Source organism: Euleptes europaea, chromosome 1 (genome assembly GCF_029931775.1).
Source record: "Euleptes europaea isolate rEulEur1 chromosome 1, rEulEur1.hap1, whole genome shotgun sequence".
NCBI classification, from domain to species: Eukaryota; Metazoa; Chordata; class Lepidosauria; order Squamata; family Sphaerodactylidae; genus Euleptes; species Euleptes europaea.
This window is the reverse complement of record NC_079312.1, coordinates 92480850-92552938: the sequence shown is the minus strand read 5'-3', so window position 1 is coordinate 92552938 and position 72089 is coordinate 92480850. Positions and strand designations below refer to the sequence as shown.

Sequence of the window (72089 nt, the reverse complement as noted above, 5' to 3'; positions counted from 1 at the left end):
ATCTGAGACTACTGCTGTAGCCACAGATGTTTCCTCTTGCTGCATACAATATACAGGTAGGGAAAGAAAGAAAGAAAGAAAGAAAGAAAGAAAGAAAGAAAGAAAGAAAGAAAGAAAGAAAGAAAGAAAGAAAGAAAGAAAGAAAGAAAGAAAGAAAGACTTATGGAGAAAAATCTTCATAATTGAATGAGAGGTATATCAGAGCCTGTCTCAATTCCCACTGAAACCATGAAAAACATACAGTGAAGTTAATAGTATCTATTAAAAACTTAGGTTGCCAACCTTCAGGTGGGGCCTGGAGTTCTCCAGAATCAGAACTGATTTCCACAGAGATCATACTAAACTACAGAAATCAGCTCATCTGGAGAAAACGGCTGCTTTGGAGGATGGACTCTATGGCATTATACCCTACTGGGGTCCTCCCCAAACCCTAGGCTCCACCCCCAAAACTCCAGGAATCTCCCATCCCAGAGCTGGCAACCCTACCAGGCACATATATGCAGAGGAGGCCCTAAGTGTGCAATTCTTCCCCTCAAAAATAAATAGAGGGAGATGAGGAGATTGCTTGAATTGGGTTTGTGAGCATATAGGCCTCCGCACAGAATGCCTGCCTCACAGGTTAAGTTATAGTGGAGATGGAGGACTGGAGAATGGGCCAGATCATATGCCATATGAACGCTCTCTGGATAAAGAAAAAGGTATAAAGTCAGCCCAAAGTTTAATTTATGTCAGGACCAACTAAAGCATAGCTCTGATACTGGTTTTCATTGCCTATGACCAGCTCTGAAACTCAACAATAACAAAAGTGCTGTAAGCTGTGTAACAACTAGGGTTGCCAGGTCCCTCTTCGCTACCAGCGGGAGGTTTTTGGGGCGGAGCCTGAGGAGGGCTGGGTTTGAGGAGGGGAGGGACTTCAATGCCATAGAGTCCAATTGCCAAAGCAGCCACTTTCTCCAGGGGAACTGGTCTCTATCGGCTGGAAAACAGTTGTAATAACAGGAGATCTCCAGCTAGTACCTGGAAGCTGGCAACCCTAGTAACAACTGCTAGTCCTATATATCTAAGCACAGGATAAGACTTGTGGTCATGTTTGGGTCCAGACATGTTGTGCTACAGAAATGTATCGCTTGTCTTTTAGACCTATGATTTTCCCTCACCACAAGAACAGCCTTTTGTTGGCTCAAGTGACGAATCCATCTAATCCAGTATCCCACTTTCCATAGTTGCCAAATTGATTGCTATGGCAGGAGGATTAGGGGAGGGAATTGGGAATATTTGAGCCGGGTAAGTGAGACATGGGCTTAGCATCTGCCCCTCATTTATTTGGAGGCATTTTGCCTGAGCTTGGCTAGAAGTGTAAGCTATAAGGGCAGTTACCTGGTTTGCAGCCATGGCCCTGTGTGAGCTATGCACCAGCCTCAGCACCCGCCTGGGACAACCTTGTTGCTTATCACTTGTTTCAAGGATGTGCTGGGAGCCTGTTGGATTGTTGATCTTTATTTAAATCACATTTGGGCGTGTTTGTGAAAGCTACTTTGTACCCCCAAGGTAGGAAAACATCTGGGTATGAATAAATAGTTAAAGCCTTTTCCTGCTGTTGAGTCTCAGTCCCTGATTTTTAGAGGTATATAAGAACATAAGAAAAGCCATGCTGGATCAGACCAAGGCCCATCAAGTCCAGTCTGTTCACACAGTGGCCAACCAGGCGCCTCTAGGAAGCCTCAAACAAGACAACTGCAGCAGTGTTATCCTGCCTGTATCCCACAGCACCTAGCATAATAAGCATGCTCCTCTGATGTTAGAGATAATAGGTATGCCTCATGACTAGAATTCATTTTGACGAGTAGCCATGGATAGCCCTATCTTCCATGAACATGTCCACTTCCCTTTTAAAGCCTCCCAAGTGGGTAGCCATCACCACATCCTGGGGCAGGGAGTTCCACAATTTAACTATGTGTTGTGTGAAGAAATACTTCCTTTTATCAGTTTTGAATCTGTCACCCTCCAGCTTCAGCAGATGACCCCGTGTTCTGGTATTATGAGTAAGGGAGAAAAGCTTATTCCTGTTCACTCTCTCCATACCATGCATACTTTTATAGGCCTCCATCATATCTCCCCTTAACCGCCATCTTTAGTGTCTCTGAATCTGCATGATCCATTCAGCCATCATGGCGAACAGCCATAGGGTCGCCAGCACAAGGCTGTCAACTGGCAGGAGACTGATCTGTGGCGAGGTGGGGGGTGCCAGTGATGTAATGACATTGCAGGGTGGTGGGAGAGAAATAGAGGGTATGGGGGGGATGATCACCGGCATCCTGACACAATGACAACACTTCTGGCTGGACCAGAAATGACATCATTGCAGCAACAGTGATGCTCTAGCATTCAGTCACAGTAGGGTTGCCAAGTGCCCGGTGGTGGTGGGTAAAATTCCACCGATCCACAGGGCTGCCTGCCGGCCAGCTGATAGCCAGGAGGCACTGCAGGCAGACACGCGTGCGCACGCGTCACTTTCAGGTAAACCTGAAAGTGACGCAGATGTTCTGGCAATCTCGGATAAAACTCTATTTTGGCCAAGATTGCTAGAGCGTCCATGTTGTGCGGGGTGCGCGCTCGCATTGCGCACCGCAGCCACAGCCCCGGAAAGCTCCCACCAGTGGAGCTACGGGGCCTGGCAAGCCTAAGTCACAGCTCTGTAGTTTTGATTGAATGTTAGAGTGTCACATGCAGTGTCACTTAGGGTTGAGCCGGAAGTGATGCCATTGCATCAGGAGGCCAGTGATTGCTGCCCCATTGCCCCTTCCCCCCACCACCACGCAGCTGCATGGCAGTGCAAAGGGTCGGCTGGGGTCCAGAGGCCTCCCACCAAAGTGAGAACCTGGCAGCCCTACAATGTAACCATTACTTTGCCTAACCCATCTAATCTATTGTTCATTAGCAGTGGAAGTGAATTATTCATTTTATAGCATTTCGTTCCATGAATGCATAAAAAAACTCCAAAGTTATTTATTCTGGGTATTCCCTCTGGTCCCTCCACAAAACTCACCTTTTCCATGAATTCTTTGACACAGCCTTTCAGTCCCCTTTTCGTACCGAAACAAAGCCTAGGAATGTGTAACCAGAATGAATGCTATATTCTTTATTTATTTATTCCCACCTCCCTTTCCTTATTTTATTCTTTTTGTCATGTCAAATTTCATATTGTTAGCTCCTTGGGGCAGGACTATTTTCTTGTACTTTATATATCACCATGTTTGCTGATGGTACCTTGTAAATAACCACCACTACGAATAACAATAACAATAATTTAACCTCCAGTGATATACTTCAATATACAGGCATTTTATGAACATTACAACATATCAAATGCTGTCACTTTTGCTTAGCTCCCAAAGCATGGAAGAAGAGGAGGCAAAGAAGAGAGAAAGATTTTCATGCTTGCAGAATGCCTCTAGGATACAACCTGGTGGAAGGCCCACCATTTCTCCCCAGATGTGTGGCTGTTTGTAATGAAAGCCTGGTAGAGCTGTCAAAGTCTGTTGACAAATATATTTACAACAGAGTTAGGTTAAATAAAAGTTACTTCACATTAATCCCTGCTTTGCCCAATATTCTTCGTTCACATCAGAAGAATTTGCCAGCAGGAATAAGTACAATTTCTGACAATGTTCTGAGAACCACCTCAAGGTGGAAATTTGCAAATAGAGCTACTGTAGTAAGTAATGAGAAGCTGCAGGGCTTTCAATTATCCCACATAGTCTGTCTCTTTGCAACTTGACTGACAGCTAATTATGCTGGTGCCATTTTTTGGCAGTAGAATTTAATCCCCCAGATGGAAAGCAAATCAATCTTCCCATCCATTGCAGCTGAGGCATACTTTGGCTCAAGTTTAATTTATTCTCCTAAGCCTAAGAAGCCTAGTCATTTCAAGGTACAGAAATATCAAATTTCCTGCGTTAACCGGGCTGGTGCAAAAACATATGTGGCAGAGTTGGGATTTCATAGGCTACAGTCTGAAATGTGGCCACTATTTGTTTGCTATTAGAAAGCAGCAAATATCATCTCCCCTTGATTCCTATTTGTGAGATACAGCCAGGAGCAAAGTCATTTATGAACCGGTGGCTAGTGATAATGGTTAAACATGAGTTGTGGAGGCATTAAGTTGGATTCTATGGAGGTATGAACTAAATCTCTGAAGAACAGAACACAGAAAGGAACTGGTGGCAATTTTCAAGTCTTTTAGCCAATGTGCAGTAGCCTAGCTCCCTCTGGGTTTCAGACAAGGGATGTAAATGCAATCCTTCTACTTACCTGCACTATTCAGGCCTACCAATTATGTGGCTGCCTTGAGTTGCAGTTACAACTTTAGGTATTATGGCCCTCTGCAAAGGACATATAGAACAAAGTACAAGACTAGTTACTGCAGACACCAGGCCTGATTCTTCTGTGTTACTGCTTTTATTCATGGTGACAACCCAAAATAATGCTCATAAAGGACGTTCTGGAGTTGTGGTGTCTGAAAAAGGAGCACCCGTTATTCCCCTTGAAGCAATGATGTTCTGGAATATATTATGAACCTTTTTCTTGTATGAAGCTTCTTTATGAGCTACTATGTAGTGGTGTCTGCCAATTCAGCAATGCTTAATCAAGATCATGGGAGTTCCTTGCTAGTAAGGACAAATTTTAGGATTCCTACAGAGGCTGAGATCACACAACAGAAATACCCAGAGCCAACCCATGAATTCACATCAACAATATTATGCTGAGTACCCAGAAGTCTTGACACCTTTGTATAAGCTTTTTTGTTTAATATTTCCATAAACACCTAAAGTATACTTGGAACTGATATGCAAGTAAACAGGTCCTTGTCCACAGGCTCATCATCTAAAAATACCAAGGAAGATGAATACATTGGTCCAATAGAATGAAACAATTTCTTCAACTACAAATTAAATGTCCTACTAGGGCTGCCGATTCGGTTCCATCCGACAAGAAAAATAGCCGAATTTCCCCTGATTCAGCGGTTTCTACTTCGGATAGAACCAGTCAAAAAAGGTGGGAAAACTCCCAAGTTATGCGGTCCCCCCGACCATCCATCCATTGGAATGATTGGGAGCAGGCGATCCTTAATGTGCATCTAGAGAGCAGCAAATCCAAGGCAAAACCTCCCGTGCATAAATGGCCAGAGAGAGTCTCTAGAATCGTATTGGATTACTCCTGAGTCCTAACTCCCAGACCCTGCTCCTGATGGAAGAGAAGAAGACATCCACAGTAAGACCCATTTTGGGGCTTCTCTCTATAACTTTTTTCCTGTGTGTGTGTATATAGGGGGAAGATTCTGTGTGTGTGTGTGTGTGTGTGTGTGTGTGTGTGTGTGAGGGGGAAGCCAAAGGGGGTGGGTTTACCTGTTCTGCTGGGGGGTTGGCTCGATTGCCTCTGTGTGGGACTGTGCTTTCTGCTGTTTTCACCGGTTGCCAACTTCATCTGGAGTTAACTGTGGGTTAACAGAGTCTCTGGCTGGCTCCTATTGTTTCCAATGGGCTGTGCAGCTGCTCCTGTTACTTATAATGGGCTAGCCTGTCATTTGTTTTAGTACATCCCATGTCAGTGAGTCTCTCTCTGTCTGGCCCGTTCTTCTCCTTCGTTTGGAATTTGCATCTTCTGGTTGGGGGGGGCTGTTCTGCTGGGGGGGGCTTGATTGCCTCTGTGGAGTGTGATTTTGGGGAGGGGGTACCTGTCTTGGGGGGCTTGATCTCTTTGCAAGTGGAAAGCCGCGAATGTGTTTTTAATGGCTTTATTCCAATGGGCAGATTGGGGGGGACCCCTTCCGGGCTCCATATCTCAAGACCCCCTGACCCAATCTTTACAAAACTTGGGGGTTCTTGCAAGAAGGGTCCCCTCGAGCTACACTGAACGTTTGGGACCTCTACCTTCAAAAATGCCCCCCCCCCAAGCTGTGGAAAGCCGCAGATGTGTTTTTAATGCCTTTATTCCAATTGGCGATTTGGGGGGACCCCTTCCGGGCCCCATATCTCGGGATCCCCTGACCCAATCTTTACAAAACCTGGGAGTTCTTGCAAGAAGGGTCCCCTCAAGCTACACTGAAAGTTTGGGACCTCTACCTCCAAAAATGCCCCCCCCCGGAGCCATGGAAAGCAGCAAATGTGTTTTTAATGGCTTTAAATGGCCAAATTTATTTGCGAACTCTGTACTTAGTGCCGAATTCCACGGATCCGAAACGGGGGAGTTTGGACTTCGACACTTCCCGAATAAAAACGGGCCGAATTTTGCCGAATCCGAATTTTACAAAAAAAATTTCAACAGCCCTATGTCCTACCCCGTCTATTTGAAGAGATCCCCAGAACCACGCACACCATGCAAATGAATATGGTTGCCAACCTCCAGGTGGTGGCTGGAGATATCCTGCTATTACCACTGATCTCCAGCCAATAGAGATCAGTTCACCTGGAGAAAATGGCCACTTTGGCAATTGGACTCTATGGCATTGAAGTCCCTGCCCTCTCCAAACCCTGCCCTCTTCAGGCTCTATCCCCAAAATCTCCAGATATTTCCCAACCCGGAGCTGGCAACCCTGCAAATGAATCCAGGATGAGGCCTCATATAGACTGAAGCATACTAGTGCCTTATTTGGCCTGGTAGGCTTTTCTTCCCTAACTTTAAGGCTGCGTTGATTGGAATGTCTTCCCTTTCAAATATTCTGCTTTTCAATGGAGGAAATCAGACACAGCACTGAATGTGGGCAGACACTCTGATGATGCAGGAAGAAAACACAGATAAGTGTTTTGGTGCAGCAAAATTCTTAAAAATAAAGTAACCTACAGCCAGTTAGACTGTAGTGACAAGAATTAAGCACAAATATCAGGTTCCAAGGGCAATCCAAGGCCTTGGAGAAAATTCAGTGAGGTTATTCGTTACTTGGGCAGGAGATTAGGAAAAAAAAAAGGACTTAGCCAAAACTTTGCAGGAGGTCACAGACTGTAGATTAGAGGCTTCTCGTCGCCTAAAACAAGGAAAGAAAGCCACTGACTGTCACAGTCATGATATGTCTATGGGAGGGTTCAACAAATATTTATCAGATGGATTGGTCCACAAAACAAGAACCAGCATGGTGACCAAATTGCAATTAGTTATATAATGAAAATCTCATATATGCAAGTAATGTACAAAATTACAAAAATCCACAAGGTGAATAATTTGCAAAATCTCTAAGAAAGTAATGTAGCAAACTGTGAATCCACAAATTGCATGGAGTGCTATATAGCCAAACAAGTCTAACATACAATATACATTATAACATGCTCCATGGTAGAAAATCCTACTTAGCACACATTGTGGTAATGGAAAAGGTACACAATAAATAAACAATAATCCATCCACTGTGCTATATAAATTCAAAGTCCAACTGGTGAAGTGAGCGCAAAAAGGAGCGGCCGGCTTCAAAAGATCCTTTTTGAACCATTCTTCCTCAGTAACAATGACGCAGATGAAATGGACACAAGCTCCTATCAAACACTTTCCTATGGAGCCGAAGTCTCAAAGCATTCAATGCTTAAAGCCATGTTTAATCAAAGGTACCTTTGGAAACCTTTCTTGCCAGTTTGTACTGGAAAATTGCATATTATGGATTGGTCCAGCAAATAAAGCTTTGATTACATAATACCCCAGTTAGAGACTTAGAGTTAACATTAATGTATAGATGTTCATGCTCTGATAACATAACGTTGATAACATGCTTTGATAGCATGATGATAACATCAAATGATTGACATACATCTTTGAACTAGATTTCTGAAGGTGCTTCACCAGTTCTAAGAAGCAACCAAAAATGGATACAGGAGTGACTTCAATCATGTTGCCTCTGTGCCATACAAGAGGAAGGGTGCTAGACTGGTGGAGAAATGGACAAAGCTTTATTTGCTGGACCAATCCATCTGACAAATATTTGTTGAAAGGTCAAACCTCAAGAAGCATCTTTTCATATCTCCAAAGGACAGCATGCCTTTTATATATATATATATATATATATATATATATATATATATATATATATATGTATTTTTTAAAACTGTCAGCAGAGCTGTTCTCTCTGATAAACATATCATATAAGACGACAGTAGAAAGGAGCAAAAGTCCAGTAGCACCTTAAAGACTAACAAAATTTCTGGCAGGGTATGAGCTTTTGTGAGCCACAGCTCACTTCTTCAGAAGTTCAGATATAAGACTACAGAGCAAGATAGGCTTTTGTAGACTGGCAGTAAGTCGATGGATTTAGGTAAAGCTGAATAACATAGAAGCAGATTCATTGCCAAAACATTTGAACCAAACACTGTAGTAAATGCTATTAATGAGTTAACAAGAGAGCTTTATTTAAAAAAAATGGTAGAGATCTCATTTTTAAGTTGAACTTTTGTGTTTGGAGGCTGCAATTTTCAGAGCCTTTCTTAATGGCAGTATATAAGGACTGCAGCAGTAAAATGATATGCAAGGCAGTCAGTGGTTCCAAAATCAACATTAAGATGGCCAGAGAACACACTAGTTGTGTTTTCTTTTCCTCCTTTTTTATTAGGATGTAGCCTGATACACTGCTGTTTGTTCCCTCAAGTGTATACCTATACCATAAACCCTGCACACCTATACCATTAACCATATAGAACACCCAGCCTAAATACCTGCTGACAGAGCAATTCATGTTTTCTTTGCTGACAATAGAGGTTAACTTAGAAGACATCACACAAAAAAACCAGTCCCATCTACTCCCCCTCCTTCATGAAATTTCAGAGATTTTTTTTTTGTTAGGTGCTGTCAAGTCACTTCCGACTCATGGCGACCCTATGAATCAGTGTCTTCCAAAATGTCCTATCTTTGACAGACTTGCTCAGATCTTGCAAATTGAGGGATGCGGCTTCCTTTATTGAGTCAATCCGTCTCTTGTTGGGTCTTCCTCTTTTCCTGCTGCCCTCAATTTTTACTAGCATGACCGTCTTTTCCAGTGACACTTGCCTTCTCATAATGTGACCAAAATATGAGAGCCTCAGTTTAGCCATTTTAGCTTCTAGGGTTAACTTCAGGCTTGATTAGGGTTGCCAACTGCCAGGTAGTAGCAGATCTCCTGATAATTCAACTGATCTCCAGCCGATAGAGATCAGATCATCTGGAGAAAAATGGCTGCTTTGGCAATTGAACTCTATGGCATTGAAGTCCCTCCCCTCCCCAAACCCTGCCTTCTTCAGGCTCCACCCCCAAAATCTCCCACTGGTTGAGAAGAGAGATCTGGCAACCCTAGGCTTGATTTGATCTATAACCCACTGATTTTTTTTTTTTTTTGGACAGTCCACGGTATCCGTAACACTCTCTTCCAACACCACATTTCAAAGGAATCTACTTTCTTCCTATCAGCTTTCTTCAATGTCCAACTTTCACACCCATACATAGTAATCAGATATTTTAGTGTAGGACAATTGAAACAAGTGGGGGGGAAACAAACTGAAAGATAACTGTTGAAGACTTTCCAGTGACTATTTCTGGGAACATCAATCCCAGCAGAGCAGCTGCAGTCGCGGCTGGGTCTCTAAAAATTAGGAATGCCATGTGTTTCACAGCCAACATTTTCCAAAGTTGAACTTACCATGTTCAACATATGATGATCAAGTGTGAGCTGATCGCTGGATTGTTCAGTTCCCACAACTGGAGTGCCTGCCAAACAGGTATGTGGCAGTCATTTTTCCAAAATTGCAAGTGTAAATATTCTGCTGATCTCAACATGTCAGCAGAAATTAACGTTGCTAAGACAAATCCAAAATGTATCAAAACACAGCATTTATTTATGACTGATCTGTAGTATTTGTGACTGATTCAACTTTTCATTTCCTGCTAACTGGAACAGGGGTGCAGCAAGGGAGGTGGGTAGAACCCAATAGGGCTGTGTGACATTGTGCATATGCGCAAAGCTGATTGTGCTGTACTGCAGGTGTTGTGAAGGAATACAGTGGAGCAACATGCTGAACCAATACTCAGTTGAAAAAAAGGCTCTCTGTTTGTGACTGGCGATCAAGACATGAGAGGACCTGGCCGGTGCTTGAGCATCCCTATGGACACAGCTTGTTAGTTTGTATACCCTTTAATAAAAATTGTGATTAATACAATTTACAATTCAGTCTTCAATGTAAAGGTCGGGGACTGGCTCAGGGCCATCAGGCTGGTAATATTAGCAGGCCCTTCAGCAGAGTGCACTAGATCCAATGCGTGGGGCCTTCAGAAATGTTGTATGGGGTTGCCTTGCAACACAGAATGGTAGTCAAGATTATGCCATGTAGTGCTGTGAGAGATCAGCAGCCATTGTAGGATAAAAAGCCATTATGCCCGCGCATGTTTAGACACTGTTGGAAAATAAAAAAGCTGTTCAGACAGCATTTTGGGTTGCTGTAGTTATCCAAAATCACACCCAAACATTTTTTTTAAAAAGAGATAAGGGGGGATAGGGTTGGAGACAGGATGTAGGGACTGCAAAGCAGAGGGAAGGAGAGTCAGGAAGTGAAATCAGGGCCAGCAAGGGGGAGTGAGGGGACCAGAGCAAATGGGGGGAGGGAAGCAGGATAAGAAGGCAGCCCAGGCGGGGGGGGGGTACCAAGGTGGGAACTGGGTCTTTCCATTCCAAAGAGTCCTTCTGGATCCCCCCACTTTGTATTCTAGATGTAATCATGGCACTGATTTATATAATGCCCTGGTGATACTTGTTATTTTCCGAGTTTTCTAACAATTCCTTAAATTTAAATTTCCTTTTTTGATACCTGTATCAATGTCCCTATAATTACAATGCATTCCATGTGGATCTGAAGGCACTTCCCCATTTCCACAAAATTTCTGGTAATGGTCATGTGCTCCTACTGTAACTGCAGCTGAGATTCATTGAAGGCAGAGGCCACATTTATGTTATATGTTAATACCTTTTCTGCAACCCATGGAAGGATTTCAGGAACATAGAATTTATGTTTCAACAAAACCTGGGATTTGGGGGTGGGGCACAAGGATAGAAGTGATAGAAAATGTTCACCGTGCAACCCAGTCGGACGTCCCCTCTTATCTAGGTTGGAATCAATCTGTTAAGGTTTGCTAACGCTGTCATCCTACAGAGTTCCACACTTCTAAGGTCACTGATATCAATGGACTTAGAAAGGTGTAGGTCTGCTTAGGATGGTACTGTAATATGCCAAGCTCTACACTTTCTGTTGAAGAGATTTACAGCCATATGCATTGAAATCAAACTCTTCTCACCATAGACAGAAGTCTTGCAGCTTGATTTTTTTCTTGTACTTATTAAAGTGGTAAAAAGTTCAGACTGGGTACTCAACTGTGCTGTGCTTCACTTTTCACAAAGAAGGAAAGCTGAAATGACCTTTATTACCACTGGTCAAAACAAAGAACCCCACGACTATGTCCCTTTTGGGCTTCTCCTTCAGTGTACAGGAACTAGCCATTTAGCACTTCTGATCCAACAGTGTACTGGAAGTAGCCATTCAGCACTTTTGGAGGGGCTGTTGCTCAGTGGTAGAGCATCTGCTTGGTATGCAGAAGGTCCCAGGTTCAATCCCCAGCACTCCAATTAATGGGACCAGGGAAGTAGGTAATGTGAAAGACCCCTGCCTGAGACCCTGGACAGCCACTGCTGGTCTGAGTAGACAAAACTGACCTTGATGGTCTAAGGGGTCTGCTTGGCATGTAGAAGGTCCCAGGTTCGTTCCCTGGCATCTCCAGTTAAAGGGACTTTGCAAATAGGTGATGTGAAAGACCTCTGCCTGAAACCCTGGAGAGGCACTGCCAGTTTGAGTAGACAATACCGACTTCGATGGACCAAGGGTCTGATTCAGTATAAGGCAGCTTCATGTGTTCATGTGTTCGTGCGTTCAACCCAGTTGTACAGGTTATACCAGGCAGGAGTGAAGTTCTTATGAATCATGGATAGACTGGCTCAACAGAGTTCGCAGACAGCTGCCATGAACATTTACAAACATTTCACATTCCAAGTAAATCCTGAATGCTGCAGTGTATCAGATTTGAGGAGGTTAAAATTAGGCTGATGAGTGTACACATGATATGGATTTATATGGGTGAGCATATAGCTTTGTCTGCTTTGGCAGCTGTTGTCCAAAGCTTTAGAAAAGGGTTCTTCCAAGTTCTGCTGTGATTTTTTTTAACTGGAAATACCACTGCCTGAATCTGGTACATGCACATCATGGATCCTACCCCTGAGCTACCATGATGAGAAACTTGAATTGGTCTTGGCCTTCTGATGTGTTAAGTTTGGGTGAAATGTATGCATGCATTTGTCATACATGCCCATACACTCACATCTACAAAAACGTTGCATCAGTGTAGAAAATCATAAGGCATGGAGAGGTCCTGAACCAAATGCTATGCTATGCAAAATCTGACTTAATGTTGTGTGTGTGTGTGTGTGTGTGAGAGAGAGAGAGATCAATGCCTATGCCCAGAGCTTGAGCATGTAAAATTTTTTCAATGTTGTCCACTAGACAAATTGAAATTGCTTGTTTGTTCCCTTCCCCTCCTGTCCTTTGAATCCCCACTGTAGTAACAGAAAGAAACATATTTGTCAAATACCTTTTGGTGTCTAAAGCACAAAATAAACATCATATTGCTCTTTATGCTATGTGAACAGCAACTGCAGAGTTCTGGGCTGTATGAGAACATTTGTTTTTCATTTAGTGTGTAAAAATGATGCATGAGAGAGAAACACATTAAATCATTTCACAATTTTGATATCTGATATTATGATATAGTTTCAAATTTTAACACCCACAGCATTTTCCTTGCAAATAACATAGGCATATAATTCTCCACTTTTGCTAGGAGGATCATAGATATAAAGCCCCCACGAAAAGTGCTGACAAACTTAACTTGGTCTTTAGCTGGAAAAATTCCAAACCAGTAAGTGCTGTTTACCAATTCTCTCAATTCTTTTACTGACATCTAGCGGCGTTTGTGGAAAATGCACACATGAAATGCAAGAACATCTTACACTTTTCCATTTAACTTTTAAAACGCTTAGTGCAACTAATGATAGGAAGACATCAATTAGTATTGGGGTGTAGTTCATAGAGACATCCCTTATGAAAATTTTAATTAGTTGATCAGGTGGTTTTTATGTTTAAAAGGTTCTTACAGCAATATTCTTATTTAACCATAGTTATAAGCCATCAAAGAAAACCTTTGCAGGGAAAATTGATACAAGAAGGATGAGAGCCCTGGTACTTTGATAATTACTTTCTATCAGGTTTACATTATTGCTGCTGATGTCATTCAGCTATAGACTAAGGCAATGTCGAACAGAAGCAGAAAAACCAAAACCCTCAAATCATTTAAACTGCAAACAAAATGCAGCTCTTCTTTTTCATTCTTTATAATTTTGATTACTGGCTGCTCAAGTTGAGCAACAGGTGATGGTTACCTTCGCTAGGCCTGGTTGTTGTGAACTTCTCTTCAGTGACTTGGATCCCACTGAAAATATCTGCCTACAAAAAGACTGCAGACGACGAGATTCTCCCCCCTCCCACTGCAACCTGAAATTCCCCCCAAATGCTGCTCCTGGAGGACAGGGGACCCCATGACAGCCCAAAGGGGGACTTGGAGGTGTGCTGCAAGAGGATGGGAAACTGGTAAAAATTGCTTCCTTTACTCTGCAGAAATCCTTTGTGGGATATGACCAGTTGCTCAGCTAATTAAGTGCCATATCCTAATGAAAGCTACAGCAAAATACACCTGTAAAGATTCTGTAAATGTATCTATCAATACTTAATAAATGAGTACTGTATTAACAATTTGATAATGCAGCACAAGTTCATTGTTGGTCCTTCCAGTCAACATCTCAAAGATGTCAGTCCATGTCTTTCAGGGGTTTAAGAACCATTAATTCAAAACACACCAACCAGAACATTTCAAACATTTTACTAAATCAATTCACACAAATTCCAAATATAATTAAGGACAAGAGGGTTCTTTTCTTCTGAGATTCATCATTAAGACGAGAAGTTAAACACAAATTAGGTTTGGAGCCTCTTTTTTTTGTTTCTTTAAAAAAAATGATAAAGGAACGCCACTCGATAGAAGCACCACGACACAGTTACAAAATAGGGTCTGCCGGTTTCTTTCACGAATAGACTATTTACTGCTAACAACTTTCTGCATCAACCCATACTTCATTAAAATAAAACTATAAAATCTCCTAGATTAAACTAAATTCAGACAATGCCTGGAAAACAGTGCATTAACAGCAGTAATGCCAACTATCAGTGCCAACATAAAAACATTTTATAAAGTCAAAAGAAGTCCCACCTTTATTCCCTTAGATGAGCAAAATTTAAAATAAGGGGGAGCTCTGTTTCACAAGGAGGGATTGAGAACGTAGGCAGGGGGAGGAGGAGGCTGGGCAAGGAGGTTGGCGTTGTTTGCTTCCTAGTCTTAGTTGGCATCTAGCTTGGCCATTTCTTGCACATAGATCCCTATACTCTCACTGTCAAAGAGCACAAAATACACTGTCTTGATTGAAGATGACATTGTGGACACAAAGTAGCTGGAAATGGCTTTCAGGATCAGCTGGGCAGCAGTCTGTTTTGGGAAACCGTTCCTGTAAGAGAACATAGGGAGAAAAACAAAAGATGAGAAATGTAGTCAATGATAACGGGCAAGGGCCTCGCCATGCCTTCTGAAGAATTTACAGGAATCTTCTTAAGTATAATCCATGACACAATTACAATCTAAAACCAGCCCTGAAGCAAAATTCACACGTTTTAAGTCCCAGGTGAAAATCAGGTGCCTAAAAGACAATGAGCCCAGAAATATGATTTGTGTCTCACAAAGACCTTGTAGAGGACCACCTCCTCTTTCCCTCTACTACGCAAAAAAGGAAAAAGGAGAGCTGATCTCATCCACTGGACTGGATATCAGGGCCCAGCGCAGCCAGCAGGCAACAATAACAAGCACCGAAAGGGGATGCAGGAACCAACTGTGGTCGGTATATTATTACGTTCTCTGGCAAGCCATGTGGTTGCTATCTATTTAAGCCTTTATTTAAAGTGCAAATAGCCTCTGCAAAACAATGCAAGCCAACCCAACTAATCGAGCGTCAAATGAACAGGCAGAGATTTACCACCCCGGCCTCTAAAGGCAAGCAAATCAATCAAATGAAGTAACCAAAATGAGGTGCCCAATAAATTCACACTCCCAATTGATCACAAGCACAGATGACTACCCCGGTGAAACAACCAAACATAAGCTATCTCCCCTCCCAGAAACAAGACCTATAGCCCACAATCAAGTAAATCCTGCTCAGAAAAGAAAAGAAATTAGCAGCAGTTCAAGACAAAAAGTGGAAGGGGTGGGGGGTTGGCGTTGAGTGGGGATTTAAGTCAGTGAGGCCGCTCACACATACAGCTGCAACCGCCCGGGTAATAGCAGAAACCAACCGGGAGTCGAGGAACAACGTAGGGCAAAATGGAAGGGGGGGGTAGAAGGTCGCTGCTGCCCCCCAAAAAGCTATCAAAAAACAAAAACAAAAACCAAGTGGAAGGCAGGGGTAAACACACCAAGTCCCAATCGGGAAGGGACCAACTGGTGCCGGGGGGGGGGGGAGCTTTAAAGGCTATCCGCACGTGTTCCCCTAAAGCCAGCAAATGCCCGTGATCCGACTAAAATGTAGAGGGAGGGGGAGCTTAACTCACCCAGCCCTTTGCCGCGGCAAGGAGAAAAGTAGAAATCCTCCTCCAGGGAGCAAGGACCCACAGAAAGGAAACCGCCGAAACTGGCAACCAGCACCTCCGTGCAAACCTCAGCACCGCCCAGCCACAGTACTGCCGATCTGTCCCCAGCCACGTGGTCCCTGCCCGGCTCCGCTCGCCGCTGCCAACCGCTATCCTCGTTGTCCCCCGGCAAAGAGGATGGCTGCCGGGCTGGGTTCCATTAAATAGGCGCGGGGGCAGGGCGCCTGACGTCACATCCCCCCTCTGCGCCTTATCCAACCCCAGGAGGAGAAGGGAAAAAACCGCGAGGCCAGCGTGGCCTCGCGTGACAGCCCCACGCGCCGCCCGGCAAGATGAGGCCTCCCCCCCTTCCTCTTCGCCGCCCGGTAAGCCCACAACGGGGCGACCTGTTGAATCAGGTTCCCCCTTTTTATGTTCTCTGGCAAGCCATGCTTTTAGAGGGTGCTGCTGAACTAGTAAAACCTGAGGGAGAGTGCTGAAGGGAGAATATGGCCCTGTCGTAGCAGAAGAAGGAAACATGAACAAACCTGACTTTAGCCTCAGCCTCCCTCATAGAAAGCTCCTTTCCTAAGAAAAGAAAGTAGCTGGCAAAAGAAAAGACCCAAATAATATTCACACTTTTGCTTAGTGTGAAAAATACACTGTCTCCTCTTTCTTAGGCTACCTTGTATGTTGTAATAACAGACAGTATAGAAAACCCTTGAAAGATAATAATTAAAAAAAATTGTTCCTAGTGCCAAAGGAATCCAGTTTCTCTCTCTCTCTCTCTCTGTGTATATAAAGACCCATCAAGGTATGATGGCCACAACTTAATATATTTTCAGATATTCCATCATCAGGAAGTGACTGCTATGCTATAAAAAGATATCAGGGAATTAAAAGTAGCCCAGTCTAGGCTGTAGTAATCTCTCTCCAATAGCATGCTCAAAGTACATTTTTGCATGGTATAGTTTCATAAATGCAGTATCATGTTCATTTGGGGGGGGAGTTATGTGCATTTGTAATGTGAGAGTAGCATACCTGTGTCAATGTGTGATGGGGATACAGAGTTCTGCCTTCCCCCCTCCCTCCAAGCCAGATCTCCAGTGCTGAAATTCGGCATTAGGTGTAACACTGAGAACTGAGCTATCCATAACTATTACTTTTAGTACCTGGTATAAAGAGCTACTAGAATTTTTTCCAATGGCATCCTAGACAAATCTGGTTTGTAGAAGTTACATTTAGAAGAGCATCTGGCACACTAAATGCTATCCCGCCCTTCCTGTTGAAAAATATATAAAATATTTATTGGGATCACCCCCATGTAAACCCGTTCCTTAGTCATAAAAGTGAATGGAGCTGTTGATGTGAGTTTATTGACCAGTCTGCTTGACAGATGTCTATCCTGGAACAGCTGTGTATATGTGCTGCTTTGGGAGAAAATGCCACCCTTAAAAACTTTATGTGATTAATTTTCTAACTTTTAAAAACTTGCAAACAGAACTGATAGGATGTTTCAAAGGAACAAATTTACATTTAAAGTACCATTCTAATTCAATATTATTACATTCCTCCTTCCCACCCACTCACTCCAGTGCTAGTGTCTGTCTTTTTTTTTACTACTTTATTTACAAAAGTTAAGACTTTCCCTTTCTTACAAGACCACCCCCCATGTTTGAGAAAACTCCTCAAACTGTTTCTATGAAGCAGTCAAGAACAAGAGTATCTAAGCCTTGGAAAGCAATGTATTATCTTGACAGAATGCCCTCTGTCAAGGAAACATAAGTGTTTTTTTACAGGCCACAATCTATGCAAACATGCTTCGTATAGTTTGCCCTCTGCAAACCCTTCCAATATTCAGTTGTGTTGGCTCTTTCCAAAGTGATAGATCTCTTTTGGTATGAGCCATGACGGTAAATGTTTGATCTCACTGGTGACAATGGGTAAGCATGGAGGGCTAGCAAAACTTTATGGGAGTTCTTGGCGGGGGGGGAATCGTAATGCACTTTCATCAGTTTGAATTGCTACGGTGAAAATCTATTAATTTTACTTCAGTTGTCCTACAGAATAAACAAATCATTTACACTAAGTTGTAATATAAAACATGCAGCAAAGAAAGATTTCATCTATAATTGCAATGCAGCTAAAGCTCAACACAAAACGACCCAACAAAGGGTATAGATGGATCATATTATGAAAAAAATGGCTTCCTTTGGAGCTCTGGGGGAAAAAGAAATTTTATAGATACATCTTCTCGCATCACAATTCTGGATGAACAGGAAAGCAAAAACAACCATCCTTGTTGAATGGTGCTTTACTTCAAAGCTGGTAGAGAGAGATAAAGTACTATCCTTTTTGAAAATGAGCCTAACAGCCCATTCCTGAGCCCTGCAGTGGCCAGAGATGGCGTGGCTGAGGCGCTGCTGCGGTGCCTCCAGAGAGACTTCCCGGCTGCTGCAAGGCAAAAAAAAAAAAAAAGCCTTTTCGAAAATAAAAAATAGAAAATGGGGGAAATAGCCCCACTGAAAACAGTGATGCTGCGCCAACAAAAGGCTGCCGCAGCAGTGCTGTTTCTGAAGGGGGCATTCCCGGGCTGGAAGGGGTGAGGAAACTGACTGAAAGCTCCACCCCTAGGAACGCCCCCCTCCCCACGCTGCAGTTCTCTTCCAGGATTTAGGTCCCGGAGAGGCTGCAGCAGAGGAGGAGCCCTGAGCAGCTTCGCGGTGCCAACAGAAATGCCCCCCGTGCCACTGTGAGTGCCCCTTATTCCATAAGTGGGCACTTATGCTGGCGCAGGGGCCATGCCACCTCCACACCTCTTTCGGCCACCAACCTCAGGAGTGGGCTGTAAGTAATTCAGTCAATTGTTTTGCACCAGAGGAAGCTGATTGGCAGCAGATCAAAGACAAACAAAAGAAAATGTCTTCACTCAATGTGTAATTAATTTATGGAATTCATTGTCACAGGATGCTGTGATGACCAGGGTAGAAAAATGTCTTGTTTCTGTAACAGTGTCTTACTGTGTTGAAATGGCGAGCTGACGCTTTTCATGGCATGGAAGTAAATAACTTTGCCTGGTAAATAACATCCCATTAAACCTCTAATAAAGGGGTGGGACTTTTTTCCTCTCGCCAGTTGGCAACCCTGGTGATGGCCACTAGTATGTCGGCTTTAAAGGGGAATTATACAAATTCAAGGCGAAGAGGTCTGTGAAAATGAACCATGATGATGTTGAACTGGAACCTCCATGTTCTGAATCAGCAGGTAAAGGTAGTTTCCTGTGCAAGCACTGGGTCATTACTGACCCGTGGGGTGAAGTCACATCCCGACCTTTACTAGGCAGGCTATGTTTACAGGGGGGTTTGCCATTGCCTTCCCCAACTGTCTACACTTTACCCCCAACCAAGCTGGGTACTCATTTTACTGACCTCGGAAGAATGGAAGGCTGAGTCAACCCTAAGCTGGCTACCTGAAACCAACTTCCATCAGGATCGAACTCAGGTTGTGAGCAGAGCTTTTGACTGCAGTACTGCAGCTTACCACTCTACACCACGGGGCAGTACCCCTCTGAAGAACAGTCGGGGGGGTCAAACAACGGGGAGAGTTTTGGCATTTTGTGCACTGCTTGCAGGTCTTCTAGGGCAGGGCTTCTTAAACTTTTTCCACTCGCAACGCCTTTTCACCCAAGAAATTTTTACGTGATCCTGGGTATATAGGTATATAAAATAGGTATACAAATCAAACATTTACTGATAATAAATCATACAGAAATTTATTTTAAAACAATTTTTTGATATAAATATAATTTTACCATTTACTGTTGCCAAATTTTTCGCGACCCCCATATTCAGTTACGCGACCCCATATGGGGTCACAACCCACAGTTTAAGAAGCTTTGTTCTAGGACACCTGGTTGGTCAACACATGAAACAGGATGCTCCACTAGATTCTTGGATCCAGCAGTGCTCTGATCCAGCATAGGTGCTTTTATCTTCTCTGACTGCAACTCTTCTTTAACTCCAACACACAAGAACACTAGCAGACAGCACAGGGAGTAGAAGGGATTGGATCCCCTTATTTTATTGACTTAATTTATAGCCTGCCTTTTCTCACTTTAAGGCTGATGAAGCCACTTTTTAGTGGTGAAAGCGCTGAGATTTATCCAGAAAGGCGTTTCCAACGTTTCTTGCCTGACGAACTTTACCAGCCAAGCCAAGACCCACGGTTTTCCACTCTGAAGGAACTTTGTTGAGCACACATGACCTGTTTTCTGCTATTCAAACATAGTTTGCATGTTTGAAGTACTTTGTGTTGTTCTTGTTTACTATTTTGGGTACACCTTGTTGCTTGCTTAAAGCTTGCTACTCCTTTGTCAATTTCATTGACTGCTTTTGTATATATTGTCCTTCACTGATTGTGTGTATTCTATTAATACAGTGTCATTTTGTATCTAGAGCCTATTACTGTTTTTTGATATTTCTCACTGAGAAGGCAGATTACAGGACATTAAACAGCGCAGGCAGGCAGTCAGTCAGTCAGACTACCCCTCAGGAAATGGGTGAGTTCTGTGAGAGATACCCAGCTACTGTATATTTTGGCCTGCTAGAAAATGGCAGCCTAGTGAGCTGATTTCACAAGCAAAAAGCCACAGTAATGAGATAAACCAAGGATAAAAACAAGAATAAAACAGTGGGGTGGCAATGAGAGGAAAATGCATGAATGATAGCAAGACGTGCAGCTGTACGCAAAGTCTGTCAGTGTTTTCACAAAGGTTTGAGAGGCCAATCTTACCTGCCACTTCCAATAGATGGAAATGCAATTGATTTCAGTTTCTTCTCATCTGCCAGAGCTAAGCAGTTCTTCACTGTCTTCTCCAGCAATTCTTCACATTTATCTGCACCCCAACTGGGGCTATTGCAATGGATCACAAACTTAGCGGGCAATCCATGCCCTGCACTGACCACAGCTGGATGGAAACAGAAAGTACATCTTGAATACTTCAAGTATTTGAAGATTTTTGTTAAAAGTCCAAATATGAAAATGTGATGAAGCAAGTCAAGAACATACAGTTATTTGTGTTGTGTAAATCCCCTTGCCTAAAGAAATAACATGACTGTAGATGCACACATTTGTAACAATATTTACATTTGTAGAGATTCACAGTGGGTAGCCGTGTTAGTCTGTCTGCAGTAGTAGAAAAGGACAAGAGTCCATTAGCACCTTAAAGACTAACACACATATTTTCTGGTAGGGTATGAGCTTTCGTGAGACACAACTGATCTGAAGAAGTGAGCTGTGGCTCACGAAAGCTCATACCCTACCAGAAAATATTTTTGTTAGTCTTTAAGGTGCTACTGGATTCTTGCTCTTTTCTACATTCGTAGAGATTGTCTTTGATTTAATATTATACTTATCTGGTCTTTTAATTCTGCTATTATCTCCTGAGTTGGTTATATTTGCTGTGTTGCTATTATGTTCAGGATGAATTGCTTTATCTCTATTGTGTACTCTTCTGCTCTCATTTGTGTGCTGGACTATGCCAGTACAGTAAATTTATCTTTGACCACAAATATTAGAATTGTGGGAAGACTTGAACTATTTGAGAAATTGCTCCTGTATCTTAGAAAACAGAGAACAGATCTGTTCCAATGACAGCACTAATCACGTACAGGAGTCTGTTTCAGGGTGGAGGGGGACACTGAGAACTACATCAATGGTTACCATGTTCAAGGGACTCCCCTTGTTCTCTCCCATCAGAGAGTACACCAATTGTGTAAGATACCCACATTACCTTCTTCCACATAAAATGGGTATAATACAAGGTTTTATTAGCTCCCACTGTATGCTCTACCTGTTTCTAAGTATTTAATAATAACTCTGTCCATTAACTATTAGAATTAAATTCTGAAGCAATGCTGATAGAACTGGCAGGTTAAAATGCTCTCACTGTGGTTTATTTCCTCATTTCTATTCTTATATCATAACATGCGTGTGAGAGGAAATTTCTTCTCTGCTATAATTCTGAATACTTCAGCATAGGCTGGAAAGTTGTCTTAATAGAGCTTGGCCGGCAAATAGCCTGGCATCGATAACTGACAACTATTTAGTCAAAGCAAGGGTGAATGTGGTCTTGACATCCCACAGGAAATGGGGCCCAGATAAAAGGGTTTGCCCAAAGAGGCTCATGGATCCCACTGGATTCCAGAATATGAAACTCCTTGAAGTTATTGACAAACTTGCCCCTTGTTGACCTTTTCCACCCTTGAGCAAAACCCAGCCCCCTGGTTTACCACAGAGCTGGGTAACCTGAAGAGAGCTGGGAGATATCTAGAGTGACACTGATGGAAAACTCATACTGAATCTAACAGAATGTGCTATAGAGCTCATCAGCTAGTTCATGGCCATCCCAAGTGTTTTAGGTATCTTGGCATCTGCTGAGTCTTTATAGTCTCAGACAATTAGCTGTTTGTTGCTGACAAAATATTGCAAATATGCTCTGATCTGGATGCTGTTTGTAACATACGCCTGTCTGAAGAAATGTCTAATACATCATCTGGTATGTTTATGGACCATTTTGACCCAATTACTGTGATGGATGTTGACAGAGTCTGGGATAAGTGAAGGCCACTGTTTGTGCTCTGGATCCTTGCCATTTTGGCTGCTAAAATTACATAAGGACCCCATCAACAAGCCTTTGACGTCTAAAGATCAATCCATAGGTCAAGGCATGTTCCCTTGGCTACTCAAAGAGGCAGTTATCCATCCATTACTTCAAAACCATCCCTACAGAAAAATGATATGGCCAATTATGGCCCAATCTCTAATCTGGGCAAAATGGTTGAGAAAGCAGTAATGGTCCACCTCCAGGTCTGGTTTTCTAAGGTGACTGCTGTGTCAAGCAGCACTCCCATGGTGCAAACCTGTTTTTTCAAGGGAAGTATATCCAAGACAGGGAGTTCTCAAGTCTCTGGTCTGCCTTTCTACTAACCCAGAGCACCTCTGTCTTGTCAAGATTAAGTTTCAGTTTATTCACCCTCATCCAGACCATTACTGACTCCGAGCATCAACAGCTTCCTTAGAATTAGGTAGAAACGAAAAGTAGAGCTGGTTATCATCTGTATATTGGAGACATGGCAGCCCAAACTTCCTGATGACCTCTCCAAGAAACTTCATGTAGATATGAAATAGCATGGGGGATAACAGAATGGTTCAGGAAGATGCTTTAATAAAAGGGATGATGGAGTACATTAATGTATATAGTATGTACTATCTGTTGCTGCATGTATTACCCTACTATAAAATCTGGACTTCGTTTAACATACCATGTTAATACTTGTGCTTCTTTTAGATTTCTGCAATCCTAATCCATTTATTGGGTGTCCCATCTTGTTGATTGCACTGACTTTGAATCTCAGTGAGAAAGATGAATAAACGATGTAAATAAAACCCTTTAAAAATCTTTAGAAGAGTGAATTTCAGTCGCACCGTCTGAAATTTCTGATACAAACAGACTTTGATCTGCAAAAAATTTTCAAGGATTTAAACTGCACCTCCTGCTGTGTCCAATGGCCCATTCTTTTTGCGAAGCTCAACGACGGCCTCCAAGAATTCTTTTCCGCCTTTCTTCTCCAAAGTGCTTCCTGTGCAAGGACAGAGTTGTGACTGTTCCACATCCGAAAAGGCATCCATCACTTCAGATAATCACACATGATAGATTTCTCTAACCAAATATTTGGGGACTGCAAAGTAAGATCTAAACCTTTGGGGACTAGTCCAGAAGTAACCATTCTCTCTCTCTTTTTAAAAAAGGTCACCCTCCCACAATGGTTTTTATTCTATCTGAAAAATGTTTCATGATGCAATTTTCAATGTCAACCAGCAGGGCAGTGACATTTCTAGCCGCGTTCTCTCACCAGGTAGTAGACATAGTTCCAGCACACACACAAACTCAATGGCATTTGTTTGATGCATGAACTCTTTTCCCTTAGGGGACGAGAACCCTCTTCTGTTACAGATTGCTTTAAAGACAAATTTGTCATAAGAAGAACTTGAAACTCACCTCATCTTCATCCCTGACCCCAACAGGTGGCCCCCGGGAGTGAAACAGTCTTGTGAGTGCAGCGGGCTGCTTTACTTGACAACTGCCCAGCTTGTTGAGCCACCTTTAACCAAGAGGAAGAGCCTCAGAAATAAGTAGATTCTCTAAGGAACATATTCCTCCACTGAATTGCTTAACTGCAGCTAAAGAAGCTTAACAATGCTGCTCTGGGAGGAAGGGAGCTGCACGGCATAAATTACGGCTCTAGGTTGACACCAAGGCAGTCCACCACTAATGGTTTAGATCTTATTTTGCAGCTTTGTATTAATGCAACAATGTAGACCAAAAAGTTTATTCCTAATTAAGAACTGAAATCACATTGCATGTTGCTTGACAACTACACAAGTAGCAAGGCGAGGAAAAAGTGACGTTGATTCTGGATTAGAAAAATTGACCTTGACAAGTTGATTCCTGCAGCTGAATCATAAATACATTTACTTAGAAAGTAAGTCACACTTTTTCCATGGAACCTACCTTCAAAGTAAGTGCATGCTGAGGATTATTTCCTATGGCTGTGTTCCTAGGCATTCTTAACTGGGAATAAGCCCCAGAAAAGTGAGACTTAATTCCAAGTAAAAATGCATATGGTCGGCCTTTAGATCTTTAAAATCAGAATACTTTGTGCAATGAATTCATTTTAATTATAAGGAGAAGGAGGGGGCTGCAGTTTCTGATGGAAGTGCACATATTATATGCTCAGTAAAATACATTTCTACTTGATATTCTGTATCTAGACAAAGTATAAGAGCTATTTAATGACATTACAGATTAACCTTGGCAGAGAACGAACAATATATCCTTCTGTGTAAAGGATATGAAACAGGTTTTAGCTAAGTGGTTTATTATATTGTCTTTAGAGATAATCAGCTGGCAGTATAAATTTTGCCCCTGTTCAGAAAATGGGTTGTATTTTGGAGATTAAAGTATTCACAGTGATAACCTCAAACAGCCCAGTGAATTGTCCAAGGGCACATGATGTTATCACACTGTTAAACCTGAACTGCCTGGCCAGTTGCCTGGCAGCCATGAAAGTAAGTTTCTTAAAGCAAGATCAGAATCGAGCAGCCCATTACTGAAGGGGGGGGGCAAAGCTCATTAGGAGCCGGTGGGACCCTGCGCTGGTGCAGGGGCAAACATGCCAGCGTCTGGAAGCCGGTGGGCCCTGCCGCCAGCGCAGCCATGCCAGCAGGGATTTCCTGGAAGGGAAAACTGATGCTGGTGTGTGTGTGTTGGGGGGCTTTCCCAGGGGCGGAGCTGCCTTTGGGCAGCTCCCTCACCTCGTTCACCCTGGGAATGCCCCCTCGAGCAGCACTGTGGCTTCGCCACCAAAAAAGGTGGTGCAATGGGGCATTTTCCCTGTTTTTCTATTTTTAAACTTTTTTTTTGTCTTCATGGTGGCCAGTAAACCTTTGAGGAGGCATCATGGCTGCACCGCTTCCGGATGCCGTGGATCTACCCCCCTTTCCGGAATGGACTCTCAGTCTAAGTAATATACTTTAAATGTATTAACATTGTAAAAATATATAATTATCTCCACAGCAACTGAAGATAATCTCTACAGGGACAGTGGCAATTAGGGACTCCAAGTCAGCCAGGAAGGGAGAAACTACATCACTTTAGCAAGGATGTTTCGGTACATTCTAGTTAAAAGGATACCGAACTAGCCAGGAAAAGGTTTCACAGTCAGGCACTGATGCTATGAAAGCATTCCAAAATTGTAAAATGATTTTAAGCTCATATCCTGCCAGAAATTTTGTTAGTCTTTAAGGTGCTACTGGACTCTTGCTCTTTTCTACGGATTTTAAGGGATATACTTCACTCCACTTTGAAGTGTATTACAATTTGGCATCATCTTTGCATCTATTTCTCAAGGTTTCCTTATTATTTTTGTCTATATTGACTTTAATTCTTAAACTATGCATTTTGATCTCTGATATGCATCTGGCTCACATAAACCACAATACATTTGGTAATTTTTGAGATGCTACAAGAATTGTCCTTTTTCTTCCCTTAACTAACACTTCCTGGCATATTTGTTGTATATTAGAGATGCCCAAGATGTTTTGGTGCCTCCAGGATGGTAAAAATATAATAATAAACGAAATAATTGACATTTTCTGCCTCTTCCGGAGTACACTACTACTGACTCGCCCTGGTTGACATTTTAACATTGGTATGACTTAAATTCTACTTGTTTCAAATTGAAATGTATGGCTTTAACCTAACAGGATTGTTACAGTTGTGTACACAGTACTGCTAGCTCTACCTGAGAAATTGAACTCGGTGGCTCTACGCTCTTTATATCATGTTCACAGGAGCTTTCATTAATATTCTGCTCCACAACTTTCAGGTTAGTGGCTCCTTCCTCACAGGCATACATATATATGTTACTCCCACAGAATAAAGTCATTATTTCATGCTGTTAAAGCAGGCATTGGTATAATGGTGACAACAGCATAGGCATAAATCTAGGTGTGAACAGTTTTCAAAATACTCCCCCAATATATACTGTGGTTAGAAAGGCCTTTATATGGATACAAGTTAATCATCTGAAGCTAAGCATGTATGCACTTCTATTCTTTCTTCCAGCAGTCACAGGCAATTAGAAGATCATACTCTACTGAATGAAATAATCCAGGTTTCATTTCTTTCCCACAATTTTGAGACTTGCTTTAAAAGCATTTCCTCACAGGTTAACATAACCTTGCAGATTTTACAAACCTTATTTTAAGGGATAGAATATAGGTTGCAATCCTTGTGATTTATGCAATCATGCATGAATCAGTTACGACTGCTTTCCACATGACACAGGTCTTCAGAGGACACTTGGGGAACAGTGATGCAGGAAGCGGCTGTGGCAGGCTAATGAAAACTTGTGTGTTTTCTAAAGTTACCAACAGGCATGGAGCTAGGAGTCCCACGTGTCATTATGGTGGCAAATGACCAGTGGGGCGCTTGAGCTTACTCTGGGAATAGGCAAGTGAGCAGAATGGGCTCGCTGCAACCCCAAGCTAATGATGGTACTTTTCTACCAGTTCTCTGCCCTGTGTTTGTGTGAGTGTACAAGAATGAATATGTGCTAAAAACGTACAGGGAGTGATGTTAAGTTATGCAGTGGTTGGCAACTGTGTGAACAGACTGCTGGACTTGATGGATCTTGGTCTGATCCAGCAGGGCCTTTCTTACATTCTTATGTTGTGAGGAAGCAGCCTTAGCATGACAAAAAAAAAAAAGACATGAGATTGCTGCAGCATTTGCAGGTCCATCCCAATTTAGATTTTGAAAATAAAGTCTTTGTACAAACTGGGGTGGGGTGTTAATGCTATGGAATTCAGTTCTATACCAACATAACTCTCTTGTGTTCCCCAAGCCCACAGCTGTTCCCAGCACTCCCTGGAGACAGGGGACCTCTGCAGCGCAGACTAGGGAACAAACAATATTCCTTTTAATCAGGCACACATTCCCACTGCATCACCGGCCTTTGCATTTTTACGTCGACATCGTACGTTAAGAGTACATTGTGTTTCTGCGCTGGCGCACTGTCACCGATTACAGTACAAAGTAGCGGTTCCAGTAAACTGCGTTAATTGTTTGCTCGGTAAAGATACCGATTAGATAAGACACTTTGCCCTTATTCAGTTGGGCACTTGCTACATTTGACACCGGGCAGGACTGCTGGAAGTGAGAAAAGAATGCAGAATCTGCAGAGCAGGGGCAAGCTTGTTGCTGCTGATTGGTCATGCATACACATACAAACTCTGCAGCACTGAACTCTCCATTACCTACTTCACCACCGGTGTAGAAGTCAGAGTTTGTCGGGTGAACGACAGCATCACTGTCGATTGTGGCAATGTCAGCCTGAACAACTTGCAACTACAACAGGTAAACAAATGTGTATCAACCATGTTGGTCAGGGACCCAGAAACAGGATCTACATTTTTTGCATGTACCTACATTCTTGTTAGCCTACCTTTTGGCTCCAAAATGTGTGCTGTAAACAATAACAAAAACAACAACAAAATCCAAAACCGGTGTAGAGGTGTGTGCTGAGAAGGGGAAGGGGATATAGGGTAGAGAGGCATTGGGTGTGTTAATTCTAGCATTTGACCAACCGATCAAAGGAGACATGTCGCAAACTTTTTGAAAAGTATTAAGAGCAGCTAGCACCCTCTTGACTTTGCAGAAACCTGTAAAACTGTAATCTCATAAAGAAGGATGACAACATCCAGTATCCTTTACAAAAACATTCTGCATCACCAAGCCCGACAAAACAAGCAGTTTCTTCACTTTGATAATTCACTGACAGACCTTATTTGACCCTTGTCTTTATTTAATCATATTGGAAGTTAAAGCAAATGTTGGCTCATTTATGCACTTTTAAGTTCTATTGAAATTAGCATGTTGCTTAAACCTTCCCTTCAAACAAATGGGACTTTAAAAGTACTTAATGCTGGCTGTGCTATAATGAGAAACTTTGTCTATACACAAGAATTGATTTTCCAAATGAGCACTTTAAACCATTTTACTCCATATTTTTCTTGATGGTTTATCACTCAAACTGAAGGACTAGGGTAACCACAGAAAACAATAAAGATTATTTAATCTTGTAAAGTGTTTTATTTATGCTAAGATTTCTTATGCCTATCTCTCATTGATGCAAATGCAACCATTCATAAAATGAGCCCATGGCTGGAATTGATTTCACTGTTTCCTTAAGAAAATATGAAATACAATTAAAATTATAGATATGGAATAACAAGTTACTGTATACTATTATCTACAAATGAGGAAGAACAGCAACTGCCCATTCACATGCATTCTCTGTGGTGGTTTCTACCCCGTGGAATGGCCTGTCTGCAGAGGTTAGGAAAGGCCCCTATACTTCTATAATTCTGCGGGATATACAAAATAGAAATGTTCAAGAGATTACTACTGTAGTATAATGTAACAGCTCAGGAAGTCATATTTATAAGAGGACTGTAGTCTATTGCAATTTTTATTTTACTGCTTTGTCTTCTATATTTGAAACCCTCTTTCAGCACTGCGGTATGTTATGCTTTAGGAGGGTTTTTCTTTTTGTTTGTTTATCTGCACTGTTCTCCAAGTCTGTAATCCTAGTATTACTACGTTATTTGCTTAAAGTCTCATGCTGTCTGACTGAATTGATTTTTATTTTGTAATCTGCCTTGAGTCTGAGTAAGAAAGGTGGGCTATAAATAAATAAAATAAAATAGTAACACTTCTGTTGAATAAAGATATATTTAAAATATGGCCAATATAGACACTCTTTCATTTAATAGTTGCTTTTTAACTGAACAAGAAGTTGATTCAATTGAAAAGATGGAAGGGCTGGGGAGCATCTACTGGATGATTGCCTCTCTTTATGAATCTCTATTACTACTTTAATGTCAATGAAAACAGAAAGGGGTTCCAGAATGGGGAAACTGCTTATTTTGAAAACAACTTGATGATTATCTATATACATATAGATATATATGTATGTTCTCCAAGAATCCACATCCCCCCCCACAAAGAACTAACAGTCACATTTGATTATTATGGAAACATATTTCACTTAACTCTGGAATTAATTTCATGATAGTCGAATCTGCAAATATAACATATGGAAACTTGGAAATGTACCCTACAATTGTTCCGTAATATGATTTAAGGAATTCGAGAATTTGAAATTACACGAGAATTCCATAATTTTCATGTGACTGTTAGTTGCAACAGCCCAATTCCCATTTACCTAGATCATCTTTAAGGTCAATGTCAGCATTGGTGGGATTGATAATGGCCTCCACTTCGAAGCCGGCTAAATTACTGATTTCACTGTGAATAAGGTTCAGCTGAAAAGAAAAGCATGAGGTGGGAAATAACAACAGGACAGTCGGGAAAAATTACACAGAGAAGCTGCAGAAAAAGTAAGATTTGCAACACAGATATGGGGATAGCATCACTGCAAACAAATGTGCAAAATAAATAGCGGATCATAAAGGAAGTTACTGGTAAAAGGACAAACCAAACAGAACTGCATTGCAAACACAAGACTCAAACATGATTCTGGATACTGGAAGGAAACGTTTATTAAGCTGAAGCTTTAGCTTACCAAGGTTTAATGCTTGATAAGGATGAATGGACTATGACTTCCTGCTATGGCTGGCCACAGATGGCTATTGTACATCTGTACCACTGATCTATTTATAATGAACTGTTTTGTTTGCTGAATGTGAAGGAAGAGGCTGATTTGTTTTTCTGTTTAAATGCATTTATATGTATATACACTCTTTTGGGAAATTTTCTCTGCCCCTTACTTGTTTGTATGAAAATGTTCACATGAAATTAATACATTTCTGAATTGCTTCTGTCAGTGACAGTAACTGAATTTGGCACACGGTATTTTCATTTCCTCTGTGTAACAAAGTCCAAGTTCTAGTAGTGGATGAAACCTTATTTGTTCAGATATCGCTGCACAAAATATCTCCCCCCCCCCAGATATTACTATGTATAAGAACCATCTCAGAACATTTGCAAAAACATGGGCCCAAATCTTGAGAAAGTCAACTGGAAGCATTGGAACAAAATCTAATCACAAAATACTAACCTAAAACTCTTTGATTTTCACGGTATCTTGATGGACTTTCTCTGGATTGGTTCTACGGCCATGTAATTATTGCTCTACTGGTTATTTTGACAGTGAGCTTGATCCTGGCTTTCTTCTCCCCCCAAACAGTCCTTTCTGACACCAGGAAAATTTATTAGGTTTGCAGGACCCAAATGGAGTAATAGCAACACAGGCTGCAGAGTGGTGAGGTGGAACATTTTGCCCCCTTCTTCTGTCAGTGGAGCTCCATTGTCAGAAGAAAGCCTCCCTTTCCAGCCTTCTAATCCACATGAAAATTAGATCATGTGTGTCCCATGAACCTATGAATAAACTTTCCTGGGATTAGAATTGGGGGAGGGCAGCATGGGAAAGACTTACAACCATCAGTGTCTTTATCTGACACAGTGCTGGATCCAACTTGCTATTTAATTAAATAACACGAAAAGGGGGACAAATAGCAATTTTTATAAATGAAAACAAAATTGCCAAGAAAGCAGCACAGTCCTCAAAGTAGAAGCACAGCTTTCACTGAAATCAAGGAATCTGTGCAGAGACGAGATCAGAGAGGGCTGGTCTGAAAACCAGACATATGCAAAAAAAAAAAAAAAATTGCTTCCTTTAGTACTTCCGTAATGACCATAAGAACACAGGATGAGCTGAATCAGACCAGAGATCCATCTAGCCTAGCATCCTGTCCCACACAGTGACCAACCAGTTCCTTTGGAGGTCCAACAACAGGGCATAGAGGCCGAGGCCTTTCCCTGATGTTGCCTCCTGGCACTGGGATTCAGAGGTTGACTGCCTGTGAATGTGGAGGTTCCCACAACAAAGAACATGGGCATATACGTTGATCAGATTGAACTATGTGAAGATTGGCAGTTAAAGTGCCATTTACGCCTTTTTGTAACAAAACAGTTTGAGCCTTGTGTTTGACTACAAGGAACTAATGTTCCCCAAAATAATCAAGCAAACGAATAAATAAATAAATAATCAGGTCCAACTGACACTGAAGAAAAGACACTCGTGGAGGGACTAGAGATGGGAAGGCCTGGAAAAAAACAGAAAAATTGGGGGGGGGGGGAAACAGTTTTCCCCCCGTTTTTTTTCCAAAGCCGTTTTTTCCGGGGGGAAACGCCTTTGGAAAAAAAGGAAATATACGGGGGGGAAACTGTTTCCCCCCCAATTTTTCCGTTTTTTTTCCAGGCCTTCCCATCTCTAGGAGGGGCTCATGATGTACTATACTTCTGAGAAAATGTAAATATCAAATGTTAATCGTCCACTTTGTTTTCTGTGTCCCACAATTGCCAATATTCTATGGGATCACATAGCAAGTGCAGACCACTGTGGTTCACGTAATAATAATTCTGTCTGCAATGTGTGGCTGTATACAGATCTTGTAACAGTGATAAGATATGGGAGTGGGACATATAATTTCATGCTTCCTCCCCATTGCCTTCCTTGTGCATCTTAAATGTGTTTTAGGGGTTAACTACATGTTACAGACAAATGCCTGAGAGAAAGCCCCAATACTGTTTCTTTTCTTTCATGGACCAATGGTCCATCTAGTTCAGCATTTTCTTTCGCACGGTGGCCAATCAAATGCCCCCAGAAGGCCTACAAGTAGGAAATGGAGGCCAAAGCTTCCTTTTGCAGTTACCCCACTCCCCTGGTATTTGGAGAGTTATTGCTGGAGGAGCTGACAGAGAAAGGGTCGAGTACCCTTCCCCATTGCTTCTTTCCTTTTCCTACAATGCCTTCTCATTTAATAAAAAATAGCATCACAAGTGCTTGTGCATAATACAAAATTAGCAATTAAGGTTCCGGCTTAACCAGGGTATACTAAGTAAGGAACCTGAGTACATAAGCACCACTTTTAAGCTTGGTCCTGATATAACATTTCTCCTGATTAAGGCGAATGGAGCAGATTTGCCTACAGTGGAAAGGACATAGGGATAATACTGTGTGATCACTACTATGATAGGCCACTTCTGATTCAATTAAAAGATCGTCCAAGTTCCATCTGAACCAGTCCTCTTGCTCCTTTTTTTTTTTTTGCTGTCAAGTTACACAAGTCCATACTTGCATCTATTTAAGCTCCTGATTTCAATGGAAATGCAAGCATGGCTAATTGTACACAGGGTTGAAATGCATGAGTGCAATTTTCTCCTTGTGGATCTACGCTAAAAAGGAAGGAAGCATGTATGCCTATGTTTGGATGCACACACAGAGATTCTACACTGCTCATGCACCAAGAAATCGTCATTGCAAAATGGAGCCTATCCCTCCTCACAGAAAGGGACCATGAAACCCTGCGTGTCTGACTGTGGCCATGAAAGTTTGCTAGAAGGTCATATGGTCACTGTCAAGTGTAGAAAATTCATTTTTTAATCCATTATTGTGGAGGCAGAACAGGTTTGTACAGACAAGCTGCATGGTTCTCCATGTGTACCTGAAAGCAGCTGTAAATCTCTTACCCCTGTGCCTCCAACAGCAGCTGGAGGGAGCAATTAGAGGTGGGGTGCCAAAGTGTTGCCAACACAAAGGACAATAAGCAAGTTAAAAGGCTTGAGATTAGAGCTACTTCAAATTCAGCAATGATTTCACTTCCATGTAGGAAAATCATACTTATGCCAATAGATATAATAAGGGTATCTGTGATTATTTTTCCACGTGTCAATGCGTTGGTAAGCCGTAGCAAGTTTAAGCCTTAACGTTTTATCCCTTGGCTTCACTGCTGAACAGTTTATAATTTTTAATTCCATCCAGCATAAAATTAGGTTAAACATCCAGATTACAAAATACTCAAATGCATCCTATTAAGCTGAAAATATCTAAGAACCAACTCATTTTTAGTCAACTCAGTAATCCATTACTAAGAGTTACTTTTGGCATACCAATCTTTTTTTTTTAAAAGGAAGACCTTCATGCCATGTTGCAATCTGTTCTGAAAGCCTACCCCCCCACCGTTTCAAAAGGGATTTGCTAGTGGTGTAGGGAGCTAAGGTGCAAGAAACACAAGCCCATGTTGAAGTACATTTCTTCATATATCTTTAGTCATCCATCAGCATGTTACTTCCTAACAAGAACTCGAACATATGTAGCTTTTAATATTTGGAGGATGAATGTTGACACCATGTTTGGATCATCTTTACATAAGCAGAATAAGATAGATGTAACGTTAGCATAACGCATGTTGAAAGGCCACTAATAACAAAACATTAAAACAAACATTTTTCTAGTGCATAGATTCAAGCCTTCTCTATCCCCAAGAGAAAACATGACTCTTGAATATAAAATGTATGTGTAGCAACTCCCTTTTTTTCAAGCAATTTTTGGTCACAATGTAAAATCCATATGAAGTAATTAACCAAAGAAAACAGACACAATGAGACAGCAAAAGGAACGGATCGTTTTTGATTTATATAATTCAATGCTTTACACTCCAGTTTTAAATATTTTTCATTCTTTAAGGCCGGCCTAAGATTGTTTGTGACAACGGGCACTTAATATAATTTTATTTGGTCATGCAATGAGAGCTAAACCACATGTTCCTATACACATATTCATCATATAACATTAATCCAAGGGCAGGGATATGAAACCAGTGAGCAGGAAAGGGGGGTTTAACCCTTCTATTTCCTACCAATTCTTCCTTGCAAATCCTCCTTCCTCCTTCCTCCCCAACCCAACAGACTTATTTCCAATCTCATACTTGTCTCGGAGGGCAAACGTGCGTATGAAGGAATGTCCAGCGAGGAAGGGTACAGAGATAAGGGCTAAAGCAACCTTTCTGTTGATTTTCTGCTGCAGGTGCCTCCTGGCCCAACGGTAAGCTTTGGACTTTATTTCCTGTGATACCCATCTGTGATACACTCCTCCATCTATTCTACTGCCACCAGTCACCTGAAGACCTCTTGCCATCATGATTTTGCCCATTCCCCCTTGTCACCCATATGCTCGGCTCTCTGAACAGGTACATCATACCAACTCTCTCTTCATCATCAAATTCCTCTCCAAAATCCACCTTTCCTCTTAATCTCCATTTCCAGCTGTAACCAAGTGTTAAGTATGGGTAAACTCTCTGCCCACATTCATTCCTTGGCCAACCCCTTTTCTCTCATTTTAATGTTGACTATTATAAATTGTAAGCTTTTGGGGGATAGAGGCTTGTCTGCTTTCTACCTGTGGAACTCTGTAAGCCACCATTTATACTGATGGCACTGTATCAGAGATAATAATTATAGATCTAGAGAGAAAATAATTTGCTTAATGGCCAAGGAGATCTTTCTAGATGTGCTCAGTATGGCACACGGAGAAGAATTTCAAAGATAGGTATGCTTCAATTAAGTATGGAGGTGAGAAAGTACCTCCTAAGGAACACTGAACATAAGAATGTTTTAAATCATAAGCTGAAACCTACCTTCTGCCCAAGGAATAGACTTTTAGTGGACAGGACAGTGAAGCCATCTGTTGGCGTGCCTTCTGTTGTGCTGTCGGCACTTGCTGATTTGCTGACTTCTCCCTGTTTCTTTTCATGCAAACAAACAAACAATTCAACTTTAAATAGAAGGATACTGAGTTCACGTGGAGGGACAACTTGTATACTGTAGATACTCCATGGGGGAGAGGGGTTGCCAAAAGGTCCCTTATTAGGGGTCTTGTCAATGGAGACCAGGTCGCCAGCTCACAATGGACAAGTCTGGCCTTATTCCATTTTTGTATTGAAGCACTGTGAGCCTATTTCCCACTGCTTGAACTGCAGCGTAAATCTTTCTGCCATAGTAGTGAAGCTGCCAGATTCATTTTATAGTTGGGGAAGATCGGGAGGCAAAATGAAGACAATCGTAAAAAAAATCACTGCAGGTTTATTTTTAGGATTATTAGAAGAGAATTTAAATAATCAGGAAGACTTAAGAGAGCAATCCTATGCAATTCTATTCAATAGGGCTTACTCCCAGGAAAGTAGTTGTAAGACAGCACTGTTATTCCATGTATAGTCTGTACCTTTTGCATTTGTTTGATGTAATATATACACATTTTTTCAAGACTTTGAAAGTACAGAATCCTGAATAGATAAAAAATTGAAGCATTCACAAATTACACCCATATAGATCTTCCTGGATCATTTAGAACATATATAGATCCAAAACAGATATGCATCTAAAGACAAGTCATCCAATGTGATTTCCAGTCACACTATACCAAATCAAGATTGTACCTGTCTCTGCCCTCTCCTTCACTGTAGCTAATAACAGGTGGGAGGAAATTTTGATTTTAAAAAAATTGGGCTTGGAAGCGGTATGGAGGAAAAGCGTTAACTCCTCCTGTGGCCCTGACTGAATTTACCCTCCCTACTATTTTGAAGTTTTAAAAAAGGTTAAGATTTTCCAGCACAACCCTAAGTAGAGTTTCACCACCCTTCTAAGTCCAGTGAAGTAAATATCCTTTTAAAAGGTTGTAATTCTGCTTAGTATGGTGCTATAAATATATAGTATTACTGGCAAGGCAAAGGCAGCTTGCGCCTGTTTCTTCTCAAAAGATACAAGCAACAAAGCATGCAAACAAATATAAGTCAGATGTTATACTAAGGAGCCTGTATTTCATAAAATGTAACGTATGAGCAAATTGGCTTAAATATTTTAATTAGGTTTTCCTTGAGTTGCATTTCCATTTCCCAAGCATTTACTATTAGTCAAATACTAGTAGGAACACAAGCCATGTTAGAAGGCATGTTAGTGTGTGTGTGGGGGAAAAGAACATGATGCCACAACAGATTATCTGATTTAAGGACAATATTTGTACACACTTGCTAGAAACCACACTGAAGCTACCAGATATTCCACCAAGGAAGTTTCTGCAGAGAAAGGCAATGGCGAACCACTTCTGCCTCTCACTTGACAGCAGCTACCACACAAAAGCCAGTGTGATGTAGTGGCAAGAGTATCAGACTAGGATCTGGGAGAACCAGGTTCAACTCCCCACTCTGCCAGGAAGTAGTGGCCTTGGCACTACTGAACTCACGTTCAGTGTAACCTACTTCACAAGGCTGTTGTGAGGATAAAATGGAGGAGAGGAGAATGATAAAAGGTGCTTTGGTTACCAACTGGGAAGAAAGGCAGAACATAAATGAATTAAATAAATAACAAATAAAGCGGAAGACTAGGGAAACAGGGCAGGTTGATGTGTGGGAAGGAGAGAAGGAAGCAGGGGAAAGGAAGAGGCTATGGAGGCTGCCAGGACAAGAGGATAGAATGTGGGAAGGGGATATGGGGAAAATGAAGTGACACTCGCAAATCCATGCAGGTTCCCCACTTGTAAGAACATATTGAACATCAGAATACCTTTGATTTTCTTGCTCCTTTCTTGCCACCTGTTTTCTTTGCTATGGTTTTCTTCTGTGAAGGAGATTTTGCTTTTTTAGCTGGGGGTGGAGTGATGATAGCTTCCAGTTTTCCTTTTGATCCTCGCTTCTTTGCCAACAACTCTGGGTGAATGTTTGGTAAAACACCACCACTAGCTATGGTGACACCTTTCAACAGCTTAAATGCAAAAAACACAAAAAAGCACTTTTAAAACTGGAAAGCCCCTTGCAACAGAAGCCACAGCAATGCATTGCAGTAATTTCTCAGTTCCTTATAAAACAACATGGTTACATGGTGGTTTTCAGCGGTAACAGTTGCAGATACATTTCTCATTCCTGTAATTAAGCTGGGCCAACTACAAACTTCTTCAAAGGTCCTGTTACAAATCTGGATTTGGGAAAGAAATTTTTAAAGCCCTAAAGGAAATCCTAGCAACTTACCTGATTTAACTCTTCATCATTTGCTACAGCCAACAGGATGTGTCTAGGAGTGACGCGACCCTTTTTGTTGTCTCGTGCTGCATTTCCAGCCAATTCAAGAATTTCCGCTGCCAGGGAAGAGTAAAAAAAAAAATAATCTTAATTAAAAGAAAAAAAATTGTTTGTGTGAATACCCCCCCAACCACTAAACAATATCCCTTACACCTCACCTGAAAAAACTAAAGCATTATTTTTTTTGGAAATTGATTGTAATCACCAATACTGGGAAAAAAACCCGCTAAACCTTCATATCTATAAAAACAACATAGGAATTCATATCCAGATAAAACATGAGTCACACAGCTTCACATTAATCCAGTAAATTCCCATGTAACGTTAGTTTAGCTGCAGTGATTTTTAGGGAAGTCATAATTAAACTAAAATATTAATAAGAATCTAGAAGCATCTATATTCCTGCTCCAGCCTTATTTTAACTCTATTCAGTGAAAACATAATGTAATATATTCTAAAATAGAACTGAAGTTAACTGCTTGTTTGAATGTTTGAATATAGATCATGTCAGATTATTTCCTAGGAAAAGCTGGATGCGGAGAACTACGTAGGGGGCCTCCCTGAGCTCTTCAGAGAAAATAGATAAAATTAGGTTCAGTCTGACACAATATTGCATCTTTCAAAAGGTCCATCTTCCATCATCAGTAGTTATAGCAAGATATTCCAATTTGTCAGAGTTGATTTAGATGGTTTCCTCATGGGTTACTTGCCCCAAGTTCAGTGTTTTGGGGATAGTTTTCCTGCTTCCCCACAACATCGTGGTGCATTCACATACCTCCAGGGGTTTCCCCAGCTTTTCTCCAATCTTACTAAAACCTTTGCAGTGAAGTTTTGGGAAAGGTCACAGTAAAGCCTGGATTGCTGCTGTGTGGGTGGAAAAATCTGGATTTTCTGGCTCACATGGCACCCATTTCCCCTGTCCCTGTGGCAGCCATTTCCTCTCGCTAACATTGGGGGGGGGGCTTTTGATTTTTTTAAAAATCAGCACTAGAATATAGTTGTATCGATATACCATTGTAATAACAGGTGTAGCAAGTTCTCTGAATTCTGAGCTTTCTTTTTTTTAAAGTCTCTATCCTCTTCATTTGAAGAGATATAAGGGGAAAGACCTATCTCTGCAACCAAAAAGGCTAGAGACTTACTTTAAAAAAAAAAGAAAGCTGGGACCCTGCTACACTTATAACAGTATATTTCTATAACAACATTCAAGTGCTGATTTTTTATTTATTTTTACAAAACTGCAAAAGCCTTGGTAGCCCAGGGGAGGAGTTGGCTGCTGCTGGGGGAGTGGTGCCTGGAAACTGTAGGGAAACCTGCCATATGGAAGTCCTGTTGCTGCTGCCCATTATCTGCAACCACACCAGAAACTGGGAAACCACTAAATCCTATCCCCACCCTTGTAGACTAAGAACATAGGAACAGATTTCGAATATGTCTGACATTTAATAAATCTCCTGTGCACTTTGTCTGTTTTGTATTATTCTCCCACACACTAATACATAAAAACATCAAGTGTCATGAGCATCCCCCAAATTTGCAAAAAAGTCTGAAATCTAAAAAAAAAAACCCCAAAAAAAACCACGGGCGAGTTTCAAAAAGCCAAAAATGAAAGAGCCTATAGCTTTAAGCAACAGATTCCCTCACTGACTGTTGCTAGGCAAACACGGATTCCAGGCTTTGATTTGTCAGTAAAAGCAAGAGGGAGGGGGCAGAGCCCTTTCCAGGCCTATTTAGGCCTTTTAGGGAAGGCAACTGGGGCCAGGCCTCACTAGAGTTGCTAGATCCAGGTCAGGAAATTACTGGAGATTTTGTGGTGAAGTCCAAGGATAGCAGGGTTTATGGCGGGGAGAGGCCCCAGCCAAATATAATGCCATAGAGTCCACTCTCCTAAGCAGTCATTTTCTCCAAGAGAACACATCTCTGCTGTCTGGAGTTCAAGTGTATTCACAGTAGCTGGAGTTCTGGTGTAATGCTGGGAGATCTCCAGGTCCCACCTGGAGGTTGGCAACCCTCTGCCTGGAAGCAACCTCTGGATGACTTGATACCACCCGACTTGCATGACTCAAGAAGGCCTGGCTGCTTGCTACTGTTCAACAGCAGCTACCCTATGAAAGCCAGTGTGGTGTAGTAGTTAGAGTTGGGTCTGGGAGACCTGGGTTTGAACCTCCCTCTTGCTGTGGAAGTTCACAGGATGAGTTTGGACCAGTCTCATACTTTCAGCCTAACCTATTTCACAGGGTTGCTGTGTGGATAAAAAGGAGGAGAGGAAAATAGCGCAAGCTGCTTGGTTCCCACTGTGGAGAAAGGTTGGGTATAAATGAAGTAAATAAATAATCAATATAGCTGAAGATGGGAGGCAGATAAATGGTAGGTTGATGAATGGCCAAGAAGGAGAGAATGAGGCAGGGAAAGGGCAGAGGACATGGGGGTTGCCAGGAGGAGGAAAAGAGGAAATAGCGCAGCGGGGGGGGGGGTAACAGAGAAAGTAAGGTGCCCCCACAAGTCCTCAAGGGTTCCCTACCATGCAAGTAGGCCTGGCCCAGTGGCCAGCTCCACACAACTGGGCCCATAGTTTTTCTAGGAAGAGGCTGCTGGAGACAGAGGGGCAGATAACATTGGTTTGCTGTTGGGTGCAAAGGAAAGAAGGAAGCAGGAAAAGGGAAGAGGCTAGGAGAGGTTTCAGGAAAAGGAAAGAATAAATAGTGGAGGGTGGGAAAATGATATGCCTCCCACAAGCCCTGTGGGTTTCCTCTTGTTATTTAAGAATTTCACCATTACCATATAAATTGCAGACGGAATAGTGTAAGATAAATACATCAACTTCAGGGATATGTAGGAAGGGCAACAATATCCAATAAAACAAAAACAAACCATAGATCATATCACATAACGGATTATGTGATACATAGACTGACTAAGCTGACCTTTATAATACTTCTTCAGCAACTATCATCACAACTGCTATGATAAGCCTGTTATGACACTTATTGGAAAACCCTTGACTACCTTCTAGACAACCTACAGATTGTATTTTACCAGTGACATTACGTATTTCACAGTGTCCTTGTATTCCTTAAAAACTGAATATTTTGTCTTCAGGCATGATTTCATGTGTCTGGGGCTAAAACGTTCTGATATACTTTTAACTGAAAAACTTAAGTTAAGGAAAAAGCGAATGCAATTTCTGTGCACCCAATCAAATGCTCACAGCATCCCCATGAGTATTCAGGGCCATTTCATGTGTTATAATTCCAGATAGGCACAGAAATCATTTTGCTATTATCACCTCATGCCTGGAATTGTAACATATGTATCAGCCTAAAGTGAAAGCACTACAGGAGCTAAATACCTGGAAGGCTTTAAGAGAGGAGTGGAGGGGATTGGACATATTCATGGAGGAAAGGGGTATTCATGGCTATTAGTTAAAATGGATACAAGTCATGATGCATACCTATTCTCTCTAGTATCAGAGGAGCATGCCTATTATTTTGGGTGCGGTGGAACACAGGCAGGATGGTGCTGCTGCACTCGTCTTGTTTGTGGCTTCCTAAAGGCACCTGGTTGGCCACTGTGTGAACAGACTGCTGGACTTGATGGGCCTTGGCCTGATCCAGCAGGGCCTTTCTTATGTTTTTATGTTCTTACCTGCAGTGCTCCAGCTGCTGTGAATACTGCATGGAGTCAAGACTGCTCTCGGTTCACCTGGGTCTAGTGAGCCTTTGTTACTGTAGACCTAATGGCCTTTCTAAATTCTTAGGAAGGAAATACAGCTTTGGCCTCGAGACATATTAATGGCCAGGGCAGATCTTACAGCAAGGCGGCTTGAATACCTGAGTAGGAGGAGGTGAACATGCAGGTCATACAGGCGGGTTTACAGGGAATGGCTGATATATACGCATGCTCATTGCTCAGTGACTGAAGCCTCAAATGATAGCTTGCCCGGGCGAATGAACCATCAGAAATTGACAGCCACAAACCAAACTTTCATGGCATCAATGTCAACTCAAGCACATTCTTTTTCAGTGGAGCCAATGATCCTTATTCGTAATGAAGCACTGAGAAAATATGCAATGTACATACTTATACAGAAACAACCTGACGAGAGATGAACTAAGTAGAATTGGGCAAAAAGGGAAGATATATGTGATGGTTTGCAAAAGGATTCTGTCCATCTCCCCACAAGCAGTAATCACGTTCGGACATACACACAGCATGTTCTCTCCCCTTTCTCTACTTTGAACCTGGCTGGAAATCAAATTAAGAATCTGTATGTGTAAAAATGTCATGGAAGATATTGCAAAAAGGTTCTTGCTACCAAACTGTTGAAGTATTAGCCATGGTTTGACATTTTGTGATGCAGCCCAGGCAGGCACAATTGAGAGATAACTGAGTGACATAGTAATAAAGTGAAACATTAGGAATAGCTAGAGCCTCTTTAGCCATTTGGTTTATGGAGTGTTTTTCTGGAAACTCTTATGGGCTTATCATGCCAAATGAAAATGTCTGCCAGGCTGATGAAACATTTGCTCAAATGGGTGTAGTGACATTACAGAAAGGAAACAGCCATTTTGAAAGTATATTAATCTTAACTAAAATACAGTGCCTGTAATGGTGACATTTCCAAGTCAGATTTATAACAACTAGAAATATCTCGTGTACTTTTCGGTTTCCTAGCAAAAATGCCGTGATGGTATCTGACAGGAACTCTTCCCTGAAAGTGAAATGATTTGCCCTGTCCCATCTCTCTGTATTGGTTCCAAAGTGCAAAGCCACAGAACAGAAAATTGCTCAGTAGGAAGGCCTTTCTGCTCTCCCAAGGGAAGGGAGAGGAAACAATAATGGATCCTGAAGGCCAACACTTGGAAGACAAAGGTGAGAGAGAAACTGTAAATGGATGGAATCTAGTGGTATCACATTTCTTTGGTGGAAGCAGAGTCATTTTGACTACATTTATCATGAACTCAGCAAGGTCACTGAAGGTGGCAAGAACTTGATCCGGAGGATCCATTCCTATCCCACTCCTGTGTGGCGAGGTCAAATGTGGCAAGGTCAAAGCTCAACCCAGGATTCATCTTAATTTTCTGACACAGGATGGAAATGTAAAATTTATTGGGTGTGAAGGTCAGAGTTGTGGTATTAATTAATAATGTCTGCTTCACCAAACCCATAGTGAATTTCACAACCTTCCTGAAGGGTTTATGTGGAGCTAGCACAGCATGCAGAGTTGAGTGTCAGGTAGTGTCTGAGTTGGAAGCCTGAAAGTCTGCCGGTTCCAATCTTAGCTACAAGCTTGCGAGGCAGCCTTAAGCAATCCATTATCTGCCTCATCATCCCATCTCCAATATCGGGATAAAATATTGGTCTACCTTTTCAGGGCTGATGTAAGAATCACTATGAAAACATATGTAAAGAGTCTGAAACGTGGTTTGCTAATAAAGAGGCTAAATATTACTAAGAGATTTCTATTCTGCTCCCACTCTCAATTGGCACTGAGGGCTCAGAGGTGAAACTTCAAGGGAACTTAAAGCCAACACAGAGGGAAAACTGCATGCAGCTTCATTGGTTTTGAGCAGGCATGGCTTTATTGGTTTAATTTATGGATTCAAACTGCTCCTACCCCACCCTGTTCCTAAGGCAGAAGTCAATTTGTTTTCCTGCAGAAGTCAATTTGTTTTCTGAGAAGATGGCACTGCTAGGGCAAGGGGGCGGGAACAATTTCTGCCCCAAGACTGACAGGGCAGAAACAAAAGGATGAGAGCCTCACCCAAGTTCTGCCTTGCGTTTGAAGCAGGCTGTAACACAGCCCACAACATACTTTTTTTGTCTTCCTCTCCAGCTACATATTCCCCTATTGCTATCCTGTATTCCCCAGGCCCTGGGAACAGATTTTCTCTGTTACTCTTGGCATCTGAGTCCACAAATGTTGTTCTTTGAAAGCTCAGAGGAACATTTTATTGTCCCTCACCTGCTTCTTACACCGGAGAAAGTGCTAAGCTTTCTTCCTTGGACAGGAAGTGATTCTGAAAGCACAATTTTCTAAAGGCCCTTTAGGGAAGTTAATGTATACCACTTCTTTTTCAGACACAGAAAGGAAGTGTGGTTTAAGAGGAAGGGGAACAGCTTGTGATGACATCAGAAAGAACTCAAACGAAGACAAGGAGAAGTTTCTCTCTCTCTCTCTCTCACACACACACACACACACACACACGCAGCAACACACACTATTTTAACAGACTTGCAGTGCAATCTTAAACAGTTACACCCTTCTCAGACGTCAATGGGCTTAGAAGAATGTAACTGCTTATGATTGTACTGCTTGACTAGCACAGCACGACAACTTAGCACTAGTTTGAGAAGTTAAAGCTCTGATTTCTAATTAAAAAACAAAAAACAAAAAAAGGCCAATAGCTCTGTTCAAAAATCAAATGCTCAACCAAAGGGTCAAGAACTCCAGCAGTAGCTGGTCAAGAATCTAAGGGAAAGCCCTTCAAGATCTTTCCCAAACTTCAGGAAACTTCACAATCTCTATTTGAATGTGGGGCAAACTTCAGATGCATTTCTTGTACCAACATATTGCCTGATTCTAATCTGTTGCTTGAATGAGAGAATATAAGCAAATTCCAAATTTGCAAGATAGCTTTCCTTTTCACCATTACTCATATCCAAAAGTCCTTGTAGATGACAGGTGTTCGAGACACTATGCAAATGTGAATATACCTGACATCTCTGACTTCATCAGAAGTCTGATTGGATTTATTTTATTTATGTCTTTGGGGGTGGAGATTTCACATCTTGAGCAAAACCATCTCTCTTATTTCAAAACCCTTTGTCTTTCTTCACTTCACCAAGATGAAGTCATAACTTTGAGGATTCAGTTACTAACAGCTAACAGATGACATGTTGAGCAACAGCCAGTTTTTCCAACACAAAAACTTTCAACAAGAGAAAAGTAAGGAGTTTCTGGAAAAGTGTGAAAGTCAGCCCTTCAGCCAAAAGAAATCTGAGAACTATCTCTAGAAACTAAAGATGGAAGGATGCTGGTATAATCTCAATGAGAAATCCCTATAATACCATATGGCTAATTTTAGGCAAAATATTTTTTTCGCTTTAAAAATGATAATTCAATTTATGTTTTAGTAAATTCTAAAAAGGTCTAATTATGCAGGAATGTTTAAAATAAATAAATTATTATTATCATTATTAACAGCAACAATAATAACAATTCCGATCATCAAGTCTTATTAAATTTCATGCATTCTTTTCCTTGGACACTCCTTCCAATCTCCACTGGAATGTCAACTAACAATAAAGAGATAAGGCAGTGGTTGGCAAACCGCGGCTTGCGAGCCGCATGCGGCTCTTTGGCCCGTTGAGTGCGGCTCTCCACATCCCCGCACCCAACCAGGCAGAGGTGCCGCGCTCCCGCCGGGCTCCAGCGCGCCCCAGGCGGGAGGAGCCAGCAGGCGAGTGGGAGGCAGCACCCCCTCCCCCGGCCTCCCCTCCTTTCTCTCTCTCTCTCCAGCGGGGAGGGATCAGAGGTGGTGGGGAGAGGTGGCGGCCGGCCGGCCAGGCTGCTGCTGCAAGCGGGGGAGAGGCAGGCTCCGCCTCGCACTGGGCCGGAGCGGGCTGCACTCCCCGTGCGCTCCCGCCGCCGTTGCCTCGCCCAGCTGGCCCGGGAAGGAGGGGAAGGCGGCAGCAGTGGAGCGCGGGGGGGGGGAAATCCCTCCCGGAGGGCAATTGGGGGGGTCCCTGAATCTCTCCTTTCATTGGACCTTTCAAGCCGACCGCCTGCCAATGCCCACCGCCGGGGTGCGGTGATGCCTTATTTCCTTGGATGGGCTTTACTAAATTTATCATGAACTTCTGATATTACCCAGGAATGCTGTGGTGGCAGCTGCTACCAAAACAACTTCTTCAAAATCTGCCCAGCCAGTATTCTGACACCAATAGGTAATTCCAGATCAACAGAAGGAACATAGGTACAATGTGAAATAATATTTATTTTATAAAAACCCTTTATGAACCCTTTATAGTCGGTGGGCTATCGTGCACGCGCAGGCCCGCGTGCCAGCGGGAAGCCTCTCCTCTCCCTCCCTCCCCGGGGCGAGTGGGCTGCCCACTGTAGGCCCGCGCACCAGCGGGAACCTCCCCTTGCCCTCCCCGGGGTGAGAGATTTGCCCGCTGCAGTCCCGCTCGCCCAGCCGGCCTGGAAAGGAGGGGAAGGAGGCGGCAGTGGGGTGCGGGGGGGAGGAATCCCTCCCAGAGTGCAACTGGGGGGGTCCCCGAATCTCTCCTCTCATTGGACCTTTCAAGCCGACCGCCTGCCAATGCCCAGCGCTGGGGGGGGGCAGAGAGGAGCCCCCTTCCTGGGGGGGCGGCGGGGGGCCTCCGAGGGTTGGGCAGCTAGCCTCAGTTGCCGTTTTATTTGGGGGGGCTTGGGAACCGGGGGGGTTGCACTTGCACCGTTTGGGAGGCGCTGTGGGTCAGTGGTGGAGCATCTGCTTGGCATGCAGAAGGTCCCAGGTTCAATCCCCGGCATCTCCAGTTAGGCGGCTCTCAAGAGAAATCTCAATCGTTGTACTGTTGATATTTGGCTCTACTGACTAATGAGTTTGCCGACCACTGAGATAAGGAAACACTTGCAATTTCTTTTCCCTATGTATATTTCCTCCCTTTTTTTTTCTAAAGCCAGCTTTGACTAACATTTCTGGAAATTTGATTCACTTCTGTCTGAGGATATTTATTATGCTGGTTAATCCCTTTATTCCTCTGTTTAACTGTCCCCGATCTGTGAACCATGCCAGTTTATTGAAATTTTTGCATTTGTACAATTGTGGGTGACTAACTAATGCTTACGCAGAACGTATACTGTGGCCATACAACCCAGTTCTAATTGGAACTTTCTGAGCCTACTTGAACTTCTGATGTGCATTTTCTATATTTTCAAACTAAATTGTGTAAGCGATCATTTCTGTACTATCATTTCTGTAGGCCTCTCCAGTTGTGTGCCTCTCAGATGCTTTGGCACTCCAAGTTTCATATTGAACCATATGAAATGATTAATCTTCAGAACGCAGTCTAAAGAATGATCAGAAATCAAAGTCAAATGTAAAGACAGTCTGTTTTCAGAGCCTGATAACAGGCAGTCAAATCCATCTTGAAATTTTTATACTTAGCTCTGTCCGTTGTGTAAGTAAAATACTGTTTCCTTTGCCTACCAGTTTATACTTTGCTGTTACTCTTTTAACAGTTTACACATGCCCCTTTTCTTTTAAATACACTTAAATATGATTAGTCTAAGTGCTTCCAGATGTTGTTTGAGTGAATGCAGCATATATGTTTTGGCTTGGCTGGTTTACAACACTGGACAGACCTAGTATCTTACAATGTACTCTTGGCTTACTCTCTAACATCTGAAGGCATTTGTTATAAACCTGCATTTACACAAATTAAATCTGGGGGGGGGGGACAGAATGAGGTGGTATGCCAGTCATGCACCTTATGTGTAATGGGAGCTAGAGAATACCAACAATATAAAAGGATGAGATAACCTGTTACTGAACGTCTGGTTTAGGGTGCAATGTTGATGATGGCTTTCCACATTCCATGCTGAAGCTGAGTAACAAGCAAGCAGAACTGAGTCTCAGGCTATATAGAGCATGACACATGAAAGTGGTATTGGGAATGGCAAAGGAAATAGCCCATTAGAGCTTGAGCAGCTGCATCTGGGAAACTCAGTAATTAGAGTCCACTATGAACATGAAGCTCCTTTGTAGATCAAGGTTGCAAGATAGAGCTTCATGTGCACAGTGGACTCTCGCTGCCGACTGGCAACGAAACAGCCCAAACTCATGTGTCTATTTCCATGGCTATTCCCAACTCTGAAAAGTCCTGCTGCAGTGTGTCCTGAGCCTCAGGACCGCATTGGCCATGCACTGGGTGATTTTTACTGATTAAAAGAAAACAGATATTATGGCTTTGATCCTTCACTGAGATTTGGTATAATGGGGGATGCTACTGGAGTTCCTTCAGCACTTTCTGGAACTGCCATTATATTTTAAGAAGCCAGCGGGGTGTAGTGGTTAAGAGCAGTGGACTCTGATCTGGAGAACCGGGTTTGATGTCCCACTCCTCCACATGAGCGGCGGAGGCTAATCTGGTGAACTGGATTTGTTTCCCCACTCCTACACATGAAGCCAGCTGGGTGACCTTGGGCAAGTTACAGCTCTGTTAGAGCTCTTTCAGCCCCACCTACCTCACAGGGTGTCTGTTGTGGGGAGGGGGAGGGAAGGTGATTGTAAGCCGGTTTGAGTCTCCCTTCAGTGGTAGAGAAAGTCGGCATATAAAAACCAACTCCTCCTCTTCCTCCTTATTATTATTATTGAGGTGGATCCAACTATCCTCTAAGTAGCCTTCGTCCAACTTAAGTGGCTCTTCCTCCAACAGGAGAGTAACTTAAGTTAGAGGAAGACTTCAAACTTGAACCAAAATGTAAGGTAGGGTATAAATATTTTAATAAATAAATGTATTTATTTATTTAATAAATAAACTTGGCATAGTGGGGTGGAAGAATCAGGGTAGGATTCACCAACTAATGCCAGATTTTTATGATCATTAGATATAGGTAGGCATGCAAAAAATTTACAGCAATTTGTGAAGATACATCATCCCTACTCCAACCAATAAACTAAATTTGTTTTTATCAGCACTGTCCTCCCCATAAGAAAAAAAAGGTACAATTAAAGGGGAAATAATACAATAACTCTAAAACACCCCACCCCCATATTAGGCTTGTGCTATTTCCATTTCTCCAAAGGGAGAGACAAATGAGAATGTCAAAATTATCTTCTTTTAATGTTTGTGAAAGTTGTTTTCCCAAATGGAGTACAAAGAAGGGGAAAACAGCAAGCTATAGTTGTGAAAATAGGAAAATAAAATAATTAACTAATAAGAAGGAGGGATGCCACATTAAAAAGATATCAGTCAAAGACTCATCCAATAATCAATACTAATGTACTGCTAAAAGACCCAAGAGTCAAATATTACATTTAGAAATAGTGTAGCAGGATATCTATCAAGGGGAAAATAAATCAAACAGAACTTGCAAGCCATCCATTAAAAACAAATACATTATACTCTGGGGAGACTCCAGTACATACTGTGGACAGTTCCTAATACCACTCAAAAATGTTAACTATTGACCCAGAGGGAAGGGAATAGCACCCCAATCTCAAAATATTTACCAGTTTATGTATCAACAGTATTGTAACAATTGCCATGAAACATTATCATAACATGATTACTAAATGTTACAGAGGTCCTATTTGCACAAATAGAACATTTCAAGACTTGGATTCAGCTACTGTTTATTGTACGTTAACTTCTTACATAGGAAAAATGAAATTACACCACTCTGTGCAGTATAAAATCTGTGACCTACTTTCAAAAGATGGTAAAAGGTGTTTCTCCTTTTCAGTTCAGTTAAAAAAGAAAAGAAGAAAACAGCTATCTGATTTTGCAAATAATTGTAAAACGATGCCCAGAAAAATCAGCAAAACCGTTCAAGGAGTTGAGGTTAAAAACAAGAACACAGGAAGATAAATCAAAATGACCAACATTTACAGGAGACAGGAAAGTCATAATTAAAACAAGCTAAAAACATTATTTTTGTGAATTTACAAGGCTGAAACAGAAGACCATGAAGCATTTCTATGGTTGCCAATTTCCAGGTGGGGTCTGCAGATCTCCCAGAATTACAACAGATTTTTAGGAGACATAAATCAGTTTCCCTGGGGAAAACGACTGCTTTGGAGAGTGAACTCCATGACATTATACCCTGCTGGGGTCCCTTTCCTCCCCAAACCCTGCTCTTCCCAGGATCTACCCCCAAATCTCCAAGGATTTCCCAACAGAGTTGGCAACCCTAACACTTTCACAGGCTTTAATTTTTAATGGAATAAGACTCTTTAAGTAAACGTTATGTATGGTTTGTCAGAAGGACTGCACTCAATCAGTATTTCAAAAGTGTAAGTACAAACATAGAAGTTTTATTAATGTTTATCATTTTGGAAAGTAGAGAGAGCCATCACCACAACTGGCAGTGAATGGTGCTGAACCAGTCACAACAGTCCTGCATTCCCCTCATTCCCAGCACCCCGTAAACACAGCCTGCCTAGTAAACGTCAGGATGTGACATCACCTCATGGATCAGTAATGACCTGGTGCTTGCACAGGGGACTACCTTTACCTTTATACTGATGTGTTATTTTGGAGCCCTTTTCCTGGAAACAAACTTTCCTGGAAACAAACAATGTATGGCCACTTCGGACCAAAACTGCTGAAAGATAAGCAATCAGAAAGCATCTAATATACAATTAAAAACTTACTATTAAAGCTGAATATATAGGCTAGAAACCAAAAGGTTACTTAAGGTACAAAAGTTTGGGCATGCTCAGGGGCTTTCTGAACAGCTGGTTGCCATGACTTATGACAGAAAGTCTTTTCAGTTTCAGATAGGGTTTATTATCAAATTTCAAATACCTTTATTGGCATAGTACAATCTGCAGTATATAAAAGGATAAAAGTTAGAGTAAAATAAAATTAATATAAATCATTCCTTAATGTTGTGATTCTACTTTCGACTAGATTCCCATTGGTTGACTACTATCGTCAGAAATTTCGCCACGTTTTCGGATATCTCAGGATCCTTATCAGCTAATAGTTTGTAAAGTATTTTCGTATAATTTGAGGAGAAGTTCAAAACTATAGGTTTTATGAGGTTTCCTCTTGGGGAATCATAAGGATGGTAATTAAATCTACTCCCTATAGATTTAATTATTAATAAAGAATATGAGACAGGGAGTCAGGAAATCCTGCGCATTTCAGCAAAAGGTGTTTTCAGGAATCTGCCATGGAGGATCGCTGAAGGCAATGAATTAGTCCTAGCCTGCATAAAGACTTTCCTGAGTTTAGGATTGTCAAGACGGTCCAGGTAGTTTAAATGGAAATTAGGTGGAAGTCCAAAGTATTGAGGTGAGCAAATTGGCGGTGTTAAAGGAAATTTGCACTGGAACTCGTGATCGGGGTTTATTATAGGTTGAAGAAGGGAGGGAGGTTGATGGACCACAAGCCAAAATATCCCTTGGACATGAAGAACTGGTTGAGGGGCTGTTTTGTTTTGTTTTAATCCCAACCCTAGTTGTTAATATGGCCTTTTAATTTCCACTTTACTTAGAAGAAATATAATCCCAATGACTGTAAAACCAAATGTTTGATTTTTCATCCATATATTTTGTCATAATAAAAATGTCAAAAGAGGAGAAAAGGTGAACAAAAATTATTTAAAAAGGGAGTAGATTTAATTACAAGAACTGGGCATACATTTAACCCGAGATTAATTTTTTAGTGATCTTTGCATTTCAGCTGGATTTTGATTTCTAGGTCTTGGCTGGAAGAAAAACTTTTAGTGTTTTATGCTCACTCCACATTTATAGGGCTAGAGGTGCCTATTTTTGTTTTGTATTGTTACTCATCCTAAACCCTCTATATAGCTCAGGCTACACATTCACATGCATCTTTCATTTATTAGACAGCAAATATAACAAATGTTCCAAAGGTCACTGTAATGAATTTTTCATTGTTTCACCCCTCTTTTCCTCCCTCTCCTTACAATGCACTCTACAAATAACAGTTAAAATCTTGGAACCACATTCTACTTTGACTCAAATGATGTTAAAGCGCAGAGGCTGCAGCCACTAACTCTAAAAAGGAAAAATGTGCGCTGAAACATGTGTTGTAAGAAACAGGGCTGTCTGTCATGTGTGTATAAATTAGTGCATTTCTTCTGAGTAGAAGAAAGATAACAGAATGGAACAGCAGTTCTGTTCAACAAATTCTGGCACCCAATACTTGGGTTGAATGGTTGACCAAACCAACGGGAGAGGCTCTTGTTTTTCAAGCTTCAAGATTTGGGACAGGCTTCCACACTGAAAATGAATCATGATTAAATAGTAAGAAAATGTTTTGTTGGACTATCTGAAACTCCACTGGTGATGTCATAAAGCACGAGAACAAAGCTTAAAAGTCACCATAACCCAGAGAGAGAGTAGTGACTCTGGAATTCTAAAAAGTGCTTGTTTTATATTTTACAAAATGCATTGACTGGCAATAAAATCCAGTTGTGAAAAAATATTATTGGAAAGTGCAGACATTTCAAAGTTCCTCCATACCTGATTTAAGTGCAGAACAATGTAAATCAAAGGAACTTTTTTGCAGAGGGAGGGGATACTGTAGATCACATGCTGTTTTATAAACTTCTCTTTTTCCTCACTTGCCATAGCAATATTTTTTCTATGTTGAACAGCCTACGGACAGAAATTCTCACAAGCAACATTGCTCCTACCTTTTGAACTATGCTTATAAATTTTCTGTTAAATATTTTTATCTCATTTATAGGTGGGGTGACTATGAGTGTACTCAATGTCTAGAAAATACAGGGAAAATACAGGGAAAGGATAGAAAAATATAGCTTGTCCAAATTAAACAAAGCCTGGAATTGTCAAAAAAATACTTCATTCTAGGCTTTGAGCAATCAAATCTACTAAATGTTTCGTAACTTTAGCTCCTCTCTATTTGAACATTCTATGAATCAATATGATTACATTTTTGCATGCCTGCTCTTGGTGCCCCGCTCTGAGCCAGCTTCGGCCGGGGAGTGTGTGTGTGTGTGTGTAAAGTGCCTTCAAGTCGCAGCCGACCTATGGCGACCCCTTTTGGGGTTTTCATGGCAAGAGACTAACAGAGGTGGTTTGCCAGTCAGCCGGGGAGGGTGGGTTGTAAATCACAAAATAAATAAAATAACATAAATAAAGATTAGGCGGGCAGCAAGCTGGGTCTTTTCTGTAGCTATGTCCCACATACAGAACATAAATGATGCCTGGTTCACTAGCTTCCAGGCACTATGTTAAAACATGTTTATTCTCCCAAGTACCGTATATACTCGAGTATAAGCCGACCCGAATATAAGCCGAGGCACCTAATTTTACCACAAAAAACTGGGAAAACTTATTGACTGGAGTATAAGCCTAGGGTGGGAAATGCAGCAGCTACTGGGGGCCCGCCAGTCCGCCCTCCCTCCCCCCGAGGGACCCTCCCGCGCCCCCTCGCTTTCCCCCCCAACCGTGAGGCGGGTGCGCGATGCGTGCCCAGAAGATATCAGCAGTCATCGGACCACCTACAGAGGCTGCAGGCGCCCGCAGATGAGCGGGAGAGACCGGAGAACACCCGCACTGCACCGGAGAACAGGTAAGTGGGACCCTCATTCGAGTATAAGCCGAGGGGGGCTTTTTCAGCATAAAAAATGTGCTGAAAAACTCGGCTTATACACGAGTACATACGGTAAATGCGAGAGGGAGCTCTCTTGAAGCTGTTTGTTACATGCTCAACTGTTGTCAGCTGTTTTAGTGATTTTGTCCATCTTGAAGACTTTTTTTTTTTTTTGCAGAAAGGCAAGACAGAATTTTTTCTAAGACGACAGAAGCAAAAATCCATTCTTTGGTTCTTGTGGGTTATCCGGGCTGTGTAACCGTGGCTGTGTAACAGCCCGGATAACCCACAAGAACCAATGAACTCTGACCGTGAAAGCCTTCGACAAAAATCCATTCTGCTTGTCAACTTTCATGACCTAAGGTGGGGTGAGTGACACCCTCTTCCGCCCGCATGTTAAACAGAAGCTTGCAGAACATTTTGCTTAGTACACAGGGCTCAACCCCCACCCCCAAGACTGAGGTGAGCCCTTTAAGTAGTGGCAGTAACACTGGGGCTAAGCTTGCTCCCAATGTCTCTGGTCAAGTACAGCCCTTGTCTCTCTCTACCCCTTTTATTTAGTGGCACACAAACATCTTCATACGAACACGTTACAGTGCTTTTGGCACTCAGGCCAAAACAGCTGACTGGTGGTGGAAACTGCAATCAAGTTGCAGCTGACTTATGGTGACCCTGTATGGTTTTCAAGGCAAGAGACTAACAGAGCTGGTTTGCCATTCCCTGCCTCTGAATAGCAACTCTGAACATCCTTGGTGGTCTCCCATCCAAACACCAACCAGGAACGACCCTTCTTAGCTTCAGAGATCTAAAGAGACCAGGCTAGCCTGGACCATCCAAGTCAGGGTAACAGTTGACTACCTCTGGCTTAAGCGGATAAACACCAATCTTTCATATTTTGAACTTTAAAAAATCCATTACAATGTTTTGTTTAAAACTGTAAGCTCCTGACCCTTCGAACCAGAAATCACCACAGAGTCATATAGAATCCAAGCAGATGGCTTTTACTGGTCAAAAAGGCAATACAGTGCATACAGGGAACTATGGCAGCTATGAGAGTCCTACTAGCCGAACGATAATATAAGGCAGTAAATGGCGGGAGATTATACAACATCAGCATACACAGACAGAGGCAACTTTCCCAGGAGCAGTATTCCCAGGCCTTGGTATGTGTGGTCGGCCTTGAGGCTAGACAGTACAGTACCGACACAGAAACAATACTGAAACCGAGATAGCAGCCTGACATCCTGCTCCCCTTAAGGCCCCCTCCCAGTCGGCTAGGGGGATGGTCTGTCCGGGTAGGCAGTGTGAAAGGCATCAATTAGTTTGGGGGCGGAGACATCTCATGCACGAACCCACTCGTCGTAGGCAGGGGGGAAGTGCTTCCAACGGACCAAGTACTGCAGGTTGCCATGGTGAACACGGGAGTCAAGGATTTTGGAGACTTCGAAGTGCTCTTCCCCCCCCACCATAATGGGCTGTTCGGGGGGCGGATCGGGATGCCATTGTGGAGAGGCCGTATGGGGTTTCAGGAGGCTAATGTGGAAAACGGGATGCACACGCCTCAGAGTTTTCGGGAGAGCTAATTCCACCGTGACAGGATTTATGACCCGTGTGATTGGGAAAGGGCCAATGAATTTAGCATTGAGTTTAAGGCACGGACGGGTGGAACGTAGGTTTTTGGTGGAAAGATAGACTAATTTACCCACTCGCAGTTCGCCCCCGGGGGAACGATGCTTATCAGCTTGTGCTTTGTATTTGCGCTTGGCTCGGTCGAGGTTGCTAACGAGCCAAGGCCAAGTGGTACGGAGGGTATGTGCCCAGGAAGCAACGTCAGGATCTCCCTCCCCCTCCACATTATTTTTGGGCGTAACAGGACCGAAATCCTGTCCATACACTGCATAGAATGGGCTAAAACCTGTAGATTGATGTACAGCATTATTGTAGGCATATTCTGCAAAAGGTAACAGTTCTACCCAGTTATCTTGGTGGTAGTTTACATAACAGCGTAAATAACATTCAAGGACAGCATTTACACGTTCAGTTTGACCATCGGTTTGAGGATGGTATGCAGTAGACAATCCCTGTTCAACCCCCACCAACTTGAGGAATGCTTTCCAAAACTTGGAAACAAAGCCACTGCCGCGGTCACAGATTACTTTGCGCGGAAACGAATGTAATTTGAAGATATGTGTAACGAAGAGGCGGGCCATTTTTTGAGCAGAGGGGATCCCTGCGCATGGAACTAAATGGATTTGCTTGGAAAACAAATCAGTAACAACCCATAACACAGTTTTTCCTCAGCTGAGAGGGAGATCAGTCATAAAATCCATAGCAATCACTTCCCATGGTTTGGTGGGTGTTTCTAGAGGTTGCAGTAGCCCCGGGGGTTTGCCTTGTGATCGCTTCACTGTGGCGCAAACAGGGCAGCTGCGAATAAAAGAGTCAACGTCGGAACGCATTCCCCCCCACCAAAATTGTCTGCGCAATAAGTGGAGAGTTTTTAGGAATCCAAAGTGTCCAGCTGTTTTTACTCCATGAGCTAAGTGTAAGACTTCTTTTCGAAGTGCCTTGGGTACATACAATTTAGAGTCTTTGTACCATGAGCCTCCTTGTTCTATTACCCCAGGGGGTAGGGTGTGAGTGGAGCGTTCAGAGAGGCAGTGGTTCCGAAGGGTATTTAAAAAGGATTCGGAGATGGGAACCTTGGCGGGAACCCCCCCCTGGCTATAGTAGTCTGAGGACCCGCTATGGGGGTAGTGCTTACGTGCGGTGGTGCGCAGATTGTAGGCGGTAGGGCAGCCGGTGGGGTTGGAGGAGTGGAACCGTCGGTTCGTTGTTGTTGCGAGGGCGGTTGGGTAGCCGCTCGGGTTGGAGATGCTGGAGAACTGGATTTGGGGTGCTGTTGCTGAGATCGGGTTTGTACGGCCAGCACAGGAAGGGTTCCCCTTTGCGTAGGGGTGAACAGAGAGTCAGTTGGTCTCTCGAGTTTTACCGGGTATTGTGGCAACCGGGAGAGGGCATCTGCGAGAACGTTTTGTTTCCCAGGAACATGTTTTAGGACGAAACGAAACTGAGCGAAGAATTCAGCCCAACGTTGTTGTTTTGTTGATAGTTTGTGGGACCCCGTGAGGGCAGCTAGATTCTTGTGATCGGTCCAAACCTCGAAGGGGATATTGGACCCCTCTAAGAATTGTCTCCATAGAGTCAGGGCATGGTGAACGGCCGCTGCCTCTTTTTCCCAAATGGGCCAGTTCAATTGTGCGTGCGCAAATTTTCTCGAAAAGTAAGCGCACGGGTGAAGGAGGCCATCCGGACCTTTTTGGAGGAGGGCCCCTCCCATAGCTACATCGGAGGCATCGACTTGCACAATAAACATTTGGTTTGGGTCCGGGTGCTGTAGTACGGGTTCGGATGTGAAGAGGCGTTTGAGAGCCACAAACGCGGCTTGGCATTGATCAGTCCACAGGATTTTTGCGGAGGGTAAGGTAGCTGTGTTTGCTTTCCCTTTGGTTTTTAGTAGATCAGTAATGGGTAGGGCCACTTGGGCGAAGTTAGGAATGAATCCTCGATAAAAGTTTGCAAATCCCAAAAACTGTTGCACTTGCTTGCGGTTGGTGGGAGGAGTCCAATCGAGAACGGCTTGGACTTTGACAGGGTCCATGCGAAGACCTTGGTGGGAGATTATGTATCCTAAAAATGTGAGCTGGCTTTGATGAAACTCGCATTTAGCCAGTTTTGCAAAGAGTTGGTGGTCGCGCAGGCGCTGCAGAACTTCTCGGACTAGAGTTACATGCTCTTCCATGGTTTTTGAATAAATGAGAATGTCGTCTAAGTAAACCACCACCCCGCGATACAGCAAGTCATGAAGGATTTCGTTGATGAGTTGCATAAAGACCCCCGGGGCCCCTTTTAATCCGAACGGCATCACGAGGAATTCATACATACCGAAACAGCTAGAGAAGGCAGTGAGGTGCTTATCTCCTTCGCGGATGCGGACTCGGTAGTAGGCTTCCACCAAGTCCAACTTGGAGAATACCCGGCCCTCCTGTAACTGTCCCAAAATATCAGATATTAATGGGATAGGATAGGCGTTGGTTTGGGTAACCGCATTGAGTTTTCTGAAGTCAATGCATAAACGAAGGTTGCCCTCTTTTTTCCGGACAAAAAACGCGGGGGCCGAGTTTGGGGCATTCGATGGGCGAATGAACCCTCTGGCGAGGTTTTTGTCAAGGAAGTCCCAGAGAACGGTGCGCTCGGAAGCGCTCATAGGGTAAATCTTACTTTTGGTTAAGGTGCAGTCCTTGACCACCTCAATTGTACAGTCGGAGGCCCGGTGGGGGGGTAAGGTATCACATTCTTTAAGGTCGAAGACATCCGCAAAGTCTCGATACACATTAGGTAGGACTGGAAGTGCTGGGACATCGGAGGCTAGTGCTGGTACGGGCGGATATAATAGTGCAAAGTTCTGCCGGTGCTGATTGCACATGGGGCTGGCGAAGGAGATAGTGTTTGTTTCCCAGTTGATACTGGGACTATGTCCTTTAATCCAGTTAATACCCAAGACCACTTCAAAACGGATAGGGGCTATAGTGAAGTCTATTTGCTCCCAGTGGGAGCCAATTCCCATTGCTACCCCTACGGTGCGGTGATCAACTGGACCCCCCTGGAAATGGCTCCCGTCCATTTGGGCAAATTGGACGGGGGCGGGTAGAGCCTCAGATTCGGCTCTGAGTGCAGCAAACGTGGCTTCGCTTATGAGAGTGCGACAGCAACCGGAGTCGATTAGTGCTTTGACGGGTAGTTGTGGGCCACCGTTAGTGTGTTGTAAAACTGCATCTACGTAGACGGTGGAGTCCACTTCTTTGATTTTGGTAGGAGCATTCGGTTTAACAGGAGGATCCTGAGAGGTCTGTGGAAACGCTCCATTCACCACAGACCGGAGCCGTTTTTTGATAAGTCGAGGGGAGATTCCAGGTTTAAGGCTAGAGAATTCCAAGGATTTTCCTCATCCGAAGAGGGAAAGTTGTCCCCCAATGGGGCACTTGTAATCCGAGACCCGGCGGGGTCGTTGGTAGTAGGCAGGGAGGCTGGGTCTCCGGCATGGAGTGCAGAGGGTGTGGGTCTTCCCGGAGCTGCGCTGCGGGTGGCCGCGGTGCCTCTGCGTGGTGGACGACCTCTGGCGCGGGTCGTCGTGCTGGGACGAAATAACTCATGGCGGTGCGGGCAAACAGCTGCAAAGTGGCCCATTTCTCCGCAAGTAAGACAGGCACCCCTCTGAAATCGGACTTCACGTTCCTGGGGCGGACGTGGAGGATTTCGTGGGACGGGCGGTGGTGCCTTGGATTGCGGTTTTTGGGTGCCTTTTCCCTTGTGCTTTTGACGGACTAGGGAAATAAAGCGTCGGCGGCTTTCCACTTCCTCGGCCAATAGAATCCAGTCTTCAAGGGTATCGGGATCGCCCCGCATATATGACCAGTTCAGAACGTCAGGGTGCAAGGCTTCCCTGAAATGATGAATTAGAGTGGTTTCGGGCCAGCCTACAATTTTGCTTGCCAGTCGTTGAAATTCATCGGCAAACTCTCGAACTGTAGCAGAGCCTTGTTTGAGTTGTAAGAGTTCCGTTTTGGCTCTTTCCCCCAGGAATGGGTCTTCAAACCTCCTTCTTAGAGCAGTCATGAAGTTGTTGAGGGAACGAATCGCTCGAGAGCGGGTGTCAAACTGGAGGACCATCCAGTCAGCTGCTTTACCTGTCAGAAGGGAGGCTACATAACGCACCCGGCTATCTTCCGTGGGGAAAAGTTGTCCTTGTTCTCGCATATAACTGTCCACTTGATGCAAGAAACAAGGCAAAGTCTCGAGAGATCCGTCGTACGTAGTCCTCAATTTGAGTTGCTTCCAAGGGCCGGGCGCAGGTTGGCCCGGTTGCACGGGTGGTCCGGGCGGAGGAACAACAGGAGCTCCAGGAGGCAAGGGTGGAGCAGGCACATTAGCGGGTGGTTGGGGTGGCTGTATGGGTACCCCCTGGCCCGGTATCGGAACGGGCTGTCTCTGGGCTATCAGGGTTTGTTGTAATTGCCTGTTCTCCTGAAGCATACGTTCCATTAGTTCCTGGAGTTGATCAACACGGTCGGAGAGCTCCCGATTCTGGGCTCGTAAGAGGTGAACCTCCTCACTTGGGCCACCAGTAAGATGAGGTTTACTGGTCCGGAAGCTTGTGGCCCATTGAGAGCTATCCCCATATAGATCCTCGTCTTCAGACTCTCCTGAGTCTCGACGTCGGTCAGCCAAACGGCGTGCGCGTTGGGTCGCGCGCGACGGGACAAACGCCGGGGAAAAAGACAGACCTGATAGCCCTTGTACATTGTCCTTGGGGCGCGTGTCCATGTTCGCCCGATCCCTAGCTCTTGCTGCGGCCGCCCTGGCTGCTTCAGCAGCTTCTCTCTCTCTTGCGACCTTAGCCGCTTCGGCGGCTTTCTGATCCGCAAGAACTTTGGCATTCTCAAGTCTTAGGGCAGCCTCCGCTGTAATGCGCGGCAAAAGTTCCGTCTCCAGGAGTGAGAGTATGGGGTCGGGTTCCCCGCCCAGCAGAGGTTGTACTCGAACCGCCAGTGCGGGTGCCTCGGCTCCAAAAGTCGAGGTCAAAACTTGAGCCAAGGTGGCTACCGGGGTGTCCTTTGTACATTCCACAAGGAGAAGAGCGGTGCTAATAGCGACTCGCTTGGCCTCAGCCTGACAACTGGCTGCATCCGGAATCAGGGAAAAACCCTCCGGCGGGGCTCCCGCCATGGTAGAACTAGAGGAAAGAGTTTCTCGAGAAATAAGATTATCCAAAAGTCCAGTTAGTACTTGTAAATCCTCAGTTGCCAACCGGGCATCGTCCAGTAATTGATCCAAGTCTTGAAGATCTAAACGAGTATCAGTATCCTCCGACGTCAACATCCAGAGAGTCCCTTTAAGAGATCGCCACTGTTCCTGTACCAGTCCCCTCAAGCGGCAAACCTCTAGGGTAGTCCTGAAGAGTTCAGCGACTATGTCCTGTAACAGGGTGGGATCCTTCCGAGAGGAATCCAGGATAATAGGTCACTCGGAGAGCTTCTCAGCTCCCATCCAAGCGGCAGGCGAACCCTCCTGGGCTCCAGCCTGACTAGTAGTACAATAAAGGAGATGGATAGCTGCCATAATGTAAGCTCCTGACCCTTCGAACCAGAAATCACCACAGAGTCATATAGAATCCAAGCAGATGGCTTTTACTGGTCAAAAAGGCAATACAGTGCATACAGGGAACTATGGCAGCTATGAGAGTCCTACTAGCCGAACGATAATATAAGGCAGTAAATGGCGGGAGATTATACAACATCAGCATACACAGACAGAGGCAACTTTCCCAGGAGCAGTATTCCCAGGCCTTGGTATGTGTGGTCGGCCTTGAGGCTAGACAGTACAGTACCGACACAGAAACAATACTGAAACCGAGATAGCAGCCTGACAAAAACAGAGAGATGGCAACAAGCTATATATATAGTTTGTCATCAGAATGACATGGCTAAGACATAACAAACTATGGATAGTTGTTATGTAAATGAGCCCGAGAGACTTAGGGGTTTAACGCATGGCCAATTTGTCTTGTCTTTGTTTCTAAAAAGTAGCGAATTCCCATGGTCTAAACGCATGACCGTCTGAGGGCAGCGCATCGGTCCCACCTTAGGCGCGATTTAAGCAAAAAAAAAAAAAAAAGGGTTAAGCAATCCCTGGTTTTTAGCGATCTTTTCAGTGCTAAACCGCTACTTTTTTTAATCTCGCTACATTACCGGAACGCCAGCATGTGTGTAATCACACGACTAGCCCGTTACTAACCTCCTTTTGTTCAAGCTCCCAGCCCCGACAAACAGCTGAGCTGCGGGTGAGCAAGGGCGGGGCGGTGCAAGCCGAGCTGCTGGCTAGGAAGGGATGTGAGAGGGAAGGAGAGCTCCTTTTATGGACTTCCAGGTGGCAGAGGGTGGAAGGGGCGGAGCTTCTCTGGCCTGAAGAGTAGCCAGGGAGGAAGCAGGCTGTGACCCAGGCTGGCTGAGCATAGAGCCACCAGGGTAGCCTCTGAGGGAGAGGAAAGCTCAGACTCTCCCTCGAACTGGTCTGAGGCTGAAGAGGCGCCTCAAGCCCCGACCCTCTCCAGGCCAGACAGACGCCCCCCCCGACCAGCCCTGTAGGGGGGGTGCTTCACACCGTCACGATGGTATACTGGAACGCTAGTGTCCCAAGAAAAAAAAGGGGGAGAATCGGCCTTTGATTGGATAACCCCTCAGCTAATCCTTGGGCAATGACACGGCGGTCACTCCACTACTATCCCACATTATATGGGTGGCTCAAATGCATGGGGAGCCTCCAGCAGCTACTTGCTTCGGACTTATAGAGGGATGGACTAGCGTCATGCGTTTGACTATCCTGTCTCGGAATAAAATATTGTGAGATAAGGGAGGAGCGAACCAAGAACATTCTGCCCATGCGTTAATCCCCTTAGATATTTTTATCAGTCATTATGCACTGCATCTCTGGATAGAGGCTGCAATGCTAAGAACATTTTCCTGGGAAAAAGCCCCACTGAATAAAAGAGGTCACACTGCAAAGTGGACTTACTTAGGATTGCTCTCAAAACCTAACAAAAATGAGACTTATGAAAGATGCTTGTGAAAATGGTTATCTGTTCAGGCTAAAAGAACTGACAAGAGAATTGTTTTATGATCTGACTGAAAAGTAATCAAGAGATCTTTCCTGGTTGCTGTGTGCTTGGCTGGATTTTTACTGCAATGTCAACTGAAGAGTGTGAGACCAGACATAGATTGTTTATTAGATGACACAACACTTGTTTCTCTGTATGATTTAATACAGAACAGCCATCACCAAAAAAGGCTGCAGGCAAAGTTGGCATGGCAAAGCCAAAGTATCAAACTGGTGCAGGAGTACGAGCACAGTTCAGCCACGTATGGAAAAGAGGGTGCTACCAATAGAATGCCTGAAAAGTCTATTCCTCAGAAAGCATAAAGCATCTTTAGGCAGCCAGTCCGTGTAACATCCATGCATATTGTCCCACCTATCTGAAATCTCGCAAACAGAATCTATCTCATGATTAATTAAAACAATAAAGAGTCTCATGGCACCTTAAGGACTAACAAATTCATCATGTTGTAAGCTGTTGTGAACCACATCGTGTTTCATTAGATGCATGAGGCATGTGCTCTGGCCTTATTTTTGACAGGTTTGTTGAAAAACAGATGAATTACAGTTTAAACATTTTCCTTCGACCTTGCTCGCAGCACTTTATATGTATACATATCCCTTATTATTTGTTTGTCAGAAAGATACCTGGCAATGTGCCCTTGCTTGTCTGGTGAACATCCAAGGTGTGTTAATGAAATGCTGAGAGTTCAAATTCCTTACTGCAATTGCTCATTATTGCTCATTGAGTTTCCTAAGAGCAGCTGTGTCATAGCTGAAAGGAGTCTGCTTATGCACCCTAAAGACAAAAAAATGCCACAGAAAAGGCAGCCCCAGCTGCAGCAAAGCCCCCCCCCCCCGACCTTGTATGTGCAGGGTTGAGGGCCCTGCCATGACACCATGAAGTAAGGTCATTTGGGTACACTCATAGTCATCCCACCTATAATTGAGATAAAAATGCTTAGCTGAAAATTTATAAGCATAGTTTAAAGGTTGGAGAAATGTCAATTGTGGAATTCTAAACCTCAGTCACAAGAGAAAGGATTCATATACTCTGCTTCAAGAACTGAATTAAAAAAACAACAACCTTCTTTCCTAGAAAGAAGGGCAGGTTAATCCTGATATATATGGTTTACAGTACAATCCTAAGAAAGAGTTACACCCTTCTAAGCCCGTTGACTTCAATGGACTTAGAACAGTGTATCTCTGCATAAGACTGAACTGATAAAAACTTAATTTCTAATAAATAAAAACAGAACCCGGCCCAGCTAATGACCCAAATGGAAATATCCTCCTGTCATTGTGGGGCCTTGATCCAATGAACTTGTGCCACAAATATTTTTCTTTGTGGATCATACTACTAATAGAAATTCCCACTATACTCCACAGCCTGGATCTGTACACCACATCTCCCCTTGATGAGGTGCTGAGCTGAGGAAGGTGATCTAGTCTCGAGTTATGCAGTTTAATTTAGGAACATTTACACTGCTTCTCCAGAGTCCCACTTGAGGAAGCTTACAAGTAAAAGTACCATAAAATCATAAGAAAACCTTTCTCTCTATCATATAGATATCCATAAAATGAACCTCAGATCAGATTCAGGCCATTAAACAGCTAGAAAGATAAAGGTCTAAAACGCATGGTCACTTAGCCCAGTTCCAGCCCAGTTCCATCCCCGTTCCACTCAGGATCAAATGAACCCACATTACCCGGAATGAGCAGGGATTAAACTGTGTGCAAATGGATCCATGTAAACAGAAAATGCGGGTTCCTGCTGAGTAAGCCTTCTCCCCCCACCCCAGCTCCTGGTGATTGGTCCTTTCGAATTGACTAATGGAGGCTTCCCCATAGGTATTCCTACTTGGAATAAACATATTAATTGGTGGTCTTAAAGCATTTTTACACTAATACAGGAATGAGGGAAATGAGTCATGTATAAAAAGTCATTTTGTTAGCTCTGTATTTCATAATAAACAGATTATTTGTTTGTAAAGTGCCGTCAAGCCGCAGCTGACTTATGGCGACCCCTTTTGGGGGGGGGGTTTCATGGCAAGAGAGTAACAGAGGTGGTTTGCCAGTGCCTTCCTCTGCACAGCAACCCTGGTATTCCTTGATGGTCTGCCATCCAAATACTAACCAGGGCTGACCCTGCTTAGCTTCTGAGATCTAACAAGATCAGGCTAGCCTGGGCCATCCAGGTCAGGGCAATAAACAGATACCTAAGTAGCAAAACAAACAAGCAAAAAAATAAATAAATAAAATAAAACACCCTATCTCAGCTCCTTAGAATGAAATTAATTAAAGGCATACAATACATTTTCCTAAGTTTTCTTTATAATAATTTCCTGGATGATATATTTGTTGAGGTTGCAAGTCATGTTTACAAATTCCCATGTTATGTTTTCCAAAAGAACTTCATGCTTCGTTTTGTTTTTGAGTGTTTTTTTCCCCACTCAGGATATTTCAGGTCACAGAAGTGAGAAAATCATATTTAACTGGTACCATATTTTGCTCATTAATGGTACTCGCAACACATCTCAGGACTCCTGCAGTACATTCAGCTGAGAGTATTTTATAAAATGCATTCTGTTCAGAAGCAAAGGAAATATATATTACACTGGGATGATGCAATGATTACTATTATACAATGTTTTTCTTCCTCCACAAGAAGTTCAAGGTACACACAACAATGCAATTAGACATAGGTGCTTACAGGACAGAACAAATTGTCAGTCCAGGAGAAATAACAAAAGATCAGAGATATTCTTTTGGATAACTGAAACAATTAACTCACTTAAGGTAACTGGAGGAGTTTGCTCTTGCAAATATACTAAGTTTACAGTTACCGCTTTCACTTTTTAGTCCCTATATTGCTTCCCTGAAGGAACTGGCATATAAACCATTACACAAAGCTTCACAGAGTTCTGAGTGAGGCATGTAGAGGATCCTGAAACATGCTTGAGGTGTAGCAGTTATGTGCAAGAAATTCATGTAAAGAATTAAGACCATGTGTTTTAGCCACTATTGCCAATTTCACATATCTGCCACTGCTTCTTAGAGAGACAGTGCTTTATGGACACGTTTCACAGGCAGATGGCAGATGGGTTAATTTGTGCCGCAGCGTACTTTGTACAGAAAAGATCCACAAAGAAAATCCAGGCAATCTGTTTATATTATTTTGACCTACGTTAAGGGATCCATTACTTCCCTCTCTAACCACTTTGAAGTGGTAAATTATTTAATCAGCTGGGGAACTGTGAGCATTGATTTCTAGAGTTTGTACAGTATATCTATTGCGCCATGCAGCAATGGCTGTTACAAATGCTGTGCACATATTAAGAAATGTAATACACTGTACAGAACGGAATGCTGGACTTACTGTGAAGGTTCCTTCTTCTGAAGGGTGAGGAGGACATTGTGATAGGCTTTGGCTATAATATGGAATCTAGTGTCATAGCTGAGGCAACCTTTGGGCAGAGTTCTACAACAGGTGGTCTACGAACCTTTATGATAGGTGCAATGTTCTGCTCTCTCACAAGGGGTAGGAAGGCACTCTGTGTCCAGCTCTAGACGCACCAGGCTTGGTTCCTTCCACCACCATCTACACTGACTTCCAAGCCTGGAGGCACCACCCACCCATGGGGTACCCCCGATCTCATTGATATCTGAGTCTTTACTGCCTGCCCCAACAGCCAATGGAACAAGCAGACCACTCAGGCCAACCCAGCCAATGGGGAGGACATGGCGGAGGCCCCTGGATAGCCAGCAGGCAACAACAGGGCCTCTGCACAGCCAATTGCTGGATGTCATCAGGATGGGGAGCCAAGGCATATCCTGCTGACCAGCTGGCAACATGCAGGGAGGATAGAGAGGCAGGAGAGCCTTCTGCAAGGCCTTGCGAGGGTGGGGAAGAACAGAGAGGATGAGGTTGAGCCTCAGGAATGGAAGAAGCTGGCTTAAACCCTCAGAAGATCCTACTGGCCAGGCACCCTCTAGGACCATTCATAGAAGAGGCATGGATGGAGGGGGAAGGGATAAAGAGGGCTGATACCCAGGCCAGAGGGAATGGAGGTCAGATCTCTCTTATGTTGCCAAGAGGTGCTAACCAGGAGTACAAGGAATCAGGTGAAGCAACCCACCCTTTCCACCTAGTTCTGAGGCCTGTGGGGCTCCCTGCTTTGGTGGATGCTGAGTGTAGCCAGGAAGGGCTTCACGCTCTGCTATGCTGGGGTTCCCCTTCCCATGCCCCCCTGAAGGCAGAAAAATTGGTTGCTCTTTCTATCTCTATTGGGAGGAGGAGCCTGCCTGTTCAGTCTGGAGACTTCTGCAACAGTCCGTCAGTCCACTGCATGCACCAAAGAAACAGAAGCTACTTAACTTATGAAACTATCTTACTCAGGAAAAGGTAAACTGGAAGAACTGAGAACAAAGAACAGACTTCAAGAGTGGCAGTCAATCACACCCAAGAAGTACACAGGAATGAACAGGATCATCCAGCCAGGGTAAGTCCAGTGCCCTCCTTGCCCTCCAGAAGAAGAAGAAACCTTAGCTGCAACATTCCATTCTCTCTCAAGGGGGAGGAAGAGGACACTGCTGCACCTGTGGGATGTTACAAAGCTTGATTAATTAAGGGAGGGAAGCAACAAATGCTAATCATGGGAGTAACAGTTATGACTCTCTGCCCAGATGCTGCCTCAGCTATAGTGAGACAGTCCACCTTATAGCCTAAGGAGAGCAGAGTGTCCTACCCTCTCTCAAGAGAGAACTCTTTTAGGTACTAAGAATATCATTTATGTGGCAGAACAGTGATATAAAACCAACTATTGGTGCCTTGTCAGTGATACACCAGCTCTTGGGGCTCAGGCTTGACCTACCAGATTTCTGCAGTTCCTCAGAACGGTCCTCAACAGAAATGTTAAAGAGTGTTTCCAAGTAACAGCTATCTTTTAAGAGCAATGGGTCCCTCTTAGGGAAACCAATACTTGCATAGATACCATATGGGAGACCCCTGAGTGTGAATTCATGTACAAGAAATGATATATGAGATTAGGCTCCCTTTTCGTCCGATAGAATTCCAAGAGTGTGAACATGTCACACACATGTGATTTTCCACACCTGCCACAAACACTGTTATAGGCTGGGCTTGGTTGAAACAGCTGAGCTATTAAGACTCACCCCCCAAAAATGAGGGTTTAATGCTGCATATGGAAAAGTCTGCATTCAGTCAGCTTGTATTGTGGCACTAGTTTTACTTTCATCTTCAAAACATTTAGTTTGGACAATTTTTTATCATTTACACTCTCCTTATATTATTTAACTTGCTTAACTAAAACCTGATGTACATATGCAGGAGGAGGGTGAAGTGAAAAGAAGGTGGGAGAATGCCGAAGTGGTAGAACGGACTGCGCCACTTCAAACTGCAGACGGACAATTGTGGAGAATCACATTCTGATACATGCTTGCCATGTTAAAAGTTCTTGCAAACAGAAAACCAGCATAGAACAGAATGGAAGGGGGCAGAAGCCTTCTCCCTTCAGTGTTAGCTTTCTGTTTGCATGGATTGTTTCTGTGAAGGAACATTCACAGTTGGTCTCTGTCCACTGCATTTTATTATATTTGCTTCTGTGATTTTTTTTTAATGCTGGTCTTTGACCGTAATAAAGTATTTGAATTGATTTGATTTGCATTCTACCATGGCAGCATTCTACCATATAACTCTTTAGCCCGTGTGTGCCAGGTCTTAATTACCAAGAAAACAGGTCCTCAACAGTTACCTTTTAGTGAATTCCCATCCCATCCCAAGGGGTTAGGTTTTGTGTCTGTCAGCTTTCACTTGCCCAGAGCCCCTTCTATATCTATAGCTATTTCCCCAATATTCTTGTTAATATGGATACTGCCTGCATGTAACACTGGTTATTTAACACTATTTGTCATTCTTTATAAAGAACATGTCCGCAGGCCAATGTTAACATTAAAGCCCCACTTCTGCATGGAGGCACTTCACAGAGTAGCCGAACGGTCGGAAAGGCCATCACACTTAAGTTGGCTCTGTATAGCACCTCTTGCCAGTACCAGAGGAGGAGTTTTTTGGCAGTTTTCATACAATGCCTGTAAAGATTAAATAAGCTCCCAGATCTCATTTTGGCAATTGCAACTGTATGCCACTTACAATAACTGTAGTAAAAAGCATCCAATTGAATTAAATGCATAAAAGGTAGAAATCACAACCACACTTCACAGTTATACAATTTTTTTAAAGCAGACAAGGAAATCCAAATGTCCCAATTGTCCACTACCAGGATTTCCCAAAAGCTGTTCTCCTGGCTGTTCCGACTGACTTCTTGACAGTCTAATCCACTACCAAGTTATGCAAAAGTAGCTTCACTGGAGCTAACTTCACCCTAATTTCAGGGCTAATTATTGATAGCAGCAATAGTTTTATAGTGTACTTTTAATGCACAATGTGCTTTAGGACAGTTATTTTTGTTGCTCTAGGGGTGAGGGAAACCTTTGCAATAATTCACTATTTTTTAAAAATGAAGATTGCCACATATAGCCCTATCAGAACAGACACAACACTTGCATTAATCAACAGTTAGGCTTGTACAGTGGCTCTTACTGCTAACACTGCACATCCATAGGCGTGCGAATTATGGGCCACAAGAGGCTCAAATGAAAGCCTCACAGCGCAATCCACAAGGGGGGGGGCAGAAATGCTGAGGAGACAGCGTGACCCCGTTGCTGGCGTAAATGCCCCTTGCACCTTTCGGCTCAGGAATAACCACATTCGCTGGCGCGAACTTATACTGGCAAAAACATAGGCACAGCATTTTAAAAAATAGCATAGAATGGTTCCATAGAGGTTGGGGCAGCATCCCTCTCGGGTTGCTGGCCACAACACAGCAAGCCGCTTAGGAGGCGGCTCAGCTGCACCATGGCTGTGCCAACTCTGGCCACAGCGCAGCTCTCCCCCCACCCCCGGATTGCACTGTAAATATCTTAGTGAGAAACCATTGCAAATGTAACTTAGAGTAGAGGGCTTACAACAGTTCAAACATTAGGTACACTACTTCCAAGATAAAGAAACCTTGATGTCAACGTGCGCCTACACACCGCAGCACGTGACTTCCAGTTTAATCCCGGAAGTGCTGCATCGCAAGGGGCCCTTTACCACTTAAACTCAGTTTGAGTGGTAAAAACCCCCTTGTGATGCGGCACTTCCGGGTGTAAACCGGAAGTGACGCACACACACGTTGGCGCCCTTAGCTCTGCCCCAAAAGCCTCCTACCGGAGGAGAGGGGGGACCTGGCAGCCCTAACAATGCACCCACTAAGACAGCAATTTTAAGTGCAAGACTAGCACAGACAGAAAGAAGCTGCTGAATCCTTTCCTCTTGTGCCATTTTTCACTGAAAATCAGGAAATGTTTTCCCCCCATCCCAGCTGTTTTCTTCTACTTCCGTTGCAATCTCAGCAGCTGCCTTGCAGAAAAATAATTCCGTTTTAAAAAGTATTATTGCAAAACTACATGTAACATGCAGTTCTATTCTCAGACTTAAGCATTTTTTCTATTATTAAACTCCTTTTTTTTTAATATTCTGTAGATCTTTTTTGTTTATATCTGTGGTTCTTGTAAACTTACCAGTAAGGTATTCAAGTACAGCTGCCATATACACTGGAGCACCAACTCCAATTCTGTATTTCGGATGACCTTTCTTAATATAACGTAACATTCGTCCTACAGGGAATATGACCCCAGCCTTTGCTGAGCGAGAGGTCTTGGTCGACTTCTTCTTTCCACCTCTGCTGGACATCTTCCGTGTAATAGGTCTGGCTCAGCACACTAGAAACGAAGGAGAAGCTAAGATTACAAATTAGGTCTATAGTGAGTTACTTTTCAAACAGCTAATGATATTTTCATAGCCTTTTAAAGCAGCATTGAAAAATAAGACAAGCAGATTTGTGAAAGGGTTACAGATTTGTGAAAGAGCTACAGATTTGAGACAAGCAGATTTGTGAAAGTGCTACAGATTTGTGAAAATGCTCTGTAATGATGCAGTGTTATCTATAGAGGTGAAGCCATTCATGCTGTGTAACAGCAAACAAAATACTCAAAAGTACCTATAGGCAAAGCTATGTGTATGCCACGGGATAGGCAAAGCTATGAGCATGCCACGGTGGACTATCTAGATTGACCTTATGTGCTGTGCTTAGTGGAGAATTCATCACTACACTTCTGTGAAGGATTTTTTGGAGCATATGTCATTTGGTGAAACGATCCAAATTTGGACTTGCCTTTACAATTGTTTGGCTTTATGAAGAAGTATCTTTTTGGATCTTGTACCAGTTGGAATATTATAGAACTGAGCTTTGTTCTAAGGAATTGAACTTTTGTTGTTATACTACAGATATTCATATTTAATAACTTTTGAGTGACCTATACTGTTTTTGTACAGCAACTGGATAAATCCAGCCAGCTTTTTCATTCATTCTCAGCCACTTCCTCTTCTCATGTAATGTTCTATCCCACATAGCTTTTGTCCATACAGGTCCCATGATCCCCAGCAGACTCTTTTTAGTGGTCAGAGGAGACCTTTCTCCTCCCTTTTCCACCAGCAGAAAAGCTGATTGGATCCAATCCATTGTCCACAGTAGCATTATGTAAAGTGTGAAAGCTTTTATCTGACAGAAGGGCAGATAAAAGTAGGTTGGCTGTTAGGTGGGGAGGAGATAGTGTTGCCAACTCCAGGTTGGGAAATCCCTGGAGATTCGAGGGGTGGAACCTGGGCAGGGTGGTGGTTGAGGAGGGGAGGGACCTCAGAAGGGTATAATGCCATAGACTCCACCCTCCAAAATAGCGGGACAAAAATGTACTTGATAAATAGATTGCTAAGCCTTGAGATACAGAAAGCCCTACTAAGGATCCAAGCCATTAAAAACAGGACCAAACAAGTATGCCTGACAAAAAACCCTACTAAAAACTACATTGAGATCCAAAATACCAAAACGCTCTATCCCATATGCAAAATTCCCGCAAATCATCCCATACAATCAAACTATAAAGTGCCACAATCAAAAATACTACCAAAAACAGCTGTTAGCTCCAGATGACAAGGGAAGGCTGAAAATAATAATCTGAAGGCAACTAACCAATTTAACTTTGGAATCTCTTTTCTCAACTCCAGATATGTTGCTTTATGTACATAAATCAGTGCGGTGGAGTGGTTAGAGTATCAGATTAGGGTCTGGGAGACCCAGGTTTTCACTGGAGAGTGGCTGTTCAGTAGAGAGCACATGGCTATCTGAAGATGGTCAAAGGCTCTCTAGTCATTATTACACATTGCAGGACTAAGTCTGAGCCCTGAAACCAGACTCCGGTGTTACACCCCAGTGAAGCCTGACAGCAAGTTAATACCATTTGCTTCACTTATCTCTTTAGGAAAAGATGAGGAGGTGCAATTAAGCAACCTACTGGGATCTGAAACTGTGGAATCTATCTCCCCATCAATCATGCTGTTTTACTTTTTTCCTCTACAAGAGTTCCATAAACCAATATGACAACTTCCTTCCTACAAATATAATTGGACTCGACACCCAAGACTGATGTCCGACAATTGCACATTAATTTACTACCCTACCCAGACTTGTTGCTGATAGATCTGCCAAATGCCTGTCATGTTTTTGTGTGTGTGTGTGTGTGTTTTTGCAAGAGTACAGGTATTAAATTAAAATGTTCAAAAACTCCTTGGAGAGTGGTGGTTTACAAGCTCACAAACCATGGCTCTTCTGGGGGCGAGTGGTTTAGAAAACTAGTCCAAATTCCTAAACCTTTGATTTCCTGTAAAACAAGCCTGTGGTGGCTTTCCCCTTTACCCCTACGGAGAAAGACAGCTTTATAAACAACATTTTATAAGCCAAAGGAAAACACAGTGGTGTGTATTAGCCACAGGAAAATCTCCTTCTGACCCCATCCTGGCCTGGTACAAAGGGGAGCCTTTTCACCGTGTCCCCCCCCATTCTCCTCTCAAAGCATTTTCCCTCCCCCAGCTATTATTAAATCATGTCTACGTTTAGAATTCTGTTCCTACATTCTCTCTATTAGCCATTTGCCCCTGTATCATCCCATTCCTCTTGCCTCTGCACTCCCTCTGTGCCACCAGAACCTATCAATATTTGTGTCAGGCATCTCACTTGTCATAAAACGAAGTAAAAGCAAGTTCACCTAACTCAAACTGACATTTTGCAACTTCTGCAATGTGATTTCTGATCTGTGCTGGCATGACATAGAAGGTTTAAAAATAAATGTTGAACTACTCTATACATTCCAGCAGAGTTTTCAACCTTTCAAGGCCTGGGACCCACTGAGCTGCAAGTACATGACAGAAACTCATGAAGCATCAGTACATGACAGAAACTCATGACCTCACCAGGGTCAAAGGGGGACAGAGGAGAGGCTGTCACTCAGTGGTAGAGCATCTACTTAGCATGCACAGGGTCCCAGGTTCAACCCCTGGGATATCCAGGTAAAAAGATCAAGTAGCAGGGAATGTGAAAGATCTCTGATTTAGACCTCTGATTGAGCTACTGCCAGGATTGTCAGAATAGACAATGCTGACCTTGATGGACCAATGGTCTGATTCAGTATAAGACAGCTTCATGTGCTCAAGATCAGGACCACGAGCAGCACACTGAACATAGACAGGAAACATAAGCTGAGCACCAAGAGATC

The 72089-nt window shown here is 43.1% G+C and overlaps 1 protein-coding gene across 2 annotated transcripts; it reads right to left on the bottom strand.

Moving 5' to 3' along the window:
* Positions 1-14446: 14446 nt before the first annotated feature.
* LOC130482005 (core histone macro-H2A.1) lies at positions 14447-69197 on the bottom strand. Of its 2 annotated transcripts, none has more exons than XM_056854811.1 (8): positions 69003-69197; positions 37278-37384; positions 36817-37014; positions 34896-35003; positions 29621-29720; positions 23321-23410; positions 20562-20736; positions 14447-14659 (listed from the first exon to the last, which is right to left on the bottom strand). In XM_056854811.1, exons 1-8 carry the CDS (start codon positions 69172-69174, stop codon positions 14494-14496), a joined length of 1116 nt encoding a protein of 371 aa, XP_056710789.1. In that variant the 5' UTR covers positions 69175-69197; the 3' UTR covers positions 14447-14493. The 2 variants fall into 2 exon arrangements, with proteins under 2 accessions (XP_056710789.1, XP_056710798.1); XM_056854820.1 differs by lacking the exon at positions 29621-29720 and adding an exon at positions 27651-27741.
* Positions 69198-72089: the final 2892 nt, after the last annotated feature.

Excerpts from the sequence above, each read along its gene's own strand:
- LOC130482005 (XM_056854811.1), bottom strand. The coding sequence starts at position 69,174 with ATGTCCAGCAGAGGTGGAAAGAAGAAGTCGACCAAGACCTCTCGCTCA. Across the intron at positions 37,385-69,002 it reads TGTACTTGAATACCTTACTG|CGGAAATTCTTGAATTGGCT; the intron begins GTAAGTTTACAA and ends CTTCCCTGGCAG. Across the intron at positions 35,004-36,816 it reads AAGGAGCAAGAAAATCAAAG|AAACAGGGAGAAGTCAGCAA; the intron begins GTATTCTGATGT and ends TTGCATGAAAAG.